Below are 60948 nucleotides of genomic sequence, written 5' to 3' on the forward strand. Positions count from 1 at the left end.
TTTATATCAAATTACTCATCATTTTCTGCTTTTTTGTGGTAATTTTTATTCTATAAACAGTACATTTGTGTGCAAATTGAGGGCGCTGTTTACATATCTTAAATTTAAATTAGCGAATTTCATGATAAAAAAGTTTTTTGAAAATTCTCTTGTCATTTGTTATTATTTTTGCCTGATGTTCTAATACCATTATGCAAGTGTATACCCCTTGATAAGATGCAAACAAGATTTATTCTTAACAATGACTCCGTTTTACATGCTATCAAACACCCTCTCAAAATTGGGTCACTAATTCATTTTCGATTTGGCTAAATAAGAAATCTAATATCAACTTTGACGTCAATATCACTTCAAATAATTTTGTTAGAACAAACAGAAAATATCGCTATGCCTCAACAACTCTTGAATGATATGCTTTTATGACATATAAATTAATTCTTTTTAAACGTTCGCTGCACTTAAAATGGTAAACTAAATTATAAAATTATCTTCACTTAGTTATTGCGCGGAATATTGAAAAAAGATTTTCCTGGTTTTTATAAACAAATTTGTGATGGAAAATATTGGAATTCGTCATATTTTATCAGAAATGTGGCACGTTGTATAAATTTCCAGAGCCTTGTCGTAAGTTGGGAAATGGAGGCAAGATAATAAAATAGCAGTTTATTTAAAAACATTGAACATGAGATTACACGTTCTCTAAAGCTGATACCGAATCTCCATATCGTTTTAGTTAATCGCTGTATGTGCACAATTCCACCAAAACCCGCGAATATGTAAGTAATTGTTCATCTTCGTTGTAAATGGTTAATCCACTTGAATTTGCATATGTGTTTGGGAACCCCAAACCTTAATGGTCTTTATAAGGTTTTAAGGATACGACAGTTTAGAGCAGAATATTTTACACATGAAAACATTTATCTGACAACTTATCTGTGTTGTTTCCCTTTTTATTTAAAAGGTGCCCTGTCGATTTGTGCAAAATCAAAGTTTGTTGCTACCCCCCCCCCATCTCTCTTTTTTTTTTTTTCTTTTTTTTTTCTTTTGCCAAAGCATTCTTGGCCCGAATTGACATTGAGCTTTTATCAGTTTTAGCATACAAAAAACGTTGTACGATTAATACCACTGGTTTTATACTATTAACATCATACCCCGCTTTTCACTTTGCTTTAAATATTTAAAGTATTGCCGTTTTTATTCGCTTTATAGCAAACACATTTGCCCTTTTCTCACTTAAAGACCCATTCAGTGATCCCAGCGAAAGTGTAAAAATAAATTGTTTATAAATTGCTTACAAGTGCAGGGGAAATTTAGCAAAAAACAATTCGTGTAAATAAATAAAAAATTAGTTCTGTTTGTACATGGGGGGTACTGTGCAATAATCATGATCCTTCGATATCCATGATTTTTCCTTGCAAATTTATAGCATCGAACCTCCAGCCAATGTTCCTTGCCAGTGCTAGCCACGAAACTGGTCACAACTGTAGCCACTCCCTCAATGGTCGCCATTTCAGTGATTGAAAGTGATGTAATGAAAATACAGGGTGTCCCAGAAAAAATTACCGAGCGAATAAAATTGAACGTAAGTCGAGTTATAGACATCAGAATCAAAAAATTTAAAATGTAGCGTATAGCTTATTTTGTTGTGCATCACATACGAAAATTTTATTTGATTCGGTTGACTAGGTGCGAAGAAATGAACGATTACATAATGAGCGCATCAATGCAGTTCATTCCAAGTTTGATCAACAGGCACTTTTTTCATACTCGCTCACTGCTTCCTAAAGTTTGTGTATCTCATTAAATTTAATCCACATTATCTATTTTATAATCCGACAGTGTTATGTCATTCATGCTTTCACTGAAGATGAATAACAGTTTGTCCGAGAAAACTTTGATTTCTGCAATTGGAAGCTTTTCAACTTTAATTCTTTATGTTGTGCAAATATGTTATATTTTAACTTTCCAAAGAACATTGTGAGCCAAGAATGACAATGATCAAGTGATTACAACTTTGCGTGTGATTTTTTGATACCATGCAACATTAATGTTGAAGTTTTAAAAGATTTAAACTTTGCATTACAATTTCTTGGAAATATTCCAAAAACTTTAATGTGTGTGAGCAATTTTTCAAGCCAGTTGGAATTCTTTATGTAATTATTATTTATGCAACATTTATATCAGCATTAAAGCAAGTACCGATCATCATCTTACATGCAAGCTTTCATTTTCAATATCGTGCAGGTTTTTAAATTTGAACAAACCTAATTAAATGTTTTGAAAGAAACAGATTGTTTAAAAAGAAGGACTTCACAGAACAAAATATGAAGCCCGTTGACAGTTAACCACTAGTGCGCATTGTGTTGAATAATCTTTCTTTCAAACTTGGAACGAAGTGTATTGAAGCATGCATTATCTAATCGCTCCTTTCTTCGCGATCAGTCAACCGATTCCAGCAAAATTTGCGTACAAAATGCAGAATAAGATGGGCTACACGCTGATGTTTAGATTTTTGGATTTTGATGTCTATTTCTCTACTTACGTCCAAATTCATTCGCCCGGTAATTTTTTCTGGGACACCCTGTATGGCGCATGATGCAGTCATGTCTACAGTAGAATTCATCTCGACCTTTGCAGGACTTAAACCCCATTAAAAGCTATTAAACCAAGATAACACTCATTGAAACAGCTCAACTGATTAAATCAGATCTTCTCTGGTTGTGCACATGTGTCTGTTTTATATGTGCGGTATCGCTATGAGGTGCTATAATACAGCTTCAGTTGGGTAACTGATTATAAAGGAAACGCAAGGAAACAATGGTATGTGGACCTTTGTTCACGAAATGAGACAATGGCCTGCTTTTTGTTAACCAGCATTCTTGAAAATGAGCAACATAATGATTGTTGACTTAACACAGTTTGGAAATAATTTCTTCATATTTTTTGGTGTTATCTGTCGTTTACATATCCTTCCTAAAACACAAAAGTGCGACTATTTCCAAACACCTAAATTAGCTAAAAATTTAGGACATGTTACAAAACTATATTTTCTAGAATTTCATATAATAGTTTAAATGTAGCTTGTACCGTTTTTTTGTGGCATCCTTCAGAACGGAGCTGTCCGTTACCAATATAGCTCAATATTTTCGGTCAAATCTCCATTCAATTAACACGGGGAGTTGGCTAGCTATGAGCTAGCTATATGCTTTGCCCTCACTCATATTCTACGAAAGTGCGACTATTTCTGAACATCTAACCTAGCTGTAATTTTAGGTCATGTTAGAGAAATATGTTTGCTAGAAGTTTGGAGAATAGTTTAAATATTGGCCGGTTATTTTTCACACAGTGATGTTAACTAGGCAAATGCAATATACTTCTAACATACACTATTTGTAAAGGTCGCGCGTCAATGGTGAGAGCACTGTGTATTGTGTATAGGAAAACGGACAGTAACTGCAGTATGGCTGGCCATCTTGTCACGTGCGCATTTATAAAAGCGCATTTATATATATAACCGAAGTATACTGATATAACCCGACATTTAAACGTTTAAAACATTTTACGTTTTTTCGCAGTAGATTATTTAAAAAAAATCAACAAATCAAAACGTTTTATACCCTTAATATACCCTTTATATAACCCGACATTTAAACGTTTTCTGACAACCTTTTATAACCTTTTGCGAATGATGTCGAAAACGTTTTGTGTTTGCTGGGTATTCATTATTGATGCACATACAGTCTTTGAATGCAAATGGAGTCCATGTTGATGTGATCTAAATTAAACACGCACTAACTGAGATTTGAGATGGATTCATTCGGACATAAAAGGCTTACATTAATAGGGAATCGTTTTCATCTTATTAGATTTGCAGATCCTCACATTCCTTATCACTTTCTTCCTTAGAACAGCTTTAAAATGACTCGAGAGTTTTGATTTGAGGCTACAATCAATCACATCCATTGAAAAGTAGAACATTCGCGACAACAACATCTTGAAGTATGACTTATCTTGTTCAATGTACTAGATGGGGAGGGGGCCATAGAGTATTGTTGACTTCAGCTGAGGAGTCTCCTTGGCATTCAGCCTGAAGGTCGATCGAAACAATGTCTGTCTCCAGGGCCTATCTTACTTGGTTTCTATTCTATTTAATGGAGCCGCATTAAAAGATGCTAACCTTTAGAAATGTAACGTGAACCTCTTCTATCAGACCTTGAATTAGTTTTAGCCAGTAAGCGCTTAGAGTCTGATACATCGATACGCACAAGTGACGCAATTACTGCGTTGCAATTCTTTGTGACTCTATGCACTTTTAATCTTCGTGCCTCAAAATAGCCTGACAAATCTGTTTGCACTTAACAAAAGATATAATACTGAAGGAATTGATGATTAACTTATTTTGTAGTGTCATTCGCCATGTGAAGAATCCTGTGGGACGTTCTCCGGACTTTCTTTAATTACTTCATCTCTGGTTTCCATGTGAAATAGGACACCGCATTTTAGAATTTTCCATTAATGGCATTATCGTGTTTTAAAATGTTAATTACAATATCGGTTCTGAATTCAGAGTAGCGATTTGTTTGACCGGTAATTACTAGGATTTGGTTGGTGTGTGCTTTTTAAGGAGGGTGCCTCTTAAAAAAAAAAAAAAAAAAAAAAAATCATTGCGCCCTCTTATTCCCCTATTTCAGAAAAGTTGACCAAATATATTTTGGTGTGTGAAGAAACCCTTAATCGTTGTAGTTTTCATAAAACCGAAAAACAAAATCAATCGGCTCTTGGCAAGTGTTTGAAGATAGTACGCTCTTTTTAACAAATATACCCGTTTTTCACTCTGACCACGGAGGTGGTTTAGCTACTTCAAATATCGTACCATGCATGAATATCAAACAATCCTCAGTGATAACTTTATGAAATAATAACTTTATTATTAATGAAATAAACTTTGCCGGTAGGCATACGGGATATGGATTTTGTTAAGTGTCATGAAAGCCATATTGTAACATTTCCATAAAAATAGATTAGTATTTATTTTCCATAAAACGTTAGCTTTTACTGTTACACAAGACATGTCCCCTTTTAATTTTGAGCCGAACAATTGAGGTATAAAGGAAAGAAAATTAAAATTTACTACCAGCGCCAATGACTGTACGATCCTTTGATGTATCCCGCACGCCATGAACGTACTGTGCTACGAACATTGCATACGCGTTCGACTAATATTTCCATCTTAATCATAGTAATATTGAACCGTCTTGTTCAGAAGTAAAAGGTTTATTACAATCGTGTAAAAAAACAGAATTAAAAAATATTGAGGGCGTCCTCCTCAGCAAATGTTACACTATGGCTTTAATTTATGGTCAAAGTGGATGTGTTGGTACTTTTTGGCTATACTTGCAATTACTTATTTTTTCTTGGTTATTTATGCCTTTTTGTTTTATTATGTTTCTTACTTTGTTGTTTCTTGCTCTTTTATTTTCACCATAAGTCATCATTTCTTTTTCTTTTAATTGATCTAATCGACCCACCCTAGAAAATATAATTCTGTTAAACAAACCAAAAAATGACGTTTATTACACTAGTGAATGCGTTCCGAAGCCCTATGTTATTTAGCAAAATCGTCGAAACATGCAGGTCCTCTATCAAATGATACAAATCGTTTATATATGCTCACAGAGAGTATCCGAACAATTTAAAAGGGGGATTTTTTACGTTTTTGTGGTCAATGTTAAAGATTTTGTCTTCATCCTGAAAATTGGTAAAGTATATAAAGATTTCGGTTGTTCAAAGAAGATCTTGAACTGGTGCAATTCAGTATTTGGTTTAATATGAGCATTGAAAAATGGGTTCAAAATGTGTTTCCATCCATCAAACGAGTTTGAGCTTCAAGAATTAATGCTTTAAAGGAGTATTTCGTGATCCTAGCATCCTCTTTTTATGATATTTTTCAGTACATATCCACGAAAAAAGCATATTCCCAAAATTTCAGTTGATTCCGATATTGCGTTTGCGAGTTATGCATGATTATGTGTATACACTGCTCCATAGACAATACGTTGTAATTTCGTTCTGGTGCACCAGAACGAAAATAAAATTTCACGATATCTAGCCAGAGGTTTTAGTCTAGGAAAGATAATGGATTTTTTGGGTTAACCTAGAACAAATTGCAACCAAAGGTTTTTCTTCACGATGCATTGCAGTGAAGTACCCTGTATGACATACTAAAAGTCCAAAAAAATCCAAGTTGCGGAAATATGCCTAATTTGCATAAATTCAAAATGGCCGAAATTTGATGGATTTTCGACCATATCTCGAGTTCTGAGGCTCATAAAAGAAAAATTTTGGTTGCTACACCTATGTTTTCGATGACTTTGAATACACATATAACATTATAATTAACATAAAGTCATGTGTTCAATCCTAATTTGCATAAATTCAAAATGGCCGCCATTTTAATGCATTTTTCACCACATCTCGAGACCTGGGGTTTGTAAAAGGAACAGACGTGGTGTTTCCCCTCTTTTTTCAGGGGCTGTGAACACAGATATAACAGTAATAATAACATGGAGCCCTTGATTCAGGTCTACTAGGCATAATTCCAAAATGTCCGAAATGAGAGGAGTGCAGATGTATCACAAGGGACCGATATATCAGATTTTAAGCCTGAACAGTTTATTCAGTACGCTGCAGATAATGTGGACCACAACATCTGCACCATTGTAGATTGGGCACCTTTCATGGCATGGGTATAATAGCTGCAAAAACCCCAGGTTCCAGGAATTATAGGGCAGTCCCAAGGACAACAGTAACTTCTGATGATATAGCAAATGCTGGAAGAATCAACAGCAAGTATTGGAAGCCATCTCTTCCATTAAAGTCACTTACCTATCAGTCTATTCAGGATCTGGGGATAATGGACCCAACATCTAATCTTAATGTGCTTTGGAAGGCGTCATTACTCATTCGATCCCCACGTCCTTCTTGGTCTGGAATGATGCAGATGGTAAATAAAGGAAACTACCCTGGAGAATCGTCTGTGATATTCTTACCGATGATTGACTTAAATCCTAGTGACCCATCATGTGTGTTATCAATGCTTGTGTTTGTGTGTGCACATGCCAAACGTTATAATGTCACTCCCATTGTAACCTTTGACCAGCCATTGTGGGGGAAAGCCCTTTCAACCATTAGAAGAGAGCCACGTGACAGTGGTTTGCACAAACTCGTTCTCAGACTTGGTGGCTTTCACTCAGAGATGAGTTTCCTTGGATCTATAGGGCATCTGATGAATAGTTCAGGTCTTCGTGAGCTTCTGGAACTGGTGTATGCCGGTAATGCTTACGGGAAGGCGATATCGCGTGCTGTGAGGGGACATTTGCTTGTTAGTGCTGCTTTGAACACAATGCTTATTGAAGATGTGTATGATGTCCAGGTGATGACAAATGAAGTAAATTAATCAACATCCATCAGTACCAGATCCTCCACACTTGTCAAGACCACCAATCGTCAGCTGACCCAGAGCTACAAGTTCCAAATTTGACTGATGAACATAGTCAGTTGTCAGCTGAAGCCGAAGCCCGAAGTATGACTAAATGAAAATAACCACACCCAAGCTGAAGTAGCTGCAGACATGACGTATCAGACACTGTCAGGGAAACAGATCTTCATGATGCAAAACTACTGTATGATAAACTGATGGCAGGAACAGTTTCTCATCAGATGTTATCAGTCGCATTCGGGGACAGATCGAAGCCAAGAAAGAAAGTATGTGGACATGATAGATGTTCTCTCTAAGTTTCTGAAAGCCGAGAGAACCGTCGACTGGAATCTGCATCTACAAGCTACTCATGACATGCTACCATATTTTGCGGCATCTGGACATAATCTGTATGCCAAGAGTGCCTACATTTACCTGCAGATGATGAGAGACTTGCCCAAGACACATCCGGAAGTTCACGCAATGTTCATGAAAGGTTACCATGTGGTTAGGAGGAGTCAGAGCTTTTGGGCAGGATTGTCCACTGACTTGATAATAGAGCAGGTTCTTATGCGATGTGAAGACCAGCGGAGGTTTAACAAGGGGGACTGGTATGTCCGAAACGCAACGCAATGTCTGGTTGATGTCAATGCCAGCTCGTGCTGATGTTAATGATGCAATGCAGTCTTTCACCCGCATCAAATTTGAGACTAGTGAACAACACAAAGACAGCAGCAACGCAAGACAGACCAAAGATGCAAGTGACACACTGGAATTACTTACCTATCTCAGGAATCGTAGCCCATTCAGTCAAGAACCTTCCCTTCGAAGCATCGCAAATGGTCTTACAGCAGACTCAAATGTTAATGTAGAGCAGTCAAGAATCATCGGTCAAAGGATACTGGACTCTATGGTTGACAAAGATGTAGAAGACTTCACTTTCAAGAAATCTAACCAGTCTGTCACCCTGGGCATGAGAACACAAGCCAAATTACAGGATGACATATTCCAAGTTGACTCACATCTGATGTTTCAGAGATTGGTAGCTATTAGCAGGGGACGCTCAGATGAAGAACAACAGGAAATCTTCAAATATGAGCTATGTAGCTTCCCTCCTGCTCTGTTTGAGTCTTCAGGCCTTCCATTAGAAGCCAAGAAAGCAGACTTAGCCAACACGCTTTGGAAAGAGGTCAAACACGAAGAGTCTCTTTCTAGGAACAACAATGTGCACTACATACTTGATGGTGGGGCACTTTTGCACCGGATACCATGGCCATGTGACATTTCTTACAGCAAGGCATGTCAGATGTATGTCGACTACGTCTCAAAGAGATATGCTAGTTCCACAATTGTTTTTTGATGGATACTCTGATCAACCTACCATCAAGGATGCCACACATCTCCGACGGTACGGAGGTGCTCAAGGATTGACAGTACAGTTTGATGAACACATGGTGATGAAGTCTCAGAAAGAAGAGTTCCTTTCAAATGGCATCAACAAGCAACGATTTATTAACCTTCTCAGTGAGAAACTGGAGAAAGCCATGCAAGAGGGGATGCTGATCTCCTGATAGTGAAGACTGCAGTGGAGTCTGCACGGTCAACGGATACCATCCTCGTAGGTGACGACACCGATCTGTTGGTGCTTCTTATCTACCATGCTGAGATTAACGGCAACAACATATATACATGGTACCTGAACCAAAATCAACTGCAAAGAAGAAGAGAGTGTGGGACATTAAGCAGCTGAAAAGAACATTGGGTCCTAACGCATGTCGGAACATACTATTTGGTCATGCCTTTCTGGGTTGCGACTCTACATCACGGGTATTTGGATTCGGCAAAGGGCTCGCTCTGAAGAAGTTGAAGACCGACAAACTCTTCTATGAACAAGCTGAGCTGTTCAACAAACTAAACTCAGACGAGAAAGCTGACATTGTTAGAGCTGGAGAGAATGTCATTATATAAGGGAAGCACAACAGAAAGCCTGGATGAACTTAGACACATAAAATTCTGTGCTAAGGTTGCATCTAGCCCCATACCAGTCGAGGCTCAATCATTGCCACCAACATCGTTAGCAGCAAGATACCACAGTCTACGTATGTATTACCAGATTCTTGAGCGCAAGAACTATTGGAGGTCTTCAAATGTGGGTGCAAGACAGACTGTTCTACACGTCGGTGCAGCTGCTAGTACTCTGGCACTGAGTGCACTAGAGCATGTCCTACATGCCACGGTATATCATGTGACAATTCCACACAGCCGGAAGTTGAACTTGAAACAGAAGACGATTCCAATTCTTAGGATTGGTACAGGATGTTTTTGCATGAAGAACAACCATTCAGTATCAAATAACATGCCCTTCGCCAAGGAAAATTATGGTGTATTAAACATTAGGACTTCCCCTTTTCCATGTGGCGGCCATTTTGGATTTTGCCATTAAGACCTTATCCTAATGCTGCAAATGATTAATACTGTTATATATGCATTCATAGCCCTAACAAACATGGGTACAAGACAGATAATTTCTCTTTAAGGAGTTCCAGATCCGAAGATGTAGCAAAAATTCCTAAAAATGGCGGCCATTTTGAATTTATGTAAATTAGGCCTGAACTATACATCTCTTGTTACTCCTACTGTGATATTTGGACTTGTAGCCCTTGCAAACATGGGTATCGAGACCACAATTTTGCTTCTACGAGCCTTAGATCTCGAGATATGGTCAAAAAGCTATCACAATGGCGGCCATATTGAATTTATGCAAATTAGACGTATTTCCGCAACTCGAATATTTTTGGACTTTTAGTATGTCATTTTGGGTACATTAACAAAATGCATTGTGCTAAAAATCCTTTGGTTGCAATTAGTTCTAGGTTAAACGTCAATTTTCTTAGACTATTTCCAGTGATATAAAAATCTCAATTTTTTTGGAGAAAAGTGGGATGAGGTTGTGGATCACGAAATGCCCCTTTAAGCTGTTATCATAATATGCATACATTATATTACCAAAGATGGGAAAGAAATTCGAATTTAGGTTAGCGCATTATTCTTACAATAGTAAGTTTGGCTTAGCAAATACATAAGTATGATATTCAAATCTAGTTGAAGAAAAATAACAACATTTCCTCAGGCAGAAAATACCGAGGAAACAATTCGAGAAAAAATTGCTTTTAAACCATGGCAGCTGAAACGTTGGTAATGTTTTCAATTCTAATGCAAAAATATATTCTCGATTGAAAGAAACAATTTATAACACGCTTTCGGGTATCCTTAATTCTTTCGTTCATTGGGCTATTCCATTTAAAATCCATACTCCCACTGTGGAAGATTTAGCTATAGAGCCTTACAAAGAGGGAGTATGAGTTTCAAATAGAATAGACGGTTGGGTAACTTTCATTTGAAATACTCCTGGGAAATACTTACTCCAGTTGTGGAAGATAATAGGCATAAAGCCATAGGCGTAATACAGAGGGACTGAGGGAGTATGGGTTTTAAAATGTTTAACCCTCATCAATTACATTTGAAAAACATACACCTCCTGTGGAAAATATTTCAAAAATCTTCTACAGAGGTAATGTGGATTTCAACTGGAATAGCCCATTACAGGGTTGTAACACCTGCAGCCACAGGCTGAATTACAGAAAAATGAAAAGAGACACATAACATGAGATTTTGTACATACTAAAAATAAAATGCCATACTATATAAATAAATGATAGGCCTATACCAAAAATAGAACAATGATATATGATATGTTCATGACAAACTAACCTAGTTCGCTGCACTTTAGAAGGCAGACTAAATTATAAAATTGTCTTTAATTATTGTACATACTAATGTATAAGACAACTTTGTGATGTAAAATTTAGTACAATTCGACATTGAACAAATTATTGTTTTGGTATCCCCGGTTGGTATCCTGCTCATATCGAATTTACCAGATTTTTATCAGGAATGTATTCACATTTACTTCTCTGTATGCTGTGTTTCTTAATTGCTAGGACAAAATTGTGGGACAAAATTATGTATTAACAGTGTCAGTACAGCCTGCCGGTTGCAATAGACATTTCCTATTGTTAGTCGTTTTTATTTTGAAGAACGGCAAACACCAAGAATGACCGTTACGAGATTGTTAACACAGTCAAAATCGTTTTCGGGTTTTTTTCTGTCGTCTCTTGCTTAATTTTTAACGAATTTCTCCAGTTTTTTTAATATCCTGTAAAATTTACCTCAAATGGTGTCCGAATTTGAAAGAAAATCAAGAAAATTAATCTCACAGGCTGGTTCAAAAACATGCTTCGCTCGCGTCACAAAGCTCCAGTCTGCGCAAACTCCTGTAAAACTATTCAAAAGGGTTCGAACCATAGTAAATAAGGGTATGTTCCCCCATGTTTATAAAGAAGCAGTAATAAAAATTGGTATTGGCTCAATTTTTCAACTCAAACACCAGAAAAGATATCTTACTCTTCCCAGAATCCTTTTCAATATAAAATATCCCCTCATTTTAACAATGACGTTCCCGGTAGCCTAGGCATACATTTTTCCTTTGTTTAATATCATAATTATGTGTACCCCGGGGTGGTGAATTATAGGGGGTGGTGAATTATAGGGGGGTGGGGGGGAGGGGGCAACATATTTTGACAGGCCAAAAAGGGGGCATAGGGGCAAGCATTTTGGCAGGTCGAAATGGGGTCAAGCGATTTTTGGCAGGTCGAGGGGGGGGGGGCAAGCGGCACAGACCTTTTGGGCACCGTTTCTATGTTACGCCCTAAAAGATGTAGGAAAACGTTAGGAACATGTTTATATATGCAAAATTTCCTTTAAATTCAGGTTCCCAAATTCTTGCATGTGTAAGGGGGGGGCGAAGATTTTTGGCACATCGAAAGGGGGGAGCAAAGTTTTTGGCAGGTCGAAAGGGGGGGGCAAAGATTTTGGCTCGGCCAAAGGGGTGCAAGCGATTTTTGGCAGACCATTTTGAGAATTCACCATCCCGGGAGTACACATTATTATTGCACCTGACGTTCTGAACATGCAAGAACTGGCTGCCCGGATTGGCTGTGCTTTGTTCACTGAGGTAAAATTTCCAGTGGCGGTGCCAGAAATGATTCATGTGGCATAAAATATCAAATCAGTACAGACAATTGAAATGGAAGAAATGCATTATGGGAAGTGTAAGATACGTTATTTTGCTTTTAAGCCACAACTTCCTTGTTATGCAAATGAGTCATCGTATATGCTTGAAAGATTTTTAAGACAGAGATTTCGGACTTTCCTTTTGTTAATTTCCTATCGCAGGTGTCGGCAAGGAAAGTATATCAGCGCCTAAAATTACTGCTTGTGGCTATCACTTTCAGAAGATATATGTATTTTGGAAAAACTAATTCAAAGAAATCTTTGAAATATTCACACAATATCAGAAAGACAACAATACTACACATTTCCGATATGTTTACACTTTTTTTTTGTAAACGTAACCAGACCCAGTTTAAGTGTAACACAACGCCCCCCCCCCCCCCATCTTTGTTCCATAACCATTAAGGTATAGGACATTTTTTGTTTTTGCTATAGCCCCCGAGTGAAACGTATTTAAATATGTTTGTACTCACTCAGGTAGCATTATGTGTGAATTTTACATCCGAACTAAGTGCTATTCTTTTTTATGGGCATTTTAGTGTCTAAAATGGCCCAAAATGAGGGTTTTCAATATTGCCGTCCATTTCTAATCGTTACCCCCATAGACTTTACATGTAAAATAAAAAGGCTCATAAAATTAAATAGCACCTACAATCCCCGAAATATGTCCTTGGAAGGCTTTAGGCATCTTGAATGTATTTTTAATGTGGATAAAAATGTTCAATATAAAGCTGGGCCATCAATTAACCCTTTTCCCTTCCCCACCCCCCATCATTCAATGTTGCGATACTTTGGAGACACACTGAACACATTTGCACGTTTCAACATTGCACGGGGGAGTGGGGACTTATTCTCAAGTTTAGCCTAAAGACGCTTTAATGTTTCAAGACATATTTCGGGGATTGTAGTTCGGATGTAAAATTCACACAAAATGCTTTTTGAGTGATTACAAAGATAATTAAGAGAGAAAGTCCAGTAATTTCAAATAAAATGAAAAATACCTGGCCAAATTAAAAAATATCCAATTTCTTTAAAGTTTACCAATGAGTTACACTTTGGTCAAGGGCAACCATGATTATAATAATTTTGGTATTTGTGGCTGGTTACCATGGCAACGACCAAATATGTTATTTTTAATGAATATGGGCAAATTCTTTTAAAAAAGTTGGTTGAAAAAGGCAAAAAGTCAAATGCATGGGTACAAAATTCCATACAACACCCAAACCCTATCTTTTGCCAGAGTGGAAGGCAAGGTTAGATCTATCACTTAAGTGTATCATCATTGTAATTGAAGCTTCCATTGTGGCAGATACCATTATTGCAAATAGGGGTGTTTTACTCAAATAAATTCATCTGAAAAAGACATACTTTTAAGTTACCATTTACAATAAAGTAACACAACCTCAAAACTCATACCTGCTCCATGGATGCACTAAGCCTTTGGAAAGTCATATAAGACAAAATTACTTTGGGACCTTGGATACTTTTTACACAGTGTTTCTAGAAAAAAACATATTTTTTAGATTAATTTTCGCGTGTGAACGCATTTTTTCTGAATTTTTAAAGCTATGTTTGATCCTTTCACTGAAGGCATACCTATTTTGAGCCTAAAAATTAATATGTCCAACTTTGGGACATCAGATACTGTTTACACAGTGTTTCTAGAAAAAAAACCGTATTTTGTAGACTAATTTTCGCGTGTAAACACATTTTTTCTGAATTTTTAAAGCTATGTTTGATCCTTTCACTGAATGCATACCTATTTTGAGCCTAAAATTAATATATCCAACTTTGGGACCTCAGATACTGTTTACACAGTGTTTCTAGAAAAAACAACGTATTTTGTAGACTAATTTTCGTGTGTAAACGCATTTTTTCTGAATTTTTAAAGCTATGTTTGATCCTTTCACTGAAGGCATACCTATTTTGAGACTAACGATTAATATTGAAATTTGGAAACACTAAAAAAAAATTTTTTTTTTTAATCAAGTGTTTCTATATTATAAATAATTATATTTAAAAGTAGGCCTTGCCATAAACTCAATGAATACAATATGAAAAATCAAGATTTGTTCCTTGTGCATAAAATAGAAATATAGGCTTTGATTGTGTGCCTTAAGGGATCTAAAATGAGCGTTTATTATGCGTTTCGACAGTATTTTTTTTGTGGGACATGAGAGCACCTCAGACCTATCGAATTGCATTCTGAATACTGAAGCATGTCTTTCTGATATCAAATAATTTTCATTTTTGAAAATCACAATATAATACAAATTTTACGACAAATTATAAAAATTTGATATTTTTCAATTTTTTGATATATAACAGTCCTCGAAGTAAATTATATAAATCTAATGATATATTCTTAAAGTGTATTTAGCAGGGTGTAATTTTCGACGGTCAATTGAAAATTTTGACCTTTCATATTGAAGATATGGATTTTTTTCCCAAAAAGACCTAATTTTTTTTTTTGTTTTTTGAATAAAATCCATATTTTAAATACTAAATGTTAAAATTTTCAATTGATCGTCGGTTTTCATCCCACCTACATACACTTTAAGTATAAATCATCAGATTTATAAAGTTTACTTCAAGTACTGTTAAATATCAAAATATCAATTTTAATGATTTGCCATAAAATGTGTATTAAATTGCGAATTTCAAAAATCAAAATTATTTGATATCAGAATGACATTCTTCGATTCAGAATGCAATTCGATATGTCTGATGTGCTCTAATGTCCCACAATAAATACTGTCCAAACGTTCATACCCCAGCCCTTAAGTCATGCTTTTTCTATACTGATAGTTTTCTACCAGTGAAGTTATACTTAAAATTTCTTATAATGGGTTGGGTATTGAAAGTTGTGAAAACATCAGATAGGTTTACAACTGGACAGACAAACTACTTGAGAGAAAAGTTTCAAACAGGGGAGGAAACTGGCAAAAAGCTAGAAACAATGGAAGTTGCTAAGCGCATGAGAAAGGCACGGGTGCAGCTGGTCAGAACCTTTTTCTGTCCAAATTAAGAATACCTGACATGTCAACAGGTTAGCAGTTTCTACTCAAGAGAAGCAGCCAGGAGAAGACCGAAGTGTACAAGTGAAGCATCAGAGCTTATCAGACAATGATATAAACGCTGCAAACAACATTATGCTTGCAACACCCAGTGATGTTTCAAAACATAGACATTTGCCATTTTGCTAATGAGGGTACATTATCAAACCTTGCAACAATTGAAGGATATCTGCCAATTATTTCAAATTGATACCACCGATGTTAAGACAAAGAGGAGACAGTCTCCATATATTGAGAAGGTGACCATATTTTCAAAGCAGTGCCTATGCTTTAAATAAGGAACAAGAGTATTTCAATCTGTCTATGCTTCAGGAACATCTGTATAAATACTAACAACACAAAATGAGAAGTAGACAGTGGTTTAACCAAATTTGATCATTCCCTCAAGCGTTAAGGGGTACTACACCTGAGCCCAATTTTGTGCCTATGTTAGCATTTTTTTCCAAAAATTATAAGCGCATTGGTGACAAGTAAGATATGTATATTATAGGGGCAAGGACTACAACTACTGCACTGGAAATTTTATTTCAACACAGCCAACAGTTGTGGAGTTACAATCAAAAATGAGGAAAACCAATATTTGATCAATAAATCAATAACTACTTGCCTTGAGTTGCTGAATTTTCAGTGCAGTAGTTGAAGTCCTTGCCCCTATAATATACATATCTTACTTGTCACCAAGGCGCTATAATTTGTGAGAAAAATGCAAAAATAGGCACAAAATTGGCCAGGGGTGTAGTACCCCCTTAATTGACACGTAACTTCAGTAGAACAGACAAAGGCCTGTATTGGATCCAAATTGTGCCATAGAACTGTTGCATTGCCGGGTTATTTAGTCTGTATTATTTTCAATGCAAAAATGCAGGTTGTAAAATCGGAATAATACACACTTTGAAAAAAAAATCAGGGGAACTGGCAACACTTGCAGCCCACAGATGAGATTTTAGTGTATGTTTTGTTGCATTCTAACTCTATTTACATAAAGATGTGTTGTTGTATGTTCAATTGTGATGATCGGTAAAAGTATTGTATCTTAATAGTGTATCTTATATATCATGAATTTTCAAAAAATATCAAAGTATCTGGCAACACCCTGTCAAAGAGGATGCAGGTCCCAAGCTGATTTCTTATTTCATTTAACTATCAAGGTCCCTTTTACCTGAATCTATAATTTGAGATCAATCAAAGCGTTACTTTATATATAATGAGCTGCTCAAGTTGGCACTTAATTGACAACCCTGATAAATTGAAAAACACCCCTTTCTAAAAATTAATGGTACATCCCAACTCTAGACACCTGGTTATTTTTTTTTATACTTTCATGAAGCTGAGACATAATGCTAATACCCCCATGTAAAAATAAATATTCTAAAAACTTTGTTCATGTGCTGCAGATGTCTCAAAATATTGATATTTTGACCTTTAAAATCTTGAAATGTGCCTAAAAGGGCCTAAATATTGAAATTTGCCTGTTGCCATGGAAACCAAGTGTGAATCAGAAAAATTTTATCACCTACTTTGTTGCTGGTCCATTGACTACTGTTGGGCAAAATATAAGAAAAAGTCATTTTCCAAAGTTGGCCATTGTGTGCTTTATATTTACTGACTTTTGCTCTTAAATACTTTTCATGCGGGGGCTATGTGTAATTTTTTAAATGTATTCCTTGTACAATGAAATTTCACAATAAAATGTCCCTTGGAAAAAAAGGTGCCCCCCCCCCCCCCCCACCCCCTCGTGAGTTTGAATTTTACTGGATTTACAATCTCGTAACGGTCATTCTTGGTCTGGATCTGGATAATTTATACTCCAATTAAGCAGAGGATCTGCATCACACTCGGGGTTGTTTGCCATTTAAAATAAAAACGGCTCTAACAATAGGAAATGTCCTGCAACCGGCAAGCTGTTAATACATAATTTTGTGCCACAATTTTGTCCCAACAATTAAGCAGCACAGTATACAGAGAAGTAAATGTGAATACATTCCTGATAAAAATCTGGTAAATTTGACAGGAGCAGGATGCCAAAACAATAATCTATTCAATCCCGAATTTTATTCAATTTTACATCACAAAGTTGTCTAATATATGATGTGCCATATTTGAAGATAATTTTATAATTTAGTCTGCCATCTAAAGCGCAGCGAACTAGGTTAGTATGTCATGAACATGTCATATATCATTGTTCTATTTTTGGTATTTGAAATGGTTATATCATGGTGTTTGTATATAGCATGCCATTTTATGTTTAGTATTTACAAAATTTCATGTTATGTCTTTTTTCATTATTCTGTAATTCAGCCTATGGCAGCAGGTGTTAAAACCCTGTATAAAAAAGAGGCTATACATGGGCGTATCTAGGAGCTTCTAGGGATCATGAAAATTGTGAAATTCGGTATGGGGTCCAAGGGCCCCCTTAAGAGCTCATGATGAATATGCATCATGTCGTAGATCTCCAATCTTGGAAATAAGTACTTGGAACGCTTGGCACACTCTGCCGTAAATTCCGTGCAGAATTTCTTTATATGATAATGGAAATGACGTATATTGTGCTTGGGAACAAACATGACATCTACAACAATGATTTACCCTTCCCCCCTCCCCATCAATCAATGTTGGACACATTGGGAAACCGCTGAAGACATTGGCATTTCTCAACATTGCATGGGGGAAAGGGGGTGACAGTTTTCTGTTATTTACATGCAAGCGTCCCAAGACTTATTTCCAAGATTGTAGCTTACAATTGTCTAAAAGTGTCTATGGTCTAAGGCTAGCTATATGATTTATAAATGTTTATGACAGACGAAATTTTTCGAATAAAGAAAAAAGTATGTTTCTATTATCAAAAAAAAAACCAATGGCAGGAGAATGGAATCACCATATATTAAGGCTGCGATCACATAAGTATACTGTATACAGTATTTGCTATACGACATTCGATCAGGCCGAGTTCACATAGGAGAATACTATGTGAACTCGGCCTGATCAAATGAGCGTATATTGTATATAGCGAATACCGTATACTTCTGTGATCGCAGCCTTACAGGATCGCAATATTCGCATGATATTAAAGGCAGATTAAATAGATCTGGCCTACTGTATTGTTTGAGAGATGACTCCTATATAATTACAATGGACTTTTAAAACAACCTTTTTATATGAACCATTATTCTGTAAATTGGTCCAGATTGGTACCTTTTAACATTGTTACATTTTGTAAAATATTTTTTCAATTTATTTCAAAGAGTTACAGGGAAAATATCAACACAGAAGATACTACACACTAAACCAATAATCTAGATTACTTCAAAATGTTTCACATTTATTTTAACATAAACCAAGAAAAGTTTTACCATGCATTCAAACAGCCAAGGTTGTTACTTTAAACCTGTTTGAAATTATAATTTTATGCTACGGGATAACTACTAGCAAGTGATATAGTTTGGTTTTTAAATAGTATATTGTGCTATTCCAGTTGAAATCTATACACCCGCAATGGAAGACATGACCTTAATCTCCCACATAGGGTATGTAGATTTCAATTGGAGTCAATCATTCAGGTAACCCAATTTAAAATGTCCACTTCCTGTTTGGAAGATTAAGGTCATGTCATGTCATGGGGTGTATGGATTTTAACTGGAACAGCCCATTGCAAATTTATTATGCAAACTGCTGGTGTGTTATCAATAAAACCAAATCTAGATCTCTTTATTTACTAATCCATCAGTGCTATTGCCATTTGCCAGTGCAGTAAAGATTCGCCTGATGGCGAATATGTGACCCGTTACAGCAAAAGGTACCTTAAGTCGGGTGCTACATGTCTCGTTTTCTAGTGCCACACATATTCTAGATCAATCATTAATCCTATTGTTGAAGAGGATAATAAGCTTGTACATATAGTCTATAGAAATGTTTGTCATACAGCTCCAGTCTTTTTGACTATGCCTAATCCCTGTTTGTGAAGTGGTAAAGGCATTGTATTGTTTTTTTGTAGGTATGTATTAGCCACCCACTAACAATGCGAGGACATTCTTTGACTTAGGGATGATTTGAAATGACCGCCACTTCAGATTGTTATGATTGTTTGAACTTTTTATTCCAACAATGTGGGAAAAGAGACACATGTAGCAGCCGACATAAGGTACCTTTCGTTGTAACGGGTCACATATGAACTGGAATTTTAGACACAAACTAAAAGTGTTCTCACATAAAAATCCCACCAGCAAATAAGGGTGCAGACTACAGAGCCTGATTTTTTGTTGGGATTTTCTGTGGGAGCTCGATACTTGTACATGAAATTTACCCCAAGGCAAAGGTACCCATGTGCACCATTAGGTGAATCTTTATGGTAGTTGTATAAAGAATCGTTCGCACATCATAAAAGAAACATACAATGTTACGTACACTGTCATTAACCGCGAAGACCCTTACCTTTTCCATTTGACTCTTGGCTTTCATCCCCAAGAGTGATTTTACTCTCAGGTTTTTGATATGTAATAATGGTAATGTACTGATTTCACTCTTGCAAATTTTAATAAGTTGAATCACTCTTGCAAAAATAATACATTAGCATTACCTGCTGAAGAGGCTCATAAACATGGTGTTTTATCACTGCGTTTCCTTCTTGAGGGTGAAACCAGGAGTCTTAATACAGAGTTTATAATGCAACACAGAAATACAAAGTTCCTTTTATTTATGGGATACAATATTTTGTGAACAGTAGCCGTGATCAGTATGACCATAATCTCAACTTGTGAAGATTTTTTGACAGATGCAGAACAGAGAGTGATGGATAACCCGAGATTTCAAGATACTGATTACAAAACACATGTGAAATTTACATTTGTCCTATACAAACATAACAGACCAAGAAAGTTTTCACCATGCATTTCAAATGGATGTGATTTTTCTTTCCATATTGGCTGACAAATTTGAATGGTATATGTCTTTAAAGCTTTCTTGTTTGAAAATAACAAAATAATACAGTTGGAGGAAGTAACTTAGAAATTTCTCCAAAAACGACCCTAGGTATTGTTTGTCAACAAGACTGCGACCCAACATGAATAAATGAGGCAAAATGAGGACCATTCTGAATACATCAAATCAATTTATTGTTATGTTGGTATCAAAATGTGTGTGCTAAGATATTCCTGCCAAAAGTAAGGAATATCATTGAGGTTTTTTCAAGGATAAATACCAAATTACTATTATAATTATTTTCATAATTTTACCTGCCATAAAGATTCACCTAATGGCGCATATGGCTCCCTTAGTCCCTTTACATAACTGGTATTTCAGGCACAAACTATAAGTGCTTTCACATAAAAATCCCACTAGCAAATATAGGCATGGTCCCTTAATTCTTGTTTGGATTTTTAGAGGAAGGAGCTCTTTATTTGTATGCAAAATTTAAGTCAAAGGAGCGTATGTGCGCTATTAGGCGAATCTTTACGGTATATATATGAAGCCCCATTGTGCTCATGGAGAAAACTGATACACACATCCACTCATTTAGTCATGTTAGGGGCACACTTCCTCACTTTCACACAAAAAAGGAATGAGTTACAGCGAATGTGACCAATTACGACGTTTCCATAGCTTCTACTGCGGTATCTATGACTTCCAGCGATCTCACTTCTTTGGTCAGTACACCAGTGGTGCCTCGTTTGTAGCGGTAGTCACCTTGCCTATAAGTGAAGAAAAAACCATTATCATTAATAACAACATCATTTATTGATATTTTTCGGTATATAATAGAATTCTTTGCAGTCTATGCGCACATCAATGCAAAAATCGTCACAGTGTATGTTGAACTGTTCAATTGCAAAGGCTTTTGTGATTTACAGAAACGGTTTATTGACTTAAAGACATCTCTTAAAGCACTTTAATTTGATTGTGTTTGTTTTTTATCCTGTTTGTAATTCTTGTTTGCCCCAATGTTATGTATTTTTTCATTACCATGTTCCAACACCCTATACTTGTTTTTCTGCTGAGTTAGTCCAACGTGACTTGAACATGAGTCTAGGGACTGTGAGACTAACTCACAGCACACAACCGCACTGCCAGTCAGTTGGGGGTGTTTGTGTAATATATGAGATACTTAAACAGATATGCTATCAGAAAATAAACCATTCATAATGAATGGAAATAGTAACAGAATGCCATGAAGAACACCTCTTAGAGATTTGTCACCTCGTCCCCATTGTTCTGATCTTGGAATCGACAATTTATCCATGGACGATCCGTAATATTTGTGAAATATCAATTGATTACGCCTATGAAGTGCAAACCTTTCAATCTTTCATTATGTCATATACTTTTAGGGAAGTTTTAGCCAATACAACGTTTACCATTTAGTCTTACTCATTACTTGATAGTTCATGTTCACCAAGTTTCGATTCAACATCAATGGTCGATCCTAAGATCGAACCAATTTGGATGTGATGCCTGAGTATGTACAAATAAAAATATCTCAAATAATCTTAATACACATACCTGACTCCTTTCACGTTAGCTTCATCATATGGTCTGAGATAATCCACAGTTCCCTTCTTGATCACACATAAATCTACATTGGTACCAGAACCCAAGTCATTGAAAATACCTCCGGCAATAGCGTCTCGTACTAATTGTTTGGCTTCTTCTTCCTGAAAAATTCAGACGATGTTAACAAAAAATTCAACATTATTATGGTTACAAAAACATAAAATAAGCAAATACTTATGGCCATCTGCATTGGTAATCCACATTATAGAAAAGTAATTAAGCCTTGATCTCAAAACAAAATATGTACATCCAAAATTGTTACCCAATTTGACCTTGGTATTTGACACAATGCTGAGGTCATAGATCCAGTCTTTGTTAAGAGGCCTAGAGATGGTTGATGCTGGCCATTTTGTAAATGGCCTGCTTGAATGTAATTGTCCATTATGTAAAACCGCAGTTACTCTATGTAGATATGTTGGGAGACTTCAAACAAGTGGAGTTTGGACATGTCTATGTCCAAGAAATTCAGTTCCTAGAGAACATTCATTCTCTTCAATATGAGTCTGGACACATTCGATTTGTGTTCTGACCCTGGTATCAAGTAATACAGGGTGTCCCAGAAAAAATTACCGGGCGAATCAATTTGGACGTAAGTCGAGAAATAGACATCACAATCCAAAAATCTAAACATCATCGTGTAGCCCATCTTATTTTGCATCTTATACGTCCATTTTACTGGAATCGGTTGACTGATTGCGAAGAAATGAGCAATTACATAACGCATGTGTCAATTCACTTCATTCCAAGTTTGAAAGAAAGATCATTCAACACAATGCGCACTGGTTATCTGTCAATGGGCTTCATATTTTGTTCTGTGAACTCCTTTTCGTTCTTTTTAAACAATCTGTTTCTTGCAAAACATTTATTAGGTTTTGTTCAAATTTGAAAACCTACACGATATTAAAAGCTTGCATGTAAGATGATGCTCGGTACTTGTAAATATCTTTTTGCGTTAATGTTGATGTGAATGTTGGATACATAACTATTGCATAAAGAATTCCAGCTGGCTTAAAAAATTACACACACATTAATGTTTCTGGAATATTTCCAAGAAATTGTAATGCAAAGTTTAAATCTTTTAAAACTTCAACATTAATGTTGCATGGTATCAAAAATCACACGTAAATCATTGTCATTCCTGACTCAAATGTTCTTCGAAAGTTAAAATATAACACATTTGCACAACTTAAAGATTTAAAGATGGAAAGCTTCCAATTGCAGAAATTAAAGTTTTCTCGAACAAACTGATATTCATCTTCAGTGAAAGCATGAATCACATAACACCGCCGGATTATAGAATAGATAACGTGGACTAAATTTAATGAGATACACAAATTTTAGGATGCGGGTAGCGAGTCATGAAAAAGCGCTTTTGATCAAACTTGGAATGAACTGCGTTAATGCGTGTATTATGTAATCGCTTATATCTTCGCAACCAGTCAACCGAATCAAATAAAATCTTCGTATCTGATACACAATAAAATAAGCTATGCGATAAATTTTAAACGTTTCAATTCTAATGTCTATTTCTCGACTTACGTTCGATTTTATTCCCACGGTAATTTTTTCTGGGACACCCTGTATATCGTCATTGGGCAGGAAAAACTTCCTATGTGTCATTGGCCCCTGAATATGTTTAAAGCAAAGCCTCCTATGTAATCTCTTGGTAGTTTTGTTTTAAACATGTTCAAGGGCCACAAGTACATACAAGGTTTTTCCTGCTCAACGACAATATACACTGGAACAACCAAGGACAGGATGCACTACACTTTACCAAAGGTCTATGACTCAAACACTACTCCACAAATGGTAATGATTTTTGTATTTTTCATTCTTGTATTGGAAATTGGAATTATCAAAACACAATAATTTGTTTTCTTGATAGAAATATAAAATAACAGATATTAATCTGTGGAACAACACAAAAAGTACAGTGGACCAGTGCAAATATTTGATAATTTTGCTCATTACTTAACAAACCTTTTCATAACTTATTCCAAATTTCAATGAAGGAAATCCAGGTTCACCCCAGACCTGTAAACCATATTTGGAATTTTACAATGGGGTTACAAAATACTTTGCACCAAAATATTGGTATGACAAGCACTTTCAAGTTGATGGAAACTGTCTAGTTTGAGTTACAAAATATAATACAGAAACTATTGTTATGCACATAGCAGATTTGAACCGAGCTGGTGATATTTATAATTGAAATAATTCACTGAAAGATACTTTACCTCCATGTCCACCCGATATCTGTCTTCAAACACCGACATTGCAGCTAGTGACCCAGAACCCATCGTAGCATAAGGCAGCTTATTGGTGGATCCATGAGGATAGATGCTGTATAAATGAGGTCCTAAATGGTCCACACCACCCAACACTAAAGCTGCCCCGATGTAACCCTGGTACCTGTAGAGGATATGACAAAGAAATGCAAAAAATGCAAGGTCCATTATATACAAATATATTATAAATTCACAAAATTTTAAGTTAAAACATTTATAATTATAAATGTTTTAACTTAAAATTTGTGAATTTAAGCTCAAATGGGACAAGTTGCACATATGGGAGTATTTTGTCCTCTTTAAGAAAGGTTGGATGGGGCATGAACTAGCGGGTTTGCTCTGAAATATTAAGACCAATAAAGTTGACACACAAGAACAATATGGTATGGGTTCTATAAAAGAAATCCCGTCACTCATTTCTACCCAAAGTGCGTGTCATGCATGAAAAATGTCCAAAAGAGACCTAGATGGAAATATGTGATTACTGGCTTCACTGACTCACTTCCTAATAAGATCCATGTATAAAGAAGCACACAGTACACTGTATTTTTTTAGTTAAAACTAAAATATGGCTCCTGGCATCTCATTTGCCTTTAGGTAATTGTCTTGTTTGAAACAAGAACCTGCTGATTGAAATTACAGGGCTCAGTTGGTGAAACTTTTTTTTTTTATTATTATTTATTTATTTTTTATTTAATTGTTCGGATATATAAAAAAAAGTGCAGTGATTTATAGTGTACTACGCACAGGCACAATGCCTAGAGACATTGATCCACAAGCCTCAGCACACTTTACAGGTTGTCGCTGACCACTACAGCCTCACATCATTTCATAAACCATTTAACAGCAAATCAGGGACTTTGCTGCTTCAAGAGCGCACACCCTAGACATTCCACAAATAGCCTTTGCAAACAGGCAATTATAGCAGTAAGTTCTTTGTCCAAGGGAATTTCAAGCTAACTCAATTTTTCCACAAGAGCGTACTAGGCACAACTAGGGTTCGAACCTGCAACTTCTCGCACCATAGTCAAACGCCTTATCGATTGAGCTAACTTGAGCTAACTTGGCTATAGCCCTGGACAACTCAAGAAAGGTCCGACACACAGTCAAACTGTTGCACTCTGTTCCGGGCAATTCCATGTTAAAATGACATTTTTTCAAAAATATGAACTTTGCAATTGGCAATGATTGATGATATATTTTGATTATACACCCTTTAAAGTTAACAAAAAAGAAATTTTCAAATGAATATCAGCTGCAGCATTTTTTTTTCATTGATTTGAAGGATTTAATGTATTTTCCTACATTTTGTTAATAGCAGATAGTCAAAAGTAATTTTTTTTTCTCATTAATATATGGAACAAAAACAATTCTTTTTTGTGATAGTGTTGTTTGATACATAATTTGTCAAAATAAAAAATGAAAAATTAGGAAGCTGTGTTGGTAATGGTCAGGATGGCACGGCAAGTTGTATAATGTTAAGCATGTAACGCGAGTCACAAAAGAACAACTTTTTAATGCAGTAAAAATCTAAAGGGTTATAAATGTTCCTTTCATTTTCCTCCTGGTTTGGGTCATAACTCAAAATTATTTCATAAGGTTTTTGGTTTGCTACAATTGTACCACCAGAGACAGACTATTCAAAATGGTAATGCGAGTCACAATGTAACGCGAGTCACGATGTTGTAACGCGATTCACACATATTATACAGCTCTCTATACAGTAGGGCTAGAAAATAATCCATAAATAATCACTAAAACTTCTCCTCCCACTTTTACCCTCCCCAGGACTCATAATTATTGTACATTTGTACATCACTTAACAAATTGCAGGACTGGAAATCGTTTTGTCCCCATCTGTGAATTCAAATTTACCGTTTGACTTTCCATTATAAACACCCATTATAAACACCCACTGCCACCATTCCACCCCAGTTTCTCCACCTAACCCCAGAACAGAAGGTCATGTTTAAAGTTGAATTCCACAATATAAATTAAATTGAGCATGTTTAGAGCTTTCAAATTGGGCTGTGTTATCAAATAGTGAGTGTAACAATCACGTAACGTAACGCGAGTCACACACTAAGTTGGCCATTTTAAAAATACCAAACTCAAATGTACTTAATGTTTGCTTCTGTAGTATAGCTGCAGTAAAAGGTAGCCTAAATACCTAGTGGTATCAACTTTTGTGTGCAGCTTCTTGTTTGAGGAGAAATATTGAAAAAGTAAAAGCTCAATTTGGAAGGGGTAATTTTAGTAACAAAAGTCACCACCACATTTTTGCCAATAAATGTTACATCGTTACATAGAGTTATTCACAAATTACAAGTTTACGTGATTTGATACATGTAAAGAGAAGATGAGGAAGTCTGAGGAATGTGTTCCACATTGATCAGCGACAGCCTTTTATATTTTGCTACTAGTGGCTCTACAATAAGCAGACCTCCCCTCTCAGCCTGCCATAAATTGCTTGATCCTCTTCTCAGCCTGCCAAAAAATCCTTACCCCTCTTTGCACATATGGAAAATTTTTAGGAACCCATTTTGCAAACCTTAAATGGTCTATATCAGTTTTGCATATACACCAGGCACAAAAAAAACTGTCAGTTATAGTCACCATGCTGTTCAACAACTTGATAATTTTGCATTATTCTGAAATATACATTTTGTTAGTTGGATTTTGCTTTCTCGTTTGACATCCTGTTCATGAAAATCGAGCAAGAATTGACCAAGATATGTGCCTCCAAACCCCAAAATCGAAAGTTGCAATTTTAACGATTCAATTGTGCCTGTTACACTGTGCGCTTTATTGATCGGCCTGTGGTGCTTGTGTACAACACAACAATGCATCCCATTGAAAATCGTTGAAATTTGCAACTTTTAATTTTGGGGTTTGAGAGTTTGGAGGCGCATGTCGTGGTAAATTCTTGTTCAATTTTTACGAACCGGGTGTCAAGTGAGAAAGCAAAGTCCAATTAACAAAATGTATATTTCAGAATAATCCAAAATGATCAGGTTGTTGAACAGCAAGGATGACTATTACTGACAAGTTTCTTTTTGTGCCTGGTGTATATGAATGTTTCCATACAGTTTTTCAATGCATTTTATGTAATAAATGTATATGAAAATTGTATTCTTATTTCAATTGCCAGTTTTTTTTAATTTCCATCATTAGCCCCCATTACCACCACCCCACCACACCACCACCCCACCCCACCCCAGAGGAGAGGGTCCTTTTTAATGCTGAATTACAGTATTTTTATAGTGCTAAAGTAAAACTGACCACAATGGAAATGAAATTGAGCGTGTTTAAAGCTTTCAAAGTGGGACCATGTAATCAAAATAGTGAGCGTAACGCGAGTCACGTAACACGAGTCACGCACCAATTTAGCGAAAGTTGGCCATTTTAAAAATACCAATCTCAAATATACTTGGTGTTTGTTTCTGTAATACAGCTGAGATATAAGGTAATTACTTGGTGGTTTAAACTTTTGTCTGCAGCTGTTTGTTTGAGGAGAAATATTGAACAAGTAAAAGCCTAATTTTGAAGGTGTAATTTTTTTTTTTTTTTTTTCACAATCACAATTTTTGCTATAAATGTTTCATCTAGTTATTTACAAAATTTAAGTTTATGTGATTTGATACATTGGGTCAGTAAGTACATGTGGAGAGAAGATGAATAAACCAACTCCTTGTTCAATTGTATTTATATGACATTGAATGTGCTGATTTTATCAAAAATGTAACGCGAGTAACGTGGAATTGCCCTTACCATTCTTGGACTTGCACACATATAATGATGGGCAAACATTTTTGCGAAGTATTTTGTCAACAGTTAAATGACATTCGTGTTTTGCATCACGTTTTTTAAGAATATGAATGTTATTAAAACATTTTTTTAAAAATTTTTTATACCCTTTATATAAACTGAATTTAGACCTTTTTTTTGTAAAAGGATTAATTTTCAGCATGGCAAATGAGCGTACAAGCAGAATTGTTTCATTATACAATGTCAGCCAATGCCAACAAGATTGCGCCATAAATGGTGAGACTTATTTCCAAACAAACAGTTCAATGTAAGGGCTCTCACTGAAACTCTCTCGACTTTAGAAGATATTATTATTTTCTGGATTTACCTAGATATATTATATGTATTTCTTGTATGCCAAGAATGAAACAAATTTCAACCCAGGAAGAAGCAGATAATCTTTGCACATTCCTGTGTATTGGTATTTCAGTGAAAGCCCTAAATAATGTTAGTTCTTTGATGTGATGTTTAATTGTTAATATAGAACACTTCTTAGCATCAGGAGGAGTTTTATTTTTACCTGAAGAGTTTCTGTTTGAGCAGTCTATTTGCTGTCACCACTCGTGCTTCTCGTCCGGTAGACAAGCTGTGGAGCTCCAAATTAGATGATATGAGCTGTGTGGTCATCTCTGTGTCCGCTGCAGTACCTGCACCACAGCAACTGAATAGAAAAAAAAAAAAAACACTTGTAAGCAACATGTAATGCCCCGCTTATTCCTATGCCCACATCATAGTATACAGCAATAATTTTTTGAAAATTAAAGGCATGAAACAATTTTATAATACTAATAGCACTGGATGATAACATTGCATGTTTTCTCCTTAAAAGCAATCATGATATTCACAAACTTGAAAATGCTTTAAAATCTTGAGTACAGGCTAAAAATATCACCCTATCAGGCAGGGGTAGCGCTGGCTTCAAAATTTAAGGGGTCCGAGTGATTTTTGTTGGACTCATTCAGCCCTCCAAAAGTCAAATTTAAGGGGTCCAATGGGAATTTTAAGGGGTCCGAGTCCAACTATGGAAACATCACCCACTAATATTAGAGGTTATGATATGCTGGACATGGGGTTGTATTATGCATTTTACATCAACAAAATACAGCGTGCAATAATTATGAGCCTCCCAGGGGGTAAAATTTCCAAACGGCTAAAAAAAGGTAAATATTGCTTGCACCCGCCTGCTAAAAATTGTATTAAATCATAAGCAGGAAAATGTAAAAGTTTCCATAAGCCTACTATTTCTCAAGTTTGTTTCGAGCATTTAGTTTTGAACATGCCCCATGAATGTGTGCTCAAAATCACTTGCACTTGCCCCCTCCTTTGACTTGCCAAAAACTGCCCCCCCAGCTGCCAACAAATTCTTGCCCCCCCCCATTTTACCCTCATAATTGCACAACCTCTGAACTTCAAGAAAATCCAAAATATGGGAGTGCAAACCCAAAAACTAGGGGTTGTTTTTTACAATCCAGTCCTTGTTCAGGGGTTGTTTTTTTACAATCCAGTCCTATTTGTCCATCACTAGTGCACCTGCGGCTATGAGAGCCCAGATGCTGTGAGAGCACTGGCATGATAGCGATACTGTTTGACCCCAGATGACCTTTGAACTTGGATGACCTTGGTGCAATATTTTTCATGCTCCCCTCAGTCATACGAAGGATTCCACCTATCAAGTTTAAGCCCAATAGGGCAAAGTTTAAATTAGCCCCTACATGACCTTTGACCTCGGTTGACCTCAATTTTGTTTTATGCATATATTCCCTCGTAGCAAGGATTGCACCCACCAAGTTTGAACCCGATAGGACAAAGTTTGAAATCCATGACCTTTGACCTTGGATGACCTCCATATACTGTTTTTCATGCTCCCCTCATATGAAGGTTTCGACCCACCAAGTTTGAACCCGATCGGACAAAGTTTGCAATTTGACCCCTCCGTAATGACCTTTGACCTCGGTTGACCTCGCTTTTATTTTGGACATATATTTCCCTCCTATCAAGGATCCCACCCACCAAGTTTGGGCCCGATCGGACAAAGTTTGAAATCTGTGACCTTTGACCTTGACCTCCGATGACCTTCAAAACTACCCGGTAAACAGCGCACGCCCGGTACCCATCTATGTCCGAAATTATCGGAATGATGCGTCGAAGCGCGGAGCAACGCATTGCCATCGAACACACAGAGCTCATTATTTTCTTAATGCTAGTGCACCTGTAGCTTTGCAGCAATGCATTCTGGGTAGACATTACAGTGCATTTCAAATTGGGCAAACAGCCAAAAGCTGAATGAAACTTGTCCAGAGTTGCCCATTACACATCTTTGTATCCACTTGCTGCTGCTTTTGCTATCCAGTTGGGGTATTTTCCCCCTAGATGACCTTTGACCTCGAGGGGCCCTTGAAAACCACCGGTTAACTTGCTTTTCCGTCACCTATCCATATCCGAAATTTCGCTCGATCGTCGGCGGCGGAGCATAGCCGGACAGACAGACAGATACACAGATAGAGACCGCTTATTATTTTATTAGTATAGATGTATAAATGTTATTGTTAGTGGAGCTTTTTATTTAGTCAGAACGCCAACCCTTAATTATCGAAAACGTAGTCCTAACCCTAATTCTGACCTTTCACCTCCTAAACCTGAATCAACCCCTTCAAAACTGGCAAAGTTCTGAAAAATTATGATCACACGACGTGACTATGTTTATGTGTATTTTTAATGTAAAAAGGTGCAGAATTCAACACCCCAAATCTTACCATGTGTCGCTAATTCACTGCAATTTTATCCTATATTGCCATCAATAAAGAATACAAAGTTGACTTTTTTGTGTTGAGGAAACTCCATTTTTACTTAGCATGACATGAAAATTAGTTAAATGATGATTTACTATGGTATAAAACTCCCGATAAAACGATCATCAGTAGTAAACATTACAAGTGGAGTCAATTGTCACACTATTTCATTCGCAGAGCCTTGACTTGCACAATGTTTCAACAGATTGGTATTCAGAGTGAACGATCTGATATAGTTCTTAGAGCATTTATTTTTGACATTCTGTCTGAAATGATCGCATTTGTTTTGTGCCCTGTCCATAAGGTTTTACATGCCTGATTTTCTGTGCGTCTGAGATATTCTTGTCTAACGCATTAGGTATAAGCTTAAGGTTAATTTTATTGCGTCCCAACAACAGTTCCGCGCGTCCCTGACGCGCAGACGCGCACCAGCACGACCCTTGCTATCAGGCCTTGCGGTTTGAGGCAAGCGATCGCTTGTGATGGCCACCGCTCGCCCTAACTCGTTTCTAGCGAGCGATTTTCCACTCACAGTCGCCACAGACACTAAATATCACTCGCTGTGAATCTCCCGAAATCAGCTATTGAATCGGCCATTTCAGCATTTAATCGATTCTGTGCCCCCTCCAAGCATATACAGAAAGTCAAAAATTTTAGTGCCCTTCACGTGCATTTCAACATAAATACTGTTTTAAGACCGAAGCTCTACTTGATTATAAACAAATTAAGGCATACTTGATTTCACCCAAATATGTGATATTTGTGAAAATTCAACCACTTGCGGAATCATGCTAGCAAGTGATTAACCATTCGTCTTTAAAATCTAGATGGCAAGCCCTGCCCTATCATTTTTTTACTTAGTTTTTGGCTATAAATGAATGGGAACATTGCATACAGAAATTGGTCATGGTACCAGACTGCTGGATATATCAAAACGGCCTGGGTTAACATTGTGTACGATGTCACATACTACATACTAGACACACCACAAGTATACAGATTGAGTTGATGAAGCCGTAGGCCTACTGAATACTACAAAATACTACTCTACAAAGCAACTGAAACACCAAGCATCAAATGCAGTCTGATTGCGTAATCATCCGAAATCACATACACATGAAATCGTTGGCCAGGAAACATTCACGCTTGTGGCTTGCTATCCCAGGTCTGCTGCTCCACACCCAAGGGGTCGTGGTTCAAAACTGGGGTGGAGGGAGTTAGGGTTATGCTGTCTACTATACCAAATTCACTTACTAAATATTTGGAGCCAAGTAATGTATCTTTGAACAGTTCTTATCTGCAACAATTGTGTCTTCTGTAGCTCTTGTGTCTGCACCCAGAATCACTCCATCCTAGGGAACAAAATTGTAAAAGAGTGATTACAACTCAAATTGGAAATTGAAATTCAAGCATGACCTTCTTAAGGTGGGTCTGAGGGGAACATAACCTACGGTAGCAGTGTTTGCACTCAAATATTGAGACAAATAAAGCTGACAAAAAAGTGGCATGTTATCGGTTTAATAAAGGAGATTGAAATGTTTGATATAAAGGGTGTCATTTCTCCCCTGTGTGCATAATTTTTCCCGGGTGGGCCAAAAACGTTTTTGGATAAATATTGAAAGTTTGAAACGTTTTGATACATTATTGGCCATAACTTCAGAACCAAATGACCTATGGAAAATGGAAATATAAATCCAATTATTGGCTTCCTTTACTCATTTTCTATAAGATCAATGTAAATAAAGTACACTGCAGTTGCATGTAGTTGAATGGCTCCTGCCATCCCAGTCACTTTAACAACTTTTTTATTTTATTTAAATTTTTAATAACTCTCACCTTAAATACCACTCCACAAATAGTAGTACCAGTCTTACGGGCTGTTGGAGATTTAAATCCTGTCTTCTCTAACATTACATTTCTGTAAAACAAAAATGATCAATTTATTAGAGATCTGTAATCAATAATCATCTAGATTTGTATGGACTGTATTAGTATTCAACCTAATTAGCATTCAACCTAATTAGCACCACTGGTATGTACGTCAGGTGATTCAGCAGGTGTGTATTATTCCTGCCACCAGGTTTCACTCCCATACGCCAACGGATCTTGAGATAATCTGTCCACAAACTCTGTTATCAATTTATACTGATATACTGAAGTTATATAAATTAGCTATGTTAATTTGCATACGGTAATCATTTTGACTGAATAACATACAGGCACAGAGCAGAGTTGGATATACATGATAATCCTTCCTCCCACAAAGCAGCGTTGGCCATAGCTGGTATCTCGGAGGAAATTGCTACTCAATTTTGATCCGTTTGCTACACAATTTTGGAGTGCCGAAGTGTGAGACACGGCTGTGCGGGAGCTCCTGAAATTTGGATAATTTTGGTGCTTTAAGCTAATTTTCAAGATTTTTCTGCCAATATGAGTCCTCCTAAGAAGACAGATAAGAGACCTGCCTCTCCAACAAAGCCTCAGGGAAATGCTAGACATGTTAAAGCAGCAAAAACTTTAAGCTTTCCTGATGAAGTTAACATGCAGAGCCAGAATACTTCCGGTCACGTAGTCAAGATGGCGGCGCCCATGGCGATGCATTTCTCAACGAAACACTGCAACGTCAACACGATTCTACCATGTCCGCAGGTCCACCACAGTGGTTTCAAGAATTTGAAACCCGCCAGGAGGTGAGATTCGCTAATGTTTTGAAAGAGTGTAGAGAAGTGTTCGAGGGATTCAAGTTAGAAATGGATAATATGCAAGATGAAATCACAATGTTGAAACAAAAACTTGAACTCGCAGATGTGAAACTGGACGACCTAGAAAATAGGAGCAGACAAAACAATATTGTAATCTTTAACCTGCCTGAAGGGACAGAACAAGGTCCCGATTGTTGTAGCCTCATTGGCAATATGCTGAAGGACTGTAACATTGACCAGGTCAGTATCCAACGTGCTCACCGCACTGGTAAGCTTAAACAGCAGCCACGTCCCATCCATGTTGGGTTTACCTTTTTCCAAGAAAAAGAAAAATGTCGTAAAGCCCTTGCAGATCTCTTCAAAAGTAAGACAGTTGGACCATCTGAAGCTAAGCTTTTTTTTTTCAATTACTACTCACAGAAGGTGCAACAGCTCCGTAGGGCCAAACTTCAAGAACTTCGTCGTCTGAGAAATGAAGGGAAGAACGCGTTCTTTGTATACCCAGCTACCATCAAGATTCGAGAAGCTAATGGCGTTGTCAGAGATTCATAAACGGATTCATCTAGTGTGGACTGGCACGACTGGTATATACATGTAACTGCATTATGTGCACTTTATCGCTAACTTTCATTGGACATTCATGTATTGACTCTTATTAAACTAATTGCTAATGTTTCATTAAAAATAATACATGTGAATGCTTTGACATGATTTTTTGCTGAGCCGGTGAGGTGAAACTAGTCACATTTTGGTTTTTAGGCTCAGTTTTCACACTCCGGGAGTTGTTCTGAGCATCTTTTTTCAATTTTTGTGCACTTTATTGGAGAAGGAAAACAACATGGCTGTGGAAATTGACTGTTACTCCTGTATAGCTTTGCCTGTGATCAAATATTTCAGGCTGTGTGCACATTATTGAACTGATTTGAACACAAAAAAACTGTATTCCAATGTTTTATCTGCTTGTACAAAAAAACTTGTACAGTTCTTTGTTTGATTATGGACACTGATATTTGCTTCATTTAAATGTATCTCTTTTTTAGTCACTGATTTATCCTTGTTTACAAATGTTTGGAATGGGCCGAGAGATCGACATGGCTTTGGGGATGTGATTGGCTTCATTTCTTGCTTGGCTGTTTCGTGTGTCAGGGGCTTTGGTTTTGGTGCCTTATTTTTGCTGGTGGCCCCTTGCACCTATTGTGAAGCTAATTACGTTTGGGGCTCTCCGTCGATCTTTTGGTTTGTTCCCATTTGTGTGAGTGGGTTATTTTTTGGGGGGGGGGGGTTACTCTAAATATATATTTTTTTTTTAAATATTTTTGTGCCTACCATATAATATTTTTGGTATAATTTATTGATCTATTTATTTATTTGTTTATTTATTTATTTTTTGGCATGTTTAATTGTGTTCAGTGCACTCTCTTAAAAAACCAGAGTTTGATAAATCAATCTTAAAGATTGTGCTGGGGGAGGGGTCTAAGTTGGATTGAATTTGCTGTGGAATTTTGTTTGTTTATTCAATTTTTACATCTGGTTCCTCAATCTTGATTTTGACTTTTCCTTCACCCCAGTCTTTGCATTTAAGAGAGCGCATGACCTTCCACGTTTTGCTTTTTTAAAGATTGAAAAAAATCAAGAAATTTTTTTAACATTTTTGTTTCATTTTTTAATTAAAAATGTTTTCTCAAATTTTTTGGGGCTCCCGTTAGGCTTTATCCTTGGGCATACCGACTGGTTGGAACTGTATTTCATCTTGAAGTTCTTACCATTTTTTCTGTGGGATGTCACGGATGGGTGTTAGTTGTCTTTTTTTGTTGATGTTTGTGTTGTGTATGTATTGTCCATCTTCTGTGTGTGTGTTGTCCATCTGTACTGTTCTTTCCCATCTCTACAAATGTGAATATGAGTCATGTAGACTATGGCAATATAATTGTAATTTTTGGGAACTATGTAATAATTCATTTATTTGTCATAAAGAGTATTTCTTAGTGCTGGTGTGGAATAATAAGCTTCTTAATTTCCATTTAATGATTCAGGTCCCTGTTTATAATGAAAACACGCTTGAATGTTTTTGCAATTCAGATTTGTGTAAAATTGTGATTAATGGCTCTTAAATTTTCCACTTTTAATTGCAGAGGGTTACAGGATGGGTTTAAGCGTAAAGCTGTTTTAGTTATTTTCATAAAAAGGTGATGATATTATTTTTCTTCAGGAAACACACTCGCCTGATTCTAATGAAAAATTCTGGAGTTCACAATGGGGCGGTCATTGTTGGGTTTCAAATTTTGCTTCCAGTAGCAGAGGGGTTGGAATTTTGATCAAGTCTAATCACAAAATTTCTGTCAATACTATTGAGAGGGACCCTGAAGGTAGATTTCTTATTCTTGATATTATAATTGATGGTTTTAATATGATTTTAGTGAACATTTATGGGCCTAACAATGATGATCCTGAGTTTTATTTTGAGGTTTTTTCTAAACTAGACAATCTTGACTCGTCTCGGTTGGTGATTGCTGGTGATTTGAATGTTGCTTTAGGCCCGCTTGACTACCGTGGCTCATGTCCAACTCATAGTAATAAAAATGCTTCCAAAGCATTGAGTGCCCTTATGGATGAATTCAATTTGATTGATGTTTGGCGGAATGAGCATTCAACATTGCGTGGTTTTACAAGGCATCAAAAAAATCCTCCGGTTCTTTCTAGGCTAGATTACATTTTAGTTTCCTCTAATTTAGCTGATAATGTGAAACATTCTGAAATTGTCTGTGGGATTAAATCTGATCACTCAATTGTGAAATGTAAAATTTCTATTAATGATCCCCAAGAGGCAAAAGCTATTGGAAATTGAATTGTCATTATCTCAGGCATGATGCAGATTTTGTGTCGTTTATTAAAAACAAAATTACTGAATTCAAGGATATCCATAGGGATACTTCTTGTAACCCCCATATCGTGTGGGATGCTTTTAAGTGTACTGTTACTGGTCATTGCATTCAGTATTGTAGCAGAAAGAAGAGAAAAAAAATCAAAAACAAGCAGGAGATTCAAACTAAAATTGACCAAATTAATAATGAAATCTCTAATGTTGGTCCTGATGCTCCACAGCAGCTTTCTGATTTGCTTGAACAATTGGATTCATTAAAAGTGGATTTAAACAAAATTGTGGATCAGGAAACGGCTGGTTTGATAATTAGATCAAGGATTAAGTGGGCAGAGCATGGTGAAAAAAGTTCCAGATATTTTTGTAATCTTGAGAAACGTTCCAGTGAGAAGAAAAATATTAATATTTTGAAAAAGGATACCGGCTCCATCATTTCAGATCAGAAAGATATTCTCAATGAATTACACTCTTTTATGAAACCTTGTACACTTCCAAATCTTCTCCTAGCAATAAGGATGATATACTTTCATATTTAGATAAACTTGATATTCCCCAATTTATGGATGAAAGTAAAAATAAGCTGAATAGGCCTATATTTCCAAAGCTGAAATTTTAACTTCTTTAAAGTCGTTGAATATGAATCGTAGCCCAGGCTATGATGGTCTGCCAGCCGAGTTTTACATTGTTTTTTTCAATGACATTTGCGACATGCTTTTAAATTGTTATCACTACTCTTTTGAGCAAGGTTTCATGTCTAGTTCACAACGCATTGGTGTGATTACCTTACTTCCAAAAAAAGATAAGGATCCTCTCTTTGTGAAAAATCATCGCCCTATTTCGCTTCTTAATACAGATTATAAAATCATTGCTAAACTTATGGCTAACCGTCTTAAGCTTTTTTTTTGCATGAAATTATCCATGATGATCAAACTGGTTTTATGAAAGGGAGGAATATAGGCAATAATGTTAGAACTATTATTGATTTGATTGATTATTGTGACTCAAATGACATTCCTGGCTCTATAGTGTTGCTAGATATTGAAAAAGCATTCGACTCTGTTGAGCATGATTATTTGTTTCAGGTCTTGGAGGCCTTTAATTCTGGCTCAGATTTCATTCAGTGGATAAAAACATTTTATTGTAATAGGAGAAGTTATGTCAGTAATAATGGGTTTCTCTCCAAGGTATTTCTATGGAACGTGGCATTTTTCAAGGCTGTCCGATTTCGCCTCTGTTGTTTCTTTTTGCGCGCTATCGAAGTGCTTGCAATTTCAATCAGGAACAATGAGAATATCAATGGCATTAAGATTGGTGATGTTGAGAAAAATTGAGTCTTTTGGCTGATGACACAACTTGTTTTTTGCATGGGGATTTTGAGTCATTTAGAAATTTGTTTGATTCTCTTAGGACTTTTGCTGGGTTATCTGGTTGCAAGATAAATATGTCTAAATCTGAGGCTATTCATATTGGTAGGTTGAAGGGTAGTGAATTTAAGCCCCTCAGCAATGAGGGTCTTGTATGGAAAGAGAATACCTTTAAAACACTTGGTGTTAATTTTTCTTTACATGTGAATGCTTTGTATGAGTTAAATTTTATTCCTAAATTGACTCAAATTCAGCAAATTTTGAATTGTTGGCGTTCAAGAAGTTTGTCTTTAATTGGTAAAATTACTGTGATAAAGAGCCTTTTGCTGCCACAGCTTTTATACTTATTTTCGGTTCTGTGTATTACAATTCTTAAGACATTTTTTTTAAGAGATTGAACACTTTGTTTTTTAAATTTATTTGGAATGGTGGGAATGACAGGGTTAAAAGAAATTATTTATTCAATGACTACAGTGATGGAGGGTTGCGTATGATTGACGTTGAGGCTTTTTCACAAGCTCAGAAATTAGTCTGGTCAAAACACTTATTAGACCCCAATTATGATAGCTTTTGGAAACTTTTAGAGACACAGGTTCTTAAGGTATTTCATAATGATACTACAGTTTTATGGAAAGCTGATGCGCCAAACTGTGTTCTTGCTTTGCTAAAAAATTCACAGTTTGCTGAATCCCTCAGGGTTTGGTATTTGTTCAGAGCTCAGCTGAAAGAGAACCTAGGGTACTGTGACTATCATCTTCAGAATTCCATTTGGTGGAACCGAAGGTGCGTCTTAAAACTAAGAAGTTCTTTTTTTTATCAGGATTGGTTTGAACATGGTATTTGCACTCTGAATGACCTTAATAGAGGTCATAACTTAGTGAAAACATTTGAAGATCTTGTTATGGAATTTGATATCTCTATTAAGGACAGAAGAAAATACAACTCTCTTATGAATGGTATTTTAATTGATTGGTTCTACAGTCCCAAAACGGTTCAGGTGAATATTTTTGATAACATAGTTGCTACTTTGTTTGAAAATAGCAAAATTACCAAATATTCTTACAATATTTTGAAAGCAAAGTACAGTCCTGTAAACACGAACTATTTTGGATTGATGCCTTGAATCTTGAAGACGATATTGAATGGAATAAAATTCATGATAACAACTTTACTTGCAGTATTGAAACTCAGATGAGAGCATTTTATTTTAAAGTTTTTCATAGAGCTGTTTGTACCAATAAATTTCTTCATAAGATTGGTAGAACTGATTCTCCATTTTGCTGTTTTTGTAAAAAAAATGATGAGACCCTGGTACATTTGTTTTGTGAATGTGAAAAAATTACTTGTTTATGGGATAGCTTGAGTGCCTTGATTGAAAGTAAAACCGGTGAGTGTTTTGGATTCTCCAATTTTCAGAAAATGTTTGGTTTGGATGTTGAAGAATCTGAGCACAAAATGCCATCAACTTTCTTGTTTTATGTTTGAAATATTATATTCATAGATGCAAATTTCAAGATGTCAACCCTAGTTTTCAAGCTTACAAGAACATGGTGAAAGTTAAATTTGGCACAGAATATAAAATTATGGAAAGCAAGGGAAAACTGGGTAACCATTTTAAGAAATTTTCCTTTGATCTTGGTTTTTAATGGGATGCAATTTTCATTTATCATGGTGTGTTTTATATATTTTTACCCCTTTTTTCATTTTCTTTTTCTTTTTCTTGCCATGGTGGACCATGTTATTTGCACTGTAATATGGGAAAGTTTTCAGTGTTTTGTTTTGTCACTTGTCCTGCATGTTTGTGTGTGGGGTGTCTAGGGGGGATTTGTGTTTTGTGTAGAAAATCCCTGGTCTAATTTTTTGATGCACTCGTAACCAACATGAGTTGCTTGATCTTATTATGCATGTTGTATGGTGCTGATTCTGCCCACCCATGGCAGGGGGACCCAACAGTTGCCTTTGTGTTTTCATGCTTTTGCTGGGCTACCACTTTTTTTTCTGCTTGCCTTTTTCATCACTCTTGGTAGCGTAGCATTTGCTCTTTTTTTTAAATATTTTTTTAACAGAGGTATTGGTTGGGTCCTGTTGTCATGGTGGGGCAGTATTATTTAAATCTCATTGTCATAATCTGATTGTATTTTTGCATCTATCTTGGTTACCGTAATTAAGATGGGGTCTGGTGGACCATGTCTGTATGTTCTTTTTTCCCTTCCACCAGGCCCAAGTACAGGTGAATAAAAATGGAAAAAAAAAAAAAAAAAGTAGTGCAAGCTGATAATACTAAGCATAAAAAATGTCTTACGTCCAACCAGAGGTGCCTTTTCTTCCAGAAAATCTGAATTATTTATTCCCTCACCCTTAACCGCGGTATGTCACATCCTTCAGGCTTCACCAGATTCTTCCCCAACTGGATCCCACAAAAATGGAACCAAAAGGGAAATGTATGCTTGTTGCTATCTGCATATACTCTTCCTTATCACCTCTTGAGTCTCGACCCTGTCTGAATATAGGCGAGTATTAATTTGTCACCATTAAAAAAAGCTGCAATCATCATGAGAAACACCCCCGAAATGCTGTTTTGGGGAATTTTGCTAGCAGAATCTTTTTGATGAAAGTCAATCATTGACAAGATGTAACTTTGCTACGGAAAGTGCTATGACAGAAAGGTTTTCAGTTTTGTCTTTCTTTACACAAGGGCTTTAATTTGATATGAAATGATGCAGTTTGATGGCAAATTTGAATTGACCGGGCATACCTACATTATTATGTTTTGGGTCCAATATTTTCACACACTTGGATTCATCTTGGTACTTGGTATTGGTAACCTCCAAAAATCTCCTTGAAGAAGTTTAAACTGGAGGCTCGCGAGGGTGGATTATTAGTTTTTGTTTAGAGCTGGGTCTTGCAGGAGAGTTGACTTGAACTTGAATGAAGGGGCTTGGTTGCGCAACAGTTGACTTCTGAAGCTTGTTCCATGTCTTAATGGTGCGCGTAAAAAATGAGTTCGCAAAATACGTCTGTTATTGTTTCGGCTGAGTCATATGGTGCCGAATTCGACATGTGGCTGCATGTGACATGTAACGTGACTAAAGTTAATTTTTTATTACTTCCGTGGTCCGGGTACGCGCTGGTGAATTGCGATCGCGTAGAAGTGACAAGGACAAGGTCGTCTACTAAGCGCCGCGCCGACGACCAATCAGGGGTAGCGTTAACCCCCCGATCGTGGGTGAATGACCCCCATATATTTGGAATGTGCAAGCTCGGGGGTGAACTCTGACCCTCTACTTTTGTACCTTACTCCTACCTCCGACTACACTGCAAAATATTTTTCACCCCCGAGATTTAATTTTCACCCCATGTACATGTATTTGGATTTTCTGCAAGCTCGGGAGTGAAAAACACGGGAAAACAACCCCCGACTTCCGGGCCTTAATGCTACCCCTGCGACCAATGGGTCAACCAGCTTGTTGTCAAGTCCGTTGATCAGCCAATCAGCGTGATTGTTTATTTCTTCTGTGTGTACGCTCGTCTACGCTTGGCACACAGCTCGGACCACGGAAGTAATAAAGAATTAACTTTACCGGCCCTCATCAATTATAGCATGAATAATGTAAATTTATGTGCAAAAGTGTGCATGTGTAACGTGACTACCCCTCATCCACATTTTACATTTATAATAAAGTCATACATATTATCCTATAAAATTGGGCGAGCCGAGGAGCCTATTGAAACAGTATTTACAGTAGAAACTCGTTAATACAAGATCGCCGGGCCCGGCATGTTTAGCTCGTATTAAACGGAGTTCGTTTTAAAAGTCAGGTGCCAAAAATGTGTCGGAAGGCATAGATTGCGTGTGTTTAAGCCTGCAGAAGTCAGCACATACAGTGTGACTGTACGAGCGAAACTTCATACTAGATTTGTGACAGCTACCGAGCAATGTCACAGTTTCAAATTCCCTCGATCGTTATTATCTAGGCTAATATTCCTTTTTGATTTTCGGTATGAGGCATTTTTCTCATAGCGTTTTCTGATGAAATTTAGATGATTTCTCAAGCTGATTATCGTTAAGGGGGTACTACACCCCTGACCAATTTTGTGCCTATTTTTGCATTTTTCTCAAAAATTATAGTGCATTGGTGACAAGTAAGATATGTATATTGTAGGGGCAAGGACTACAACTACTGCACTGGAAATTTTATTTCAGCACAGACAACAGTTGTGGAGTTACAGTCAAAATGAGGAAAACCAATATTTGATCAATAAATCAATAACTACTTGCCTTGAGTTGCTGAATTTTCAGTGCATTAGTTCATGGAAGAAAGAGATAAGAAGGAACCACAACGAACGCATTCACTTTGTCCACTCCCTTTACCGACATTTAGTTGATATTGTTATTCATGAGGATTTACTTTGATCAATACCCGCGTTAAATAGGTGATTGGTATTGTATTACATGTATTTGCATGTCTTCTGGAGCGTGTGTGAAGGATGATTTGAACTAATGACCTTCCGTGCAAGCACCCTATAGGATTTTCTTTGGTGACGTGATCATCGGTCATTGATGGCCTACATCTTTTTCTTCCATTTTGCCCAATTTTTCCGAACTTTGATGACTTTTTTCTCAGAGTTGGCAGTCTTTGGCACTGAAACGAGTTAGCTAGTTACGATTATACACATATAAACTATTTAATTAAACAGGTTTTATGTACCGGACTCAACCGAACATTGTGCATTATTTAAGAACATTTTACATCTATTTTTCATCGAAAAAGTCACCAAAATCTTACCTTATTTGCTAAAGATGAAACTCAGCAAAAAAACGGCCGATTTTGATTACCTTTTCGATGTTTTATAGGACATTTTCTACACAACACGATCAAGAAAACAGTTTGACTGTAGATCCCAAAACAAAGCTACTATACATGTTCAGAGCATCAGTGAAATTCCATAATCTTACTTTTGGGTAGCGTTTGTTTGTTCGTGGATGGGTTTGTTATAATTTTTTTCCAGTAATGATTTTGCCAAGCATCGATCGCGGTAAATGGATCATACATGAAAGTAAGTACCATTGATAGCTTTTCTTTTCATGCGTCAATAGATAAGCGGATTAAAACTTGGCCGATCGAAGTCGTTGTGGTTCCTTCTCATCTCTTTCTTCCATGATTAGTTGTAGTCCTTGCCCCTATTATATATCTTACTTGTCACCTATACGCTATAATTTTTGAGAAAATTGCAAAAATAGGCACAAAATTGGCCAGGGGTGTAGTACCCCCTTAACAAAATAATAAACAATTATACGGCAGTGTCGGGATTTCCCCCACTTTTACCATGTATGTAAACAACATGAAGGGTTTCCCACTTTGCGATCCAGGGCGGACTTCGAGTTTGTGATTGGCTAGTCGATATTGACGTCAGCAATATTGACCTTATAATATGGCAAATTTCGTCATGACACGATTTTATAAAAGCTAAAAATAGGAACTTAGGGAATCCTCGTTATTATGATGGTTGCTAAGATTTTGACATGAGCTCATTAAGAATAGCCCCGCCCCGCTAAGTACTGTATGCGATTTTGGGGGAATTTGACGGCAAGTTTATCTTCATTATTTTACGAATAAAAATCGATTAATTATTTGCTGTAATACTGATAACTGATTTACAATGATATTAAATTTAGTATTTAGCTAATTTGCTTCTTCTGAAATCTTTAATTATTTTTTTATCTAAACTCGGAAAGACTGTGGCGCGAGTGTACTCGGAGATCCTTTTGCCCTAGCCTGGTTCTCCTTGCACTGATTTGTACGTACAAAAAGTGCAGTTCAAGTTGCATTCGAAGTCGTGCTTTGAGTTTACGTCACTTTTCGAGCGAATATTTTGTCAACTCCTGACATGATTTACATCAAAATCTACCTTGAGAAATTAGCTCGTTTTATCCGTTGTAAAAACAATAGAAAACAAAAGCTTCGACCCACAGTAAGTGCTCGTATTATGCTAGGTATAATACAAAAAAAATTGAACTTTTTTTGATTCTCATCAAAGTAATCTCATATTAAAGAGCTAAATGAAAGAAAACTGATGAGGCATAAATGAATGTCATACGACATGTGGTTGCGGAGATATGCTAATTTGAATGTCTAAAATTTTCAGCCAATTTCCTGTACAAACTTTTGTGCATGCACATATTAAAATGCTTATAGGCCTATACTGTGCATTGTGAGTACACAATTTTAAGAAACAAGCACTTGCTATTTACCGGTACTGAACTGTAAATGTAATCCTAGAATGTGAACATAAGGGCCTATCATTTTCTTTTGGAAGGGGGGTCATACTTTTTGGAAAGAAAAATAGGGGGGGGGGGCATAAAATTGTTGATGACCAAAATGTAGGGAGTAGCAAGATGACCACAGATAGTGTGTTAAATTCAAAAAGACTGAATACAAATTTAGCCTCTTCAGGGGATACATGTAAGCTGTATCAGTGGGTGGTGGGGGAGAGGGTCATAAAATTTTGTGGCCGAAATAGGGGGGTGTCGCAATTTTATTGATGCTGACTTTTTGTAAATTTGGGAGCCCCCTTCCGCTGAAAATGATAGCCCCCTAATATACAAATGAACATGTAAGAGTAACATTTTGTTTTATTTCTGTTTTCTGATGCAGATTCCAGCTTTTACAGAGGATGGAAACCAGGGACTGTCTTTTGGAATTTGCAGGAGAGCATTAAATAGCTCTTCTAGAGCCTTCAAGAGCTGTTTAGAACATTTACAATAAAATGTAATGAGAGAATGGTCAACTAAATCACTCTCCTATATCCGATTTAAGGAGAGCAGTGGAGAGCGATTGCTCTCGCCAGGGTTGTAGCTACGCTGGGCGGTGGTGGGCGGCCCTGCCCGGCACTCTTAATTTCCACCCAGCTCTCAAATTAATTTTGAGCCCAAATACCCGGCACTCCAGTCTCAAATGTTTCAAAATCAATGAACAATCATTATAAAAGTTAGCAATTCTTATCAAAATTTCAATTTTTTTACCATTTCATATAAATTTTACCCGGCACCAAAATTTGCCTAGCTATAACCCTGGCTCTCGCTCTCCTCAAAAGGCAGTCCCTGGGAAACCGCAGTGAGGGCCAACACCAAATGCAAAAATAAAGAAAAACTTATTCAAAACAATGAAATTTGTGTTTAAGTGTCTTATTTTTATTTTTTTGTCATTGAAAAACTCACGGTTTTGATACTACCCACCCGAGTATACCTTTTCACTGATACAAGGGGGGGGGGGGGGGGAATTTGTTTGAGGGGGCACCCTTTAAAATGTTTAATTATTATAAGCACTAGATGATGCATTGACACCCCTCCCCCAGGAAAATGTTTTTGAGCAGGCACCCTTTGGAGCACTGGCTGGCGCATGCTCCCTATTCCAGTTCACTTGATCATCAGAATGGGGTCACTCCTGCTCAAGTATGAACCCCCCCTGCCCCTTCCCCCAGCTGCTCAAGTATGAACCCCTCTGCCCCTTCCCCCAGCGTAAGTTTTGTCAAGATTGAGCAAGCACCCTTTGGAGCACTGGCAGGCGCATGCTCCCTATTCCAAAGATCATTGCGGAAACTCGAGGGCCAGTTCACTTGATCATCAGAATGGGGCCACTCCTGCTCAAGTTAACCCGCCCCCCATGACGTGGCGCCATAGGAGTACACCCCCCCATCAATTTGAACTTTTAGAAATCAAATAGGAAAATGGCCAAAAAAGCGCCTGTGTCCCCCGCCATCATACCCGATGTGCCCACCCCCAGTCATTTACCCGGTACTAGTCATTCAGCATAGCAAAAATCTGCTAGCGCTATGCATGATGGGATAGGAATAGGAAAGGCCCAAATTTGCTTCTTCCCCCGACTCATAGTCGGCGCAGAATGAGAATCTATCCCAACATCCACAGCATGAGCCCATTCAATACCGTATATACGCAAACCATGCCGGGTTAAACATGTTCTAGGTATCCCAGGCAAACCTTAGTTAACACATTTACTAGTCCGCGAAATTCGCCGAGACCGGGGCCCAAACACAATGCATATTTACATAGAAATTTGAATTTTTTTCGAGAATAGGTCGGTGAAGGAAACCTACATAAATATGTTTTCTATACTTCACTTGACCCAAATACGGTATATGATTTTTTATGGTAATAATCAAGTCGCACATGGAATTTTAGAGGGATTTTGATTGCTCTCAGTTCCATTAAAAAAAGCTGCTATCGCCATGAGACTTAGATCTAGAAACACCCCTAAATGCCGTTTTGGGGAATTTTGCTAGCAGAATCTTTTTGATGAAAGTCAATCTTTGACAAGATGTAACTATGTTACGGAAAGTGCTATGACAAAAATGTTTTCAGTTTTGGCTTTCTTTACCCAAGGGCTTTAATTTGATATGTAAAATGATGCAGTTTGATGGCAAATTTGAATTCACCTCGCATACCTACATGTTCACTCACTGGCAAAAGTCGCCAAATTCGTACTACACAAAGTCCCCAGGTTATTCACTTTTTGCGCAAGGCATCCATCCAATCTCATCAAACCAAACATTTTTATGTACAAACAACTACCTTTATTCACCGCGTGCTCATTTAACTTACCGCTCAACTCCGTTAATTAGATATTTGGAGAGTAATTTCCGAAAAAATTAGATCGAGATCGTCACTTTCAAACTTACTAAAAAGTCGCCAAAATTTGCAGCGACCACGTGCGAATCATCTGACCTCTTCCGGGTTATGATCAAGTTTAACCTTTTGACTTGACCTTGTAAGCTTTGGAATTGTTTCTAACTCGATCTAATTCCCCCCAAATTTTTTTTCAAAAACATCGCCGTAAAATTTACTACCGGTAATGAATTTCCAAAATGGCGCCGGGTGCGCGATTTCCCTATGCTGAGAGAGGCTGACTATTGCGCATGCTCAGGTAAGGAATGCTCACATGACACATACCTAATTATGCGGATTTCGTATTATTTACCTCGTATTAAACAGTTTCTTTTGTACAGTAAATAGGTATGCCAGGTGAATTCAAATTTGCCATCAAACTGCATCATTTTATATATCAAATTAAAGCCCTTGAGTAAAGAAAGCCAACACTGAAAACCTTTTTGTCATAGCTAGGGACAGGCATAAAACTTTCAACTTAATTCTATTAACATGAATTGTTGTTTATTGGAAGAGAGACTTCTCAGAAACAATTTGACACCAAAACCAATCTTCTACTGTATTGCTAAGTGAAGTTATGACGTAAATTACTGTCGGAACATTGGGCCATTTTCTCTGATAAGACTTACCATAGGAGTGCATGGGAGGGACTTGATAATTTTTGTGCCCCCCTGTCAATTTTTTGTTTTCACTGTAATTTAATCTAATTTTTGTTGTATATTATGTATGTTATCATTTTCAACACATCTGTGAAATTTTGTATGCAAAATCAAATTTTAAGGTGGTAAAAAAAATTTTGTCAAATTTTGCCATTTTTCGGCCATTTTAGGCAAAAACAATGATTTTTCCCAAGCGATAACAAAAAAGTGCTTTCTCCCAGCAAATAAATAAACTGGAATTGTTATGTGAAAAGGATGAAAGTTTTTGTCAAACCATGTTTCCCTTTTGTCAGAAGATGAATTTTGGGTCAAAATAGAATTTTTTCCCAAAAATGCCCTTTTTTGACCAAAACGGTGATTTTCACCAAGGCATATCTCACAGAAAAAATATTCAAAAGTAAAGTCAATGTTGCATTCTGCTTCCTAAAGCATTGAATCTGTTGTCAATGCAAACTAGAGCATCTGAAACAGATTAATTTTGGTTTTATTCATCATTTTCTCCAAAAATGGTGTTTTCATTGGCACAAAATGGCACAGATTTACATAGCCTAGGCTTTATTATCAAGTAAAATAAATAGTAGCACTTGCTGTAATCGATAAGCTTTCTGGGTATCGATATGTCGGGAGGCAAACATCCGACATGTTGATACTATTATCGATACTCACGCAGTTTGAAACACGGATTTGAGTTTACCAATACTGGAGGGGCTGGAGATCGTGAAGACGACATGATGCATGTATGCTAGATGTAAAGCTCACCTTGGAATTGGGAGACGGTAATTTGAGTATTTGACGGTAATTTGAGACCTGATTTGAGATAATCTAAGCATGTGTGCCATGTCGTTTGTGTATCGATACTGACATTGAGTGTTTCGACATGTCGGAAGTCTATGTATTTTCCGACTATCGATACTTACGACAATCGATTACAGCATTAATAAATAGCGCCCTCGGTCAGATGTGCCTGTCCCTATCATAGCACTTTCCGTAGCAACATCTTGTCAAAGATTGACTTTCATCAAAAAGATTCTGCTGGCAAAATTCCCCAAAACAGCATTACGGGGGTGTTTCTAGATCTTAGTCTCATGACGATAGCACCTTTTTTTAATGGAACTGCTATCAAAATCTCTCTGAAATTCCATGTGCGAGTCTCTCATCACCAAAAAAATCATATATTTGGGTCAAGTGAAGTATAGACAACATATTTAGGAAGGTTTCCTTCTTAAAAAGCTTCTTTTAAATTTCAATGTAAATTTGTATTGCCGGTTTAGGCCATTTTGACTGACTAGCAAATGTGTTAACTGAGGTTTCCCTGTCATACCTACAGTAAATAATAGGGGAAAATCGGGACCACGTGTGACTGTTCGTAGTAAGCGGTTTCTTGCATTAAGCGATCTCGTATTAACGAGTTTCCACTGTATATCCAAAATTTGAAACCATGTATCGGCAGCGCAAGTCTGTCGAATTCGGCACCATATGACTCAGCCGAAACAATAACAGACGTATTTTATGGAAAATATATACAGCCGCAGTTAGTTAATTTAACACTCATACTCAGTATTCCATTACTTAAATAAATGTACAACTTCATTGAACCGTCTAATCGTTTTCTTACCGCCTAACGTTCTCGAAAACAAAGCCGCCTGTGCTACTTTCTGCTAGCAGTGGAGTCGCCATTTTGGATACTGCTTGCGTGACTTGCAATCTCATCTGCACGGTACTACATCGGCCCACCACATTGGGTTCGTTACTTTTAATGCACTCGGTGTTTCTACCGTCCCGACTCAAACGATTCTAGAAGTTGTTCTCACAAGCCCCGCCTACTTTCCCTGCCTTCTCGGCAACCCGGAAGTAACTTTTTCCATTGGTTTGTGTGGTGCAAAATGAGGAAAATACCAATATTTGGCAACGAATTACAGGAATTCCAGTCATAGATCTCGACTGAAAATGGATACATTAGGTAAGTAACACTTTCATTTATGTCATATCAAAAAATGGTTGGAGATCTATGACCAGTTTGGTAGATAATCGAGTTGAAATGTGGGCATGTTTTTGGCATGGTCTAGGTGGGAATAACAGGTTCGTACATGTAAACTCAATGGGAATCTCTTACGACTAGGCTAAAATACAACAATATTTTGTAAATTTTCCTCGTAAAGAAAAGATCGGTCAAGGAAACCTATATGAATATGTTGTCAATACTTCACTTGACCCAAATATATGATTTATTTTTGTAATGAGAGAATCGCACATGGAATTTTAGAGGATTTTGATAGCAGTTCCCGCACCGTAGAAAAAGCTGCTCTGTCATGAGCCGGAAATTCCATCATGAGCCTAGATCCTGATTTGTTTTGCCAATTGAAGCTTCTAATGTTGGCTGAATGTTTTTGATGATATCATGAAAGTCAATCTGTGACAAGATGTAATTTTGCTACGGAAAGTGCTATGACAAAACGATTTTCAGTTTTGGCTTTCTTTATAATCAAGGAGTTTAATTTGATATAAAATGATGCAGTGTTTGATGGCAAAATTTGACTGAATTCACCTTTCAGGGGATGTAATTTTCTTCGACGGGGGTCATGAATATGTCGGTGACTGAAGTCAATTTTTATGACCCCCTCCATCATGGATCGCGGGCTAAAATTTTACGACCCCCTATCGTGGGTCAAAAATTTTAGGACCCCCTTCTGTCAAAATTTTAGAGCTGAGTACACGAAACGCGTTAAAATTTTTGACCATAAGCGTATAAAAGAAGGCGCACGGAGAGCGCAAAAATCTTGCATTGTATAAAGATTGTGTGCACATTTTGTTCAAAAAAAGTGTAAGAAAAGTTACACCAGTCGCCAGCCCTTAATAATTCTATAACCCCCTATTTTGATTGCTACAAAATTATAACCCCCTATTTTTGGTCTTAAAATTCTATGACCCCCCAGTATATTCATGACCCCCTTCTGAAGAAAATGATAGCCCCTTATACCTATAAGGGGCTCAGCTGTGCAATAATTATGAGCCCTGGAAGGAGGGTAAAATTGGGGGGCAAGCAAGCGATCCGAGGGGGGGGGGGCAAGCAATTTTGGCACACATTCATGGGGTGCCTTTTAAATAAAATGCTCTAAAAAGGCTTAGGAAAACAGTATGGAAACGCTGAAATATGCAAATTTTCATGCTCGCTGTGCTCGCAACATATCTAGACCTTTTAAGGTTTGCAAATTGGGATCCAAAAAAATTTGGCATGTGTTGGGGGCAAAGATTTTGGCAGGCCAAAAGAGGGAGGAAAGCGATTATTTTGCAGGCTGAGAGGGGGGCAAGCTATTTTTGGTGGGTCGTTCGGGCATTGTATTACCCCCGATAATTATTGCACAGCCCCTAATATGGCACATAAATGAACCCTGTGGTGTGCAACCGATGGTGGAGGGGGATTAGGGGCACCAGTGGCAAAACTACACTTTCATTGCAATCAAGGAACAGCTAGCTGGGGTAAATCTGCCACCACCGCCAAGGGGGGGGGCTGGGGAATACAGATGCATGTGCTCATTTGGGGAAGTGGGTGGGCAAGGATTTCAAACCAAGCCGCTGTAACAGCCCCATGCGGGGGGATTGTGCCACTGTCCCAGCTTTACCCTGACAAATTTTCTAAAATCCTCTTTTTCTTTTTCAGGCCTACTAAAAGGTCAGAGCTACACTGTACAAGTAACAACCAACTGCCAGACACCATTAACCAATGCCACTGTGAGCCATTTCATGTCACATTTTGCAGCGGAGGCAGATGGAAGTCATGGAACAAATGAAATATTAAAAAAGACTGAAATAATGACCGGATTCAGAAACGCACTTCAATCTCACTAATTGAAGAACAATACTTGTGTTGAAAGTCGGGACTCATAAATTAGGTGTAACAGAATGTGTGAAAATTTATTAAGATCTATTAGAAATATTCAATCCAATAGATTAGAATTCAATCTAATTCAATTTTAATATATGGGATTAAAATTGCTTAGATTGATTTTTAACCCCTTAGATTAAAATCAAATTAGATGTATTCAAATTAGATTTTTTTAAATCCATCCAAATGTTTTTAGATTAAAAATCAAATAAGATTGAATTCTAGATTGAATATTTCTAATAGATTAGATCCAATTTTGGATTTGTCCCAGATCACAATCACTTAGAGGGAATATGCTGAATTGTATTATAAAAATAAAGACTGCACAAAAAGTAACGCAGCTGTTATAAACATGCCTGTAGCGTTTGAACTAATAATTGTGTTCACAATATTTCAACATAGAAAGAAGGATGATTTATTTACGCGCATTTTGATACCCCATTAGTCCAATCTCGTTCAATAATAACAACACAGCAGTGTTTTTAAAGAAAAATACCCGAATTGAAAGTTGCGGTTATTTGTATTGATATGAAGTCATTGATTGAAACCATTGATTGCTGTAAATGGCAACTTTTAAATTTGTGGTTTTTCTTTAAAAGCACTATGTACTGTGTTATCAGTATTGAACGACATTTCACAAATGGGGTATCAAAATGAGCGTAAATAAATCATCCTTCTTTCTATGTAGAAATATTGTGAAACGATACTAGTTCTGAACTTATAGGCATATTTCAGCTGTGTTACTTTTTTGTGCAGACTTTTATTGGATATCTTCCATCACACAATAGAGGATACATGTAGTAAAAAAATCCCCATCATTTATTGTCTATTAAGTAGGTGTGTTCAACTGTTTTGGTTTGTTGGACTTCCTTCTTCATACTTTTTTAATGAAAAAAATAGTGCTTTTATTTTTTCACTTCCTTACAGATCTCAAAATAAATTAAAACAATGATCAAAGCTACATATTCACCATGCATTTTTGTTTATTTCATGAACTCTTGTCTTTCTAATAATTATGTACCAGAGAAATAGGTGTAAAAATACATTTAGTAATGAAGTATGAGATAATGAGTGCAAAAAGACCATTTATTTACAGTCTATTGGCAGCCACTAGTCTTTTGAGAAGGCTTTTGTTCAGACCTTCATTTGGGGGGGGGGACCCTTTGTCAAGGCCATTTGGCGCCACTTGTCAAGAGGAATGAAGAACACCTTGAAGTTAACAAAGATCAGGGGCACAAAGGCCAAAACTGAAAAACTGCAGGCAATGGCCCTGACTGAAATTCGAGTCCAGCTTGTGTGTTAATATGGTGCCTTCACAAAAGACTACATTGTAGCATTGACTGACATCGGCTAGTCTTTCCTGAAGGCTTTGGGTGTGAATGCATTGATGCACAGTCACAGCTTTCATGAAAGAAACAGTGTCTGCCAATAATAAACTATGAACACTTACACTCCTTTAAAAGCATTTATAAGTCAAGGGTTTACATGTAGGACCTTCTTTTATTTTAGTTTTATGTTAAGGGTTTACATGTAGGGTCTTCTTTTATTTATTTAATAAATAACAGACATTAATGAGGCCTTACCTGCAATAGCTGCCAAGTGTCATATTTTAGATAAATTATCAAAATGTCTATGGGGCAGCTATTGCAGTTAGGCCTTCTGGTCCTTAAATCCTTGATTAGTGGACTGGATACTCATATTTACGGGGATGAAGGTAAACCAGTAGCAGCTACTAAACAATTTGGTCTACAATTACTCTATCCTGCATCCGCTAATCCTAAGGTGCGCTAGTCATAAATGTCACTAGTCCAAGAAAAAAATGGTCGCTAGTCCTAATGGCTGCAGATTTTCCATTGCTAAGGTCTTGTAAACCTTATTTATTTTTGGACTTGTGAACCATTTCCTATTTTTTCGGACTAGCGATCCGTATTTTGGACTAGGGAACCTTGGCTATACATTGGTTCCCCTCAAGTTCAGTAGTGACGTAGGTGCATATTTTAGTGGGCGCCGTATTGAATCGTAGCGTATAGTTAATTGTGTAGCAAAAAGGGTGGTTCGTGTGGCGCAGCCATGAAAAGACATTGACGCGTCACTGCTGAATTTGAGGCAAACCAAAGAAAAGTGCCTAGAACATTTCCAATAATTCCATGCAACTTTTACAGCCTGTAAGGAACTATGCATTACGATTACATCACATGATGTCAGAGTCATTTGTTGAGGTCCTTATTATTTTAATAATTGGAGCAAACATTTACTAGTTAGTTTATGCACCACACAAATTACTATGCAAGTATTTAAGTTCTCATCAAATGTTCACCCTCCAGAAAAGATTTTCTTCAAAAAATTTAATTGTTGACATAATGTTGGGAAAGTTTTCAATGCATGCGAGTGATAGCCCTACTACGGCCTTTTGACTGTGGTGGTCCAAAACCATGCTATATCAGTAAACCTGGCTATATCCAGAGAACTGCTAAACCCAGACTGCTAATTGCCCCTTTTGGGTGGAGCGGTTAGTGGGTTTAGCAGTTCTCGGATATAGTGTGTTTAAAAAGCCCTATAGTACGGCTAGCTAGCGAGTGATGCGACAGATAACAGATGCCAGCTGTTGACTTCCAAACCATCATCCTCTTTGTCTTTCACGAAACCAGTATCCTCAGTAGTACTGCTGCACCTGGAAATTGGAATAAAATAAAATAATAGCCAATGATTAATTATTACACATTATTATCAGGATTATGGTATCTAGGCTGTTTGTGTGCCTTAAGGGGTACTACACCCTGCCCAATTTTGTGCCTATTTGTGCATTTTTCTCAAAATTATAGGGCATTGGGGACAAGTAAGATATGTATATTATAGGGGCAAGGACTACAACTACTGCACTGGAAATTTTATATCAGCACAGACAACAGTTGTGGAGTTACAGTCAAAAATGAGGGAAACCAATATTTGATCAAAAAATCAATAACTACTTGCTTTGAGTTGCTGAATTTTCAGTACAGTAGTTGGGAGTCCTTGCCCTATACATATCTTACTTGTCACCAATGTGCTATAATTTTTATGAAAAATGCAAAAATAAGCACAAAATTGGCCAGGGTGTAGTACTCCCTTAAAGCCTTAATGTACTATCTTTTTAAATTTTTAGATTTTCCTTCCAAAATGATAAATTATTGTAGCAGAGTCATGATATGCTATTTCAATAGGTGTGAGGTCAAAGGTCATAAAGTCAAAAGTAGTCACTTGCAATCATTTTGCAATTTTAATTTTTTTTATGAACTGTGAGAGCGGAGACAGATTTAAAGCACTAATCTGTAATTTACTAAGTCTACTAGTCGTGCATAGTTTCATGGGCATAGCCATCTTTTTTAGTAAAGAGGGCAAAATAAAACTTAGGTGGTACACAAAAAAACTCTGCATTGCAAAAAAAGTTGCATCATACAATTATACATAGAGAGGTTGTATGTCTTTGAGCTTCTAAAAAGGCTTTATTGGGACGTAGTACGCAAAAAAAATTTCGTATTTTACACTATTTTCGGTCATGATCAGGTTAATTTCGGTGAAAAGGGTTCCTTGTCCCTTTCTTTTCTTTTGACTAGGGAACCTCTTTTTTTGTCAGAGGGCACTTTCATTTCATATATACCTGTCGTGCCTGAGAATTAAATATAGGAACACATAGGAATAAGGTATTGGCATTTTGTGTGGTGTGCTGCCCCCCTTGGCTACAACTTTGTAAATGAAATTACTTACATCCTCCTCAATAAGGAAAGCTGTGCTGTTCGGTTGCAGGTGCTTTGCTTCAGCGTGTGTTTATAGTTCAGATTTTTGGAAGATATGCCTTGCTGAATGGACCTTTCGTGTGCCAGTTTCTGGAAAGACAATACAGTATGACATTGTAATTAAAGCCATTGTAACATTTGCTAAGGGGAAAGCCCTGAATATTTTCAAAATTCTGTTTTTACACGATTGCTTTGTAAACATATAGTAGGCCTACATACTCTGCAAAAATCAAGACTTTATGTTTGCTCACTTGCTGTGGGTTGGGATTGAGACTGAAGATGTAGTCAAAATCATATTTTCCTATAGACGAATCAAATTTCACGCATTCCTGCACCTTAATGGCGGCCATAGCCGCGACGGGGACCAAACTATCTCACCTAAAATGATGCGCCCTTGAAGGATATTTTAAACTGCATTCTACCACCCGTGTTACACGAGACAAAAGAATGATGACAGTTTACAACACAAAAGAATCTCACATCAAATTTTAAGCGGGTTTAATCCACCCAATTGGGCACTCACAACACCTGTTTGGTGCATGCAGGGACCCTAATAAGGCCAAATAAAAAAATAAACATGTTTCACGTCCCCTCTCGCTTCCTTTTTTGAGGTTTCTTCAAATTTATTTTTTGAAATTCGGTTATAACTTTTCAAAATATATGTCTAGGAAGTTAGGATGCTTTCTATAGCCTTGTTAAGATACAAGAAACACGTTAGGAAGGTTTTGTGATCATTTGAGGGGGTGTAACTCTCCTCCTTTTTCCAGGCATTATTGTATACGCTAAAACACTGAGCTCTAAGTATGGCTATTTACACCAATTTTGTGATAAAAAATGGTCGTGTGTCTTATGGTGGGACCCCAAAATACCTGGTGACGTTACATTTTTCTCTCCTCTTTCTGATTTAACTTGTTGTCACAGGGCTATTCTTGGTCCAATTGCATCAAGTTTGGGCTCATTATACAACCTGATTATTCTAATTTTCAAATATGTTTCTCAATTTGGAATGCCAATTTGTTTAATTAGTGAAAAATACCAAAATGTTAACGAAGATAAACCTGGTGGATAAGCGGTGGAGGATAAGCGGTGGAGGAGTATGTGCATTCTCTATGGGAGACATGGCATCTTTTTGAATTTTGAATTATATCATTGCCAAATAGTGTGCTATACTTGCAAATCATACCTCAAATGAAAGCTTGATTATTCATTATTCTTATTCAGCTATTAATTTGATCTAATTGTGTTTACAAGTATTCACTGAGAGCCGCAAATCACAAGAACCTCAATTTTTCCTATTCACTTATACACAAATGTCAAGATTTTCAGTCACAACATGCGTTTTGGCTTTCAATTGTTGTATCTTGAGAATTATACACCTTAAGATAGGAAATGTATACATTTTTGGAAAGCATTTTACCCCAGGAATCCAAATATGCAGTTAAAATAAATGTAGGATACACTCTAAAGAAAATATTTTCAAAAATGTAATCAACATTTTGTGCGTGAAGTTACGTATATTTTCACACCCTGTATCACCACTGTGGTCATTCATAACATAGCAAAAGTATAAATTTTATTCAAGCTCATAGTGTTGCCTGCCACAAAATTAGATTACATTTTGATATATTCCATATCAGTAGTAAATGCAATAAATTATGAATTTACTAGTAAAATTAAGTTTTTTCATGATATCACCCTATATATTTTCTTACGCACCCTGTATACCAACTTCATTTTTGCATAGTTGGATTCCTTGGAACATAAGCTTTCCAAAAATGTATAGTTTTGTTGGTGTGAGATGTATAGTTTTAGACATGTAACAATTTAAGTGAAAAAGAGGACAAATTATCAAAATTAGTGCTTGTAACGCAAATGTGCCCCACCATATGACACATGACCAAATAGAAAATAAAAAGACCCCTCTTCCTCCTTTTTTTCGAAAACCCGGACGTGAAACATGTTTTTTATTTTACTTGGCCTAATGGCCGACCAAATCCTGACCATGACTTGGCTCGTTGGATTCGTCTATACTAAAGCGAATCCTCACTGCCAGTTAAAATTAATGTTGTGTCGTTTAGTTTTACTTGTGCATTAAAAAATTAATGAGTTATAAAAAGAAACTCACCTTGCAGAGTCGAGGTACAAACAACACACCCAACATACTCAGCCAGGAGAACGGTATACACATACACGACATACACTGTATTGCAATGATCATGAATGTACAGTCATGACAGTGCATGAACAACAGATCTGTGTGATGCAGTGGTGAATGGGACAAATCTCGTCATGTGTTCGTGTAGTCCGAGGTGCTCTGACGATAACACTCCGATCGCCAGGCAATCTACGTGTAGTAGGCCAGTGGGACAACGAAAACGCTACGTGAACGAGCTAGTTTTCGTGGTATATTCGATGTCCGTGGCCTTAAACTGTCCTTATCCATCATGTCATTTGCTTCTCTAAATATTCAGTGAATTGAATACTAATATTACTATTGCAAACTAGTCCAAGCACGTCGCTAAAATGAGGCAAATAATTCGATTTTCGCAACTGGATACTTCTGTCAGTGTTATGACTGTCGCAAAAACAGCTGATCGAGGTCAGAGGTGAAATCTGTCAATCAAACTACTTTCGCGCATGCGCAAATGGCACACCTGAACTTAGGGAAATATTTTGCCGAAGGCATTGAGGTGGTGTGTACATCGGCCAATGGTCCGCGTTAAGTGCTCCATTAGCGTAGGGAACTTCGCCGCTGCAGAGAGACTAAGCACTTGCCATGCTGTTTGAAAAGTTACCAACTACATTTGTTCAAGAAGCTCTCTATGCAGGCCTGCTCTCCTCCATGCTTTGCTTCTTGCGCCATCCCATCTCTTTTAAAAATCTAAAAAAAGTTTTAAAGGGAAGTCGGGGGCGCGTGACTACTCCCTATTTTGGGATTAAAAAATATTATCCTGTTTTGCCAAATGAAACATAGCTAAATCCTACTCCTTAGTCCTAATAAGGGGCGCACCATTAGATTTCCAGGGGGGCATGGGAGTTTTTTGAAAAAAAAAAAACTTTGCCCACTAGTGAGACGAAAAAAAAACTTCGCCCACTAGTGAGACGAAATTTTTTTTTTTTACCTCACTGATGAGTAAAAAAAATAAAAATATCCCGCACCCAACTTTGTATAAAGGTATACATTAAAATTGAAAAATAAATACTTCGCCGGAGAAGGCTGCGAAAAAAAAATTGCTGCCTTCGGAGGCGTAAAAAAAATTTTGCCTGACCCAAACTCCCATGCCCCCCCTGAGAATCTAATGGTGCGTCCCTAACTGGCAATAAAAGCCTACTTGTTGTGATCATAGAGGAATGCATTGGTGGGCCTATTAGGCATATTTTTAAACAAATCTGACCAACTTAAAAAAAATGACCCCCTGCTTTAGAGCTCTTTAGGCCTATCCATAAGTTGTTATTAAATTGCCATTTTGGTTTTTATGCAAATTAGGCATCTTTTCATACATCTAGTCATGGGTCATAGGCCTACATTGTGATTTCTTTAGGACTTCATGACTTCTTTCCATGGCGACATGCATGATGGGAATAGAAATACATTATGGTATCTGTTGGCAATTCCAATCCACAAATTTTCACGCACTTTAGTCGCGCGCATAATTTTTATAACAGAGATCGTTATCTTCATTTTGAGAGCATGTTTAGCAGATTTTAGCCAATTAGCGGGATGATTATCAAGTTTGTCATTTTTCGAATATTATAGCATGTGCCCACAAATATTCCCGGGAAAATTGAGTTTATATGCTTTTCTATTATATGGGATGGAGTTGACCCATAATTTTCATGTCAAAAAGGGGCCGTGGCTGAAATTTTTGAGATCTGAAAGGGGGATTTTCGAGATGATTTTTTTTTGTGCATCAGGCCCCCCTAACAAGTGTTTGTGAACGGTCCCTATAAATTATTTTTGAAAGGATTTAATCACGATATGAAATCATTGCTTTCCTTTCAATTATTTTCTTTTATCTCGTCCTTTTGCTAAATCGTTGTTTATAAACTCATCGAACATCCGCGAATATCAATTTTTCCAAATTCGCCGATTAACTCACCTATTGTCTTGTCACAAGTCATCATGTAACTCCTCAACATATCAATTTGTAAGCGCTCATTAGCAAAGTCATAGTTCATTGAATTTATATACAACCGTATAAGCAGGCCAATGCAAAACAGGCGAAAATAGTACATTTTTGCACAAGATTTGCATTTTAAATAGAATTGGCTATTGCTCACGTTGAAATGAAATGAAGCTAGTAATAGTATAATGGACAATATAAGACTAGTGTGCTCTTTCATTTAATGACTTAAAATTTGAAAAATATTGTAAGGAACACTTGAGGTTTTGACTTTTAACACCTACATTTTGGTCAAAAATTGTACTTGGATAGGACGTTTTTAATAGATCTACCACATTTGCCTTGCTATAAACATTGAATTACGTTATCTGTTGACGTAATGAAAAAAAAAAAATGTTTTTAGAGGGAAGTGTTATAGCTTAAGTCGTTCGATATAAAAAAAAATTCTGATTGGATGAAGGGACCACTTCAGGTTTTAACAAAATCCAATCACAGATGCCTATTTTCCACTAGATCACACACAGCTCTTATGATGCTATGCATTCAACCGTAGTATAAACACAGACTGCGTAGAGGCTAGACTCGCTGTGCTTGGAAATATCTGTGTTCTCGGGTGTATCAAGGTGGAAATTGTGCGTAGATACTCTGCAAGTCTTGTTGGTCAAAATTTGCCCAATTTTTTTGCCCAACGATGGGTCAAATATGGGCATTTCTTGACCAACAACTGTTGGGTAATATCTTTAACCCACTAGTTGGGCAAGTATTTTGTTTATCATAATAGTTGGGCAAGTATTTTGTTTAACTAGTTGGTCAAACATTGACCAAGAGATGGGTAAGTTTAACACAATTGTTGGTTAAACTTTACCCAATTATTTTGTCTGTTCATATTTGACCCAGCGTTGGGCAAGACTGTTGGTTAAAGGTGTATGCCCAACAAATATGACAATGGCTATACTGCTGGAGGAAAATCATGGAAAGTAGGCCTACACGCTGTAGCCTCAGCTTCAAAGCTTAGCCCTAGGCCTTAATCAGCGCAATGTCTCTTAGTGCTAGTTCATTTGTACTAGAACTGCTAGCCTAAGCAGCTGCTATGACTATGTTGGGAGCAATTAATTCTTGAATATAAAAATCATGCATTCATCTGCTAGCCCAAGCTTAGTCTTAGGCCTAGCCTAATCCTGATTTCAGCCCCAATTGTTCTATGAAGTGTGAAGAACATAAACGTAAGTAATTTGATTGCAGTAAAGTGGTATTTGTTGTTGAAAACTGCCATTTGAAGATTAAATTTGAATTGAATTTTGTTGTCGTTCACTGAGTTTAGATACGTTCTGAACTCAAAACATGGCCTAATTGCGTCTATGGATGTCATAGTTATAGTATTTGTTAATAATTTACCTGAGAATGTTTGTTAAGGACTGAAGTCCCCACTTTTCTCCCACTGCTTCCTCGGCCATCGCTGCGCTGCAAATATCACGCCGAAAATTTGAAAAATGATATTCTACCGCGGTGCTTTGCCCAACTGTTGAGCAAAAAGAAATGAACAACTTGTTGGGCAAAACTTCACCCAGCGCACCTTAGACCTTCTAGATAATGGTCAACCCTGCCCACCCGTGTTGGGTAATGATTTCGTTTGACCAACAGACGATTTTGTTGACCAACAAATTAGAAAAGTGATTGCCCAACAACATTTTTAACCAACAAACTTGCAGTGTAAGAAAAGTTTTATAGCCAAACCTTAATGTTAACTCGTCAATATCCAAAGTCGTCA

At 36.9% G+C, this 60948-nt stretch overlaps 1 protein-coding gene and 1 long non-coding RNA gene across 2 annotated transcripts; both read right to left on the reverse strand.

Moving 5' to 3' along the window:
* Positions 1-18981: 18981 nt before the first annotated feature.
* On the reverse strand, positions 18982-49125 carry LOC140137365 (proteasome subunit beta type-7-like). The gene is made up of 7 exons (XM_072159005.1): positions 49016-49125; positions 32951-33032; positions 32369-32466; positions 28846-28986; positions 24468-24642; positions 22180-22331; positions 18982-21371 (listed from the first exon to the last, which is right to left on the reverse strand). The coding sequence occupies exons 1-7, from the start codon at positions 49108-49110 to the stop codon at positions 21266-21268; spliced, it is 849 nt and encodes a 282-aa protein (XP_072015106.1). The 5' UTR covers positions 49111-49125; the 3' UTR covers positions 18982-21265.
* A 4683-nt stretch (positions 49126-53808) lies between these two features.
* Positions 53809-57738, reverse strand: LOC140138236 (uncharacterized). Its single transcript, XR_011856974.1, has 3 exons — positions 57182-57738; positions 55028-55146; positions 53809-53954 (listed from the first exon to the last, which is right to left on the reverse strand). It is a non-coding gene; the product is annotated as an uncharacterized lncRNA (long non-coding RNA).
* Positions 57739-60948: the final 3210 nt, after the last annotated feature.

Source organism: Amphiura filiformis, chromosome 17 (assembly GCF_039555335.1).
Source record: "Amphiura filiformis chromosome 17, Afil_fr2py, whole genome shotgun sequence".
Lineage (NCBI taxonomy): Eukaryota > Metazoa > Echinodermata > Ophiuroidea > Amphilepidida > Amphiuridae > Amphiura > Amphiura filiformis.

Excerpts from the sequence above, each read along its gene's own strand:
- LOC140137365 (XM_072159005.1), bottom strand. The coding sequence starts at position 49,110 with ATGAGATTGCAAGTCACGCAAGCAGTATCCAAAATGGCGACTCCACTG. Across the intron at positions 32,467-32,950 it reads TTTGTGGAGTGGTATTTAAG|GATGGAGTGATTCTGGGTGC; the intron begins GTGAGAGTTATT and ends TTTGTTCCCTAG. Across the intron at positions 22,332-24,467 it reads GATATCGGGTGGACATGGAG|GAAGAAGAAGCCAAACAATT; the intron begins GTAAAGTATCTT and ends TGAATTTTTCAG.